Source organism: Nelumbo nucifera, chromosome 3 (genome assembly GCF_055504915.1).
Source record: "Nelumbo nucifera cultivar China Antique chromosome 3, China Antique-T2T, whole genome shotgun sequence".
NCBI classification, from domain to species: domain Eukaryota; kingdom Viridiplantae; phylum Streptophyta; class Magnoliopsida; order Proteales; family Nelumbonaceae; genus Nelumbo; species Nelumbo nucifera.
The window spans coordinates 69,466,946-69,539,034 of NC_142651.1; the positions used below are offsets into that span (position 1 = coordinate 69,466,946).

Below are 72,089 nucleotides of genomic sequence, written 5' to 3' on the forward strand. Positions count from 1 at the left end.
CTTGTCAACCTCTATTCCTCTAGCTGAAATGACATGTCCCAACACAATGCCTACCTTCACCATAAAGTGGCATTTTTCAAAGTTTAAGACAAGATTTGTTTCCACACACCGATTCAGAATTTTACTTAAACTATTTAGGCAGTCATCAAACAAATCACCATAGACAGTAAAATCATCCATGAACACTTCAATGCATTTCTCAATAAAATAAAAAAATATACTCATCATGCATCTTTGAAAAGTGCCTGGAGCGTTACACAAACCAAAGGGCATTCGTCTGTAAGCAAAGGTGCCGAATGGACAAGTGAAGGTTATTTTCTCTTGGTCCTCTTGGGCAATAACAATCTGATAATATCCTGAGAATCCATCGAGAAAAAAAAAGAAGGCCTTACCTGCTAATCTCTCTAACATCTAATCAATGAAAGATAGGGGAAAGTGGTCCTTTCTAGTGGCCAGGTTAAGTTTTCGAAAATCTATTACCATTCGCCAGCCACTTTGTACCCTCATGGGAATTAGTTCATTATTTTGATTTTTTACTACAGTAATCCTAGTTTTCTTAGGTACAACATGAATAGGACTTTCCCATTTACTATCCGAAATTGGATAAATTATCCCTTCATCTAACAATTTAAGTACTTCCTTCATTACTACATCTTTCATTACAGGGTTGAGTTTTCGTTGTGGTTCTCTAACAGGTTTGGCGCCATTTTCCAAAAGGATCCTATGCATGCAAATCGAGGGGCTGACCCCCTTTATGTCGGCCAGGGTCCAACCAATCGCCGCCTTATGTTCCTTTAGGACTTTGATGAGCTTCTCCTCTTGCTCCTCAGTCAACCATTTTGCAATGATCACGGGCAGTGTCTCTTTTTCGCCCAAATATGCATATTTAAGATGATCAGGTAGGGTCTTCAGTTCTAACTCTGGAGCCTGCAAAACAGAAGGCAACAATTTTGTGTGAGAAACTGTTGATGGAATATCAGAATTACTTACCTCTTGTTTCGGCATCGGTTCCGGAGTATCATAGGATGCATTGAACTCTTCTTTCTTGTCCGATTGTGCCTTGTATTCCAGTTCATCATCCATGTCCTCCTCTCCAAAGGCTTCCTGAACAATCGAATTAATGGTATAAATAGAGCAGATCGAATGACATTCACTAGGATATTTCATTGCTTAAAAAATATTAAATTTTACAATCTCTCCGTCGAATTTGACGGAGAGGGTACCCTCATCCACATCTATTTTGGTCTTGGCCATTTTCATGAATGGCCTGCCTTATAGAAGTGGGGCTGAGCGTGTGACCGTGTCCTCCTCCATCTTCAGGATGTAGAAATCAGCTGGAAAAATTAAATCATTAACCTGCACTAATACATCCTCAACAATCCCTTCTGGGTAGGCATTAGAATGATCAGCTAATTGAATAACAACTCTAGTCTCTTTCAAAGGACCTAGTCTCAAGGCACAATAAATCGAGTATGGCATGACATTAATAGATGCACCTAAGTCTAGCATGGCACACTTGATTTGTTTATTGCCAATCACACAAGGTAGGGTAAACATACCTGGATCAACACATTTTTCTGGCAAAGTCCTCTTGATCACGGCTGAAACATTTTCTCCAACTCTTACCTTCTCATCGATTCGCAGCCTTCTTTTGTTAGTGCATAATTCTTTCAAAAATTTTGCATATTTTGGGATTTATTTTATTGCATCTATCAAAAGGGATGTTGATCTCCACCTTCCTGAAAGTTTCTAGCACTTCTTGCTCATATTCCTCTTTCTTGGATTTTCCCGTCCTGCTAGGAAAAGGTGGTACAACAGCATTAGTAACTTTAGGGAGAGGGGGGGTTAGATATTACCTCAATGGGGTTGTCATTTAACCCTTGTCTTTCCTCTTCCCTGGCTGCCTTCGATGGTGAGCTTGGTCGGGGCTGCAACACCTTTCCACTTCTCAACACTACTGCATTAGCATTCTCCTTTTGGTTGACTACCGTTTGTGATGGTAGTTTCCCGGAGTTCTGCGCCTCCAACATGCTAATGGAAGTGGCAAGTTGGCTGATTTGGTTCCCCAAATTCTGAATGCTGGCTCTTGTTTCCTGTTGAAATTGTTGAGTATTAGTAGCTAGAGCCTTAACTATATCATCTAATGACAAACCTGAATTTGGGGGTTGGCCTTGCGCTGTGATAGGTGCTGAAAAATGGGGTTGTCGACTGAAAAATTGGGTCTGGTATTTCTTTTGTCCTCCTTGGTTCCCGTAGCTTAGATTTGGATGATCTCTCCACCCCGGATTGTAGTAATTGGAGTAGGGATCGTATTTTCATTGGGGCTGGCCTGGGAACCCTCTTACAGCACTTACTTGCTGCAGCGATCCATCCTGTAGTGATGGACACATGTCCGTAGGATGACCAGGGATCGAACAGATACCACACACCCTAGCTGGTTGCAATTGTCCTACAACGAGTTGCCTAACCAAAACAGTTAAATCTGAAATCTGATTTTCCAAATTAGTATGGCTTACCTCATTTACATGTCTAATGGTACCATCTGTCCTTGCACCGAACTGCTGTGAATTTTCGGCCATGTTGGAAATTAATTTCGTGGGCGCTTCGGGTGTTTTGTTCACTAAAGCTCCTCCACTGGCTGCATCTACCATACTTCTATCCATGGGCTGGATAGCTATCAACAAGTTGTTTAAACCTTTTCCAATATTCATATAGCGTCTCACCACCAAATTTCCGAACTCCACATACTTCTTTTCTTATGTTTGCAGCCCGGGATGCAGGAAAGTATTTATCCAAAAATATCCTATTCATCTCATAAAGTAAATGGAAAGGCTATAAGTTTTACCTGGTCCTCGGTCATACCTTGGGGCTTCATACTCGAACAGACAATATGGAATTCCTTTATATGCTTATGAGGGTCCTCACCTGGAAAACCATGAAAAATAGGCAATAATTGTATTAAACCAGTTCAAAAGCTACCTCAAGAGTGGGATACGTTATGCATAAGGACTGTTGGTTCATAATCGGTGCAGCCAAATCCCTCAATGTCCACTCTCTGTCAGCCATTCTTTCTCCTTCTTCAAAAATGGGTAGATCACGAGCTGGTAGATCGAAATCTGAATTCACCTTTTTAGGTGAATGATCCTTCCTTTGCTTCGCCTCCTTCCTTAAACGACGGGTAGTCTTCTCAATTTCGGGGTTGTACTCGAATTCACCTCGTTGAGAAGCACGAGTCATAAAACAATAAGGTTAACACAAATAGAAGGTAATAGCTAAGAAATTAAAGTTGCTCCCCGACAACGGCACCAAAATTTTGACTGGTTGTCGAAGCCCTCAAAATTAACGCTAGTCCCACAATAAAATTTTTGTAGTAAAAGTGGTACTAGGTCGAATCTCACAGGGAGCTAAACAATAATCTCTCAGTCGAATGAATAATATAACTGAGTGGGAAAATTAAATAACTAAAATTTCTAAAAGAACAAGAAAACAAATAGCAAAGAACAAACAAGAGAAATCAGTCTTACCGAATTCTGATTCAAGGGTTCGGGTTAGTCAATTGGCCATCGATCATAGGTAGACTCTGGTAGTCTTGCAATTCAAGCATTTAACCTTAGATTTATTAGGATAGCCATAATAAACCTTGTGTTTTCCTAATTCAGGTGACCAAACCCAGTATTCGATCAACACTTATCACGACTTAACTGGGTACGATAGCGTTCCATATTAACTAGTGATAGCATTAAGCTTTGTGAAAACAGTTAAACCAAGATAACAACAATTGAGATAGCTGCAATTATCAAATCTTGTTCCACCGATTCCCTTTAGGTTAAAACATGTCGATAGATTGGTCAAAGGTTGTCACGAAAAATTGACCCAAAAAGATATTAACCTAATTGCTACTTGTACCACTATTCGTGACAATTACGAATCACCGAACCATGGGTAGCAATAGGAAAATCAACATTAATTAATTTGTCAAACTAATTAACATGGACATCCAATGAAAATATGCACAAGAACCAATGAATACTTGAATTACAAAGAAAGATCTTAAATTAAATACAGAACCTCACAATGGCACAATCGAACCTCCCCCCTTGAACCAAAAAAGAAAAGCTTAGCTGCTCATGATCTTCGAACTCTCCATGCTCTGCTTCTCAGTGGCCGAACTGCTCTCTTGGTAACTTGAGTTGCTTGATGATTTCTTGGATCCTTGGATTGAGTGATGCTAGAGCTGGTCTGCCCCCCCCCCCTCCCTTTATATAGCTTTAGGGGGAGGGGCTCTCTCCAACTCCTTCTAGGAGATTAACCTCAAATTAGAAAGTCCTGATCTATTTTGAACTTAATCCTATCCTATCTCTTATCTAGTGATCTAATCCAATCTTCTTATCTTTATAGGATTACATTCAAGAATTTAAATCTAATAAGACTCTTTCTGGAGGTTACATTCGAAATTGGGACTCTTGGCTCTTGAATTCGAGTTGGGCTGCTTTAAGAACTTGGGTTGCTACAAGGCTCTTCTGCGAGTTGGGCTTCAGTTGTGAAATGGGCCTGGCTGTGAACTTTCTCCGACTTCGGGCCCAATTTCATATTCGATGCGGGCCGAATCTGTCAAAACCCAAAACATAAAAGTTGTGGGCCTTTCTTTCATCTTTCTGATACCTCTTAAATTGTCTACTTCGGAGTCCGGAATTGAGAGTTATGCCCAGATTACTGACTGTTGCCGAAACTATGCAGAATCATTCGAATTGCCCTGTTTTCTTCCAATTGCCGTCTTTCTTGCCCTAAATCGAAATACAAGATTAATGAGTTCATTTAAGTGCCAAATTGATGTAAAAGAGTGAATATATAGGGGATAGAAATAGGGTACTTTTTAGTCTCATCAGCCTTGCACCTTAAAGATTGGTGGGCAAAACTAGAAAGTTACACCTAACCCCTAGACTCGATTATGGTACTGCATTAGGTGTCGGATTAGGCTGTTTTTGATATGCTAATCAGTGAGATCCTTCAGGTGTCAAAACCTGGGTATGTTGGGGCAGTTTGAGAATTCACTCGAGTGGGTGATCATAGTGATAGGATCAGCCCCTTTGTTGGACAAAGTGAATGATTGGGGACTGCACTCTCTCTGATGGAAACCAAAACTGCCGGCAGTCAATTTCAACCTTTGTTTGAGATTTGTTTTGCAAAATATATTTATATGAGAAAATATACATTATGTTTTATGAAAAAGGTTTGTGAAAGGTTTTAATTCTCAGGATCCATCTGAGCAAAGAGTGTGATACTGTACCTTGCAGCTGAGGGAGAGGTCCTCTCTTGTCGGGCAGTGTTTGATCATTAAGGGCTGAGATGTTAAGTGTAAGACCATTTAGGGTTATTATACTTGATGGGCTAGTCTCATAAGTGTCACAGAAGCTAGGATGAACCCATATGGCTTTTGTGAAGATCAATGTTAGGGTCCCACACCATATAAAGAGAGCCAAGTTAGCTAGCAATCAATAAGGTACATGAGCCATTTACTTAATGGGCCTAGGGCCGATGATTAATTGGATTAATCAGCATGGGTGAATTTGGGTTTGGATTAGCAGATAAGGATAAGAGGATAAGTCTTATCCAGTTAAAGAGTCCAGATCCAAATAAAGATTTGGATTAGTAACTCCTAATTAGATTAGGAGAATATCTCTTTAAGCTATATAAATAGAGGAGGGCGAACTGCTCAAAGTTTACACACTACTCTCAAATCTCCCTCTCTCCTTCTGCTCTTGCCACCCTAACCCTAATTTGATCTCTATTCTTGAACTAATAGTGATCAGTTCTGATTCTGATTTTTGCAAGAAAAATCAGATCTGATTTCACACTCACCTCCCTTGCTCGATCCAAGTTGTTGGATTGCAGTTCTTGCTGAAGGACTGCATTGCTAAACCTGCTTCATCTCAAGCTACGCCATCTTAAGTGGAAGCGGGTTTTGGTACCCTCTTTGGGCGTGAACACCTACTTTGGGAGGTATATGTGTGGATTCCATATCAGGCATTGCTCTCACTTTCTTTTGGTTTTAGATCTGGTCCGGTTTGGATCAAGAACCATCCTTGAAAAATGCAGTTTTTCTAAAACTGGAAATATGATTCCCAAAAGGGAGAAAAGAAATTTTGAAATTTCACCCAACCACCCTACTTGGTTCAGCCATCCATATGATGGATCTCCTTCCCTTTAGTGGTATTAGATCTAGGTTCAAACTTGAACCGAATTAGATCAGATCTGAAGCAAATCCAAATCGGTAGAATTGTTCTACTCGATTTGCACAAATTAGCAATTTTTCTGAGAAATTGGTTCTTAGCTTTGGGTGTTTTGATATGAAATTAATTCTTTATTATTCTGCAATAATTTTAGAATTGTTCTATGTTTATTTCTTGTTTTTTGGGTTATTGGTGTGGTGGAGATCGAGTTCTTTATTGGCGCCAAGATTTGCGCACCTTACAATTTCATTGTATTCAATTTTGGTTTGTATTCTAACTTAAGCATTGGAGAGTCCCCGCCGGGTGTTCAATTTTGGTCTGTATTCTAACTTAAGCATTGTATTCAATTTCATTGTATTCTAACTTAAGCATTGGAGAGTCCCCGCCGGGTGTTCAACCCTGGGTCCCTTCGTCCATCTTACATATCTCTTGCCCATCGCCAGCTAGGAGTGACCGGATTGCGCATCATCAAAAGCATATTAGCAAAACAAAATCCCCTTACTAACAAAAACAAACCCGGCATACCAAAATAAGGTAGGAAATCAAGTCAACTCCTCTCTAAGTTATAACTAGAAATAAGCTTTGATCAGTCTAAACAGTCCCGTCTAAACAATCTAAAACAAAACAAAGAAGAAACTTGACTTAATCAATTTAACCCACAAGAATAGAGCTTATTACAACTTTAATCACACTATTCTTAATTAAACAAGCCCACTATAACTTATACCACAGGCCAGATAATCTCCCAAATCTAAGTTACACAAAACCAACATATTTAGAGAAGTTGGGAAATCAGCTTAACTCCATCAAAAAGTGAAACCTTACCTACTGAAATCAAAACAAAGCAAATAAACAATAACCAATCCAAATAAACCCATTTAAACAACATAAAAAAATCATAGAGATATCACATTAACCAACAATTATCGAGCTTATTAACCCCCTAAAGTCACGATTTTCATTTAAACGAACCCTTTATATCTCTCTAAATAAACTAAATCCATTAACTCAGATTTATAAGTGCCAAGCAGAACCTATAGGAATCGATTCAAGCTAATCCACTCTAGCGATGCAAACATCCTTGTGCCAAACCAACTAACCTATGCTTTTAAGGATCAAAAAAAAAGTTTTTGTATTTGATAGCCAAATATTTCAAAGCACTAACAATTTCATAATCAAAAAAGTCACTGAAAGCCCTAACGAATAACACATTAAACTATTAGTGCCAAACTACAAACAGCGATCACTCTCAGTATCTTAAAACAATCCACCCAATAGAGTTTGTTAGAATAGAGCACTAACAAAAGCCAACATGGCCAACCCAAATTGGAACCAACACAACCATTTCCTGTACCCGATAAAACAGAAGCATAGGAAGAAATAATCCAATTTATTTAAAAAATCCAACCAAAGCTATCGATAACTTCCCAGAATGATGCCATCAAAGAAAACCATAGCTGAAATCAATCCAAACAATCCAAGAGTATCCAAACTGACATAATATATCAAGTCAAAAACTAAACTATAGTCAACCCACACGAAACAAGATGCAGACAATTTTAGATTATTCCCTTTCGAACCAACCAACCCCGATGCAAATGAATCAAACTCAACATATAAAAAAACCATCTGGTAGAGATCGAATATAACTAAGCTTAATCAAACCCATTCTTCCAACTCCTGTGAAATTGAGTCTACCAAACATAGGTAGAAGCAACTACAGATTATCCAGAACTAACCAAGCCGTGGCAAACCAAATAAACATTAATCAAATCAATACCCACTAACAAAGCATATTAGCAAAACAAAACCCACATACTAACAGAAACGAACCCGGCATACCTAAATAAATAGGAAATCAAATCAACTCCTCTATAAGATATAATTAGACCAACTTGTTGGAAAATAAATCAAATAAACGTTGATTAATCCAAACAGTTCCGTCTAAACAATTAAAAACAAAATAAAGAAGAAACTTGACTTAATCAATTTAACCAACATGAATAGAGCATATTACAACTCTAATGACGCTATTCTAAATTAAACAAACTGACTATAACTTATACCACAGGCCGGATAATCTCCCACCAACAAAGCTCTAGCAAACCAGTCAAGCCAAACCTAGGTAGAAGAAACTACACATTATCCAAAACTAAACAAGCTCTAGCGAACTAGTCAAACATAAATCAAATCTATACCCACTAACAAAGCTTATGAACACAAGAAAATCCCCTTACTAACAGAAACGAACCCGACATACCTAAATAAAGTTGGAAATCAACTCAACTCGTTTTTAAAATGAAACCAGAGCTACTCAGAGGAAAATAAAACCAATAAACGTAGATCAATCCAAAAAGTCATGTCTAAACAATCTAAAACAAAACAAAGACAAAACTTAACTTAATCAATTTAACCCACAAGAATAGAGCTTATTACAAATCTGATCACATTATTTTCAATCAAGCAACCCACTATATCTTATACCACAGGCCGGATAATCTTGCAATTCTAAGTTAAACAAACCCAACACATTTAGAGAAGCTGGGAAATCAACTCAACTCCATCAAAAAGTGAAAACTGACCTAATCCAATCAAAACAAAGCAAATAAACAACGACCAATCCAAACAAATTCATTTAAACAACATGAAAAAACATAGAGAGAAAGCATGACAAAAATCACATCAACCAACTAGTACCGAGCGTATTACCACCCTAAAGTCACTATTTTTTGTTAGACAAACCCTTTATCTCTAGATAAGCTAAATCTACTCACACAAACTTATAAGTGCCAAGTAGAACCTTTGGGAACCGATTCAAGCTAATACACTCAACATATAAGTGCTAAACATAATCTATGGGAACCCGATAATCTCGCAATTCTAAGTTAAACAAATCCAACACATTTAGAGAAGCTGGGAAATCAACTCAACTTCATCAAAAAGTGAAACCTGACCTAATCAAATCAAAACAAAACAAAATAAACAATGACCAATCCAAACAAACTCATTTAAACAACATAAAAAAACATAGAGAGAAAGCATGACAAAACCCACATCAGCCAACAAGTACCAAGCGTATTACACCCCTAAAGTCACTATTTCCAATTAGACAAACCATTTATATCTCTCTAGATAAGCTAAATCTAATCACACAGACTTATAAGTGCCAAAACAGAAACTATGGGAACCGATTCAAGCTAATACACTCGGGATGTGTCAACGTCTTTGCGCCAAACCAACTAACCTATAGTTTTAAGGATCAAAAAAGAAATTTTCGTAATTCATTGCCAAAAATTCATAGCACCAACAATTTCATAATTAGAAAAGTTTCCGAAGACCCTAACAAATAACACATTAAACTATTAGTGTCAAATTATAAACTGCGATCACTCTCAGCATCTTAAAACAATCCACCCAATAGAGTCTGTTACAACATAGCACTATCCAAAGCAAACAAGGTCAACCCAAATTGAAACCAACACAACCATGCGATGTCGGCCGAATCTATAATTTTGTAACCAATAAAACAGAAGCATAGGAAGAAATAATCCAGTTTATTTAAAAAATCCAAACAATGCTATCGATAGCTTGCCAGAATGATAACATCAAAGAAAACCGTAGCTGAAATCAATCCAAACAATCCAAGACTATCCAAACCAACCTAATCTATCACATCAAAGCTAAATTATAGTCAATCCACACAAAACCAAATGCTGAATATTTTAGATTATTTCCTTTCTAACCAACAAACCCTGATGCAAATGAATCGAACTCAACATAGAGAAAACCATCTGGTAGAGATCGAGTATAGCTAAGCTTAATCAAACCCATTCTTCCAAATCGTGTGAAACTGAGTCTAGGCAAACCTAGGTAGAAGCAACTACAGATTATCCAAAACTAACCAAGTTGTGGCAAACCAATCAAACCAATAAACATAGATCAATCCAAATAGTCCCGTCTAAACAATATAAAACAAAACAAAGACAAAACTTGACATAATCAATTTAACCCACAAGAATAGAGCTTATTACAACTCTGATCACACTATTGTCAATTAAACAAGCCCACTATAACATCTACCATAGGCCGGATAATCTCACAATTCTAAATTAAACAAAACCAACATATTTAGAGAAGCTAGGAAATCAACTCAACTCCATCAAAAAGTGAAGCATTACTTGCTCAAATGAAAACAAAGCAAATAAACAATGACCAATCCAAACAATCCCATTTAAACAACTTAAGAAAGCATAGAGAGATAACTTGAAATAAATCACATCACCCAACAAATACCGAGCATATTAGCCCCCTAAATTCACTATTTTCGCTTAGACGGACCATTTATATCTCTCTAAGTAAGATAAATCCACTCACTTAGACTTATAAGAGCCAAAAACAAACTAAAACAATACAAAGAAGAAACTTCACTTAATCAATTAAACCCATAAGAACAGAGCTTATTACAACTCCAATCACAGTATTCTAAATTAAACAAACCCACTACAACTTATACCACATGCCAGATAATCTCACAATTCTAAGTTAAACAAACTACAATAGTTAGAGAAGCTGGGAAATCAACACGACTCCATTAAAAAGTGAAACCTTACGTATTCAAATCAAAACAAAGCAAATAAACAACGAGCAATCTAGACAAACCCATTTAAACAACGTAAAAAAACTCAAAGAGAAAACTTGACATAAATCACATCAACCAACAAGTACCGAGCATATTACCCCCTAAAGTCACTATTTTCACTTAGGCAAACCCTTTATATCTCTCTAGATTAGCTAAATCCACTCACTCAGACTTATAAGTGCCAAACAGTACCCAAAGGAACCGATTCAAACTAATCCACTCTAGCCATGTAAATGCCCTTGTGCCAAACCAGCTAACCTATGCTTAAAAGGATCAAAAAAGAAGCTTTCGTATTTCATAGCCAAATATTGAAAGCAGAAACAATTTCATAATCAGAAAAGTCTTCGAAAATCCTAACGAATAACACTTTAAACTATTAGTGCCAAACTATAAACTGCGATCACTCTCAGCATCTTAAAACAATCCACCAAATAGAGTCTGTTACAACAGAGCACTAACCAAAGACAACATGGCCAACCCACATTGGAACCAACACAACCATGCATTGTTGGTCGAAACTATCCCTAACCGATATAACAGAAGCATAGGAAGAAATAATCCACTTTATTGAAAGAATCCAACCAAAGTTATCGATTGCTTGCCAGAATGATGCTATCAAAGAAAATCGTACCTGAAATCAATTCAAACAATCCAAGACTATCCAAACCGACCTAATCTATCAAGTAAGAGCTAAAGTAAAGTCAACCTACCTGAAACAAGATGCAAACAATTTTAGCTAATAACACCCATTCTTCTAAATCCTGTGAAACTGAGTTTATCCAAACCTAGGTAGAAGCAATTACGCATTATCCAAAACTAACCAAGCCGTGGCTAACCAATCAAACATCAATCAAATCTATACCCACTAACAAAGCATAGTAGCACTACAAAATCCCCTTACTAACAGAAACGAACCCGTCATACTTAAATAAATTAGGAACTCAAACTCAACTCCTTTATAAAATAAAACAAGGCCTACTCATAGGAAAATAAAACCAATAAACTTAGATTAATCCCAACAGTCTCGAATAAACAATATAAAACAACACAAAGAAGAAAATTGACTTAATCAATTTAACCCACAAGAATAGAGCTTATTAAAACTCTAATCTCCCTATTCTCAATTAAACAAACCCACTATAACTTATACCACAGGCCGAATAATCTCGCAATTCTAAGTAATACAAAAACGACATATTTAGAGAAGTTGGGAAATCAACTCAACTCCATCAAAAAGTGAAATCGTACCTACTCAAATCAAAACAAAGCAAATAAACAACGACCAATCCAAGCAAAACCATTTAAACAACGTAAAAAAACTCAGAGAGAAAACTTGACATAAATCACATCAGCCAACAAGTACCAAGCATATTACCCCCCTAAAGTCACTATTTTCACTTAGATGTACCCTTTATATCTATCTAGATAAGCTAAATCCACTCACTCAGACTTATAAATGCCAAACAAAACCTATAGGAAACGATTCAAGCTAATCCACTCTAGCCATGTAAACGCCCATTTGCCAAACCAACTAACCTATAATTTTACGGATCAAAAAAGAAGTTTTCGTATAACATAGCCAAATATTCATAGCACAAACAATTTCATAATCAGAAAAGTTTTCGAAAACCCTAATGAATGACACATTAAACTATTAGTGCCAAACTGTAAACTATGATCACTCTCAGCAACATAAAACAATCCACCCAATAGAGTTTGTTATAACTCAGCACTAACCAAAGCCAACATGGCCAACTCAAATCGGAACCAACACAACCATGCGATATCGGACGAAACTATCATTCTGTAACTGATATAACAGAAGCATAGGAAGAAATAGTCCATTTTATTTAAAAAATACAACCAAAACTATCGATAGCTTGCCAGAATGATGCCATCAAAGAAAACCATAGCTGAAATCAATTCAAACAATCCAAGACTATCCAAACTGGCCAAATCTATCAAGTCAAAGCTACACTAAAGTGTAGACAATTTTAGATTATTAGCTTTCTAACCAACCAACCCTGATGCAAATGAGTCCAAATCAACATAGAGAAAATAAACTGGCAGAGATCGAATATAACTAAGCTTAATCAAAAACATTCTTCCAAATCTTATGAAACTTATTCTAGCCAAATCTTGCTTCAAGCAACTACACATTATCCAAACTAACCAAGCCGTGGAAAATCATAACGAATAACACATTAAACTATTAGTGCCAAACTATATATTGCATTCACTCTCAGCATCTTAAAACAATCCACCCAATAGAGTCTGTTATAACAGAGCACTAACCAAGGCCAACATGGCCAACCCAAATTGGAACTAACAGAACCATGCGATGTTGGCCGAAACTATCATTCTATAACCAATATAATAGAAGCATTGGGAGAAATAATCGACTTTATTTAAAAAATCAAACCGAACCTATCGATAGATTGGCAGAATGATGCCATCAAAGAAAATCATAGCTAAAATTATTCCAAACAATCCATGACTATCCAAATCAACCTAATCTATAAAGTCAAAGTTAAACTAAATTCAACCCACCCAAAACAAGATGTGGTCAATTTTAGATTATTCACTTTCTAATCAACCAACCCTAATGCAAATGAATCGAACTCAACATAGATAAGACCATCTAGTAGAGATCGAATATAGCTAAGCTTAATCAAAAATATTCTTCCAAATCCTGTGAAACGAAGTATAACCAAACCTTGGTAGAAGCAACTACACATTATCCAAACTAACCAGGCCGTCGCGAACCAGTCAAACATCAATCAAATCTATACCCACTAACAAAGCTTATTAGCACAAGAAAATCCCCTTACTAACAGAAACGAACCCGGCATACCTAAATAAAGAAGGAAATCAACTCAACTCCTTTATAAAATAAAACCAGACCTATTCCCAAGAAAATAAAAACAACAAACGTAGATCAATTAGAATAGTACCTTCTAAACAATCTGAAAAAAAAATACAAAGAAGAAACTTGAATTAATCAATTTAACCCACAAGAACAGAGCTTATAATAACTCTATTCACACTATTCTCAATTAAATAAACCCACTATAACTTATACCACAGGATGAATAATCTCACAATTCTAAATTAAACAAAACCAACATATTTAGAGAAGATGGGAAATCAACTCAACTCCATCAAAAAGTGAAACCTTACCTATTCAAATCAAAACAAAGAAAATAAACAATGACCTATCCAAACAAATCCGTTTAAACAACATAAAAAAACACATACAGATAACTTCACATAAATCACATCAACCAACAAGTATTGAGCGTTTTAACCCCCTAAAGTCACCATTTTCACCTACACGAACCCTTTTTATCTCTCTAAATGAGACAAATTCACTCACTCACACAGACTTATAAGTGCCAAATAAAACCTATAGGAACCAATTCAAGCTAATCCACTCTGGCCATGTAAACGTCCTTATGCCAAACAAACTAACTTATACTTTTAGGATAAAAAAAGAAGTTTTCGTATTTCATAGCCAAATATTTGTAGCTCAAACAATTTAATAATCAGAAAAGTCTTCAAAAATCCAAATGATTAAAACATTAAACTATTATTGTCAAACTATAAACTGCAATCACTTTCAGCATCTTAAAGCAATCCACCCAATAGAGTCTGTTACAACATGGCACTAACCAAGGCCAACACGGCCAACCCAAATTGGAACCAACAGAACCTTGCGATGTTTTCCGAATCTATCATTCTGTAACCGATATAACAGAAGCATTGGAAGAAATAATCCTCTTTATTTAAAAAATCCAACATCAAAGAAAACCATACATAAAATCATTCCAAACAATCTAAGACTATCCAAACTGACCTAATCTATCAAGTTGGAGCAAAACTAAAGTCAAACCACCCGAAACAAGATGTGGACAATTTTAGATTATTCGCTTTCTAATCAACCCCCTCTGATGCAAATGAGTCCAAGTCAACATAGAGAAAACAATTTGGTAGAGATTGAATATATAACTAAGCTTAATCAAAAACATTCTTCCAAATCCTTTGAAACTAAGTCGAGCCAAACCTTGGTAGAAGAAATTACACATTATCCAAACTAACCATGCCATGGCGAATCAATCAAACATCAATCAAATCTATGCCCTCTAACAAATCTTAGCATAAGAAAATCCCATTACTCACAGAAAAGAACCCAGCATACCAAAACTGTGATCACTCTCAACATCTTAAAACAATCCATCCAATAGAATCTTTTACAACAGAGCACTGACCAAGGCCAACACGGGGAAACCAAATTGGAACCAACAAAACCAAGCGACGTCGGCCGAAACTATAATTCCGTAATTGATATAACAGAAGCATAGGAAGAAACAATCCATTTTATTTAAAAAATCCAACCAAAGCTATCAAAGCTTGGCAGAATGAAGCCATCAAAGAAAACCGTAGCTGAAATCAATCCAAACAATCAAAGACCATCCAAACCAACCTAATATATCATGTCAAAGCTCAACTAAAGCCAACCCATCCGAAACAAGAGCGGACAATTTTAGATTATTCGCTTTCTAATCAACCAACCTAGATGCAAATGAATCCAACTCAACATAGAGAAAACCATCTGGTAGATATCGAATATAGCTAGGCTTAATCAATAACATTCTTACAAATCCTGTGAAACTCAGTCTAGCCAAACCTTGGTAGAAGCAACTACACATTGTGCAAACTAACCAAGCCGTGGCAATCCAGTCAAACATCAATCAAATCTATACCCACTAACAAAGCTCATTAGCACAAGAAAATCCCCCTTACTAACAGAAACAAACCCAGCATACCTAAATAAAGTATGAAATCAATTCAATTCCTTTATAAAATAAAACCAGACCTACTCAATCAGAACAATCACGTCTAAACAATCTGAAACAATACAAAGAAGAAACTTGAATTAATCAATTCAACCCACAAGAACAGAGCTTATAACAACTCTATCCACACTATTCCCAATTAAACAAACCCACTATAGCTTATACCACAAGTCGGATAATCTCGCAATTCAAAGTTAAACAAAACCAGCATATTTAGAGAAGTTGGGAAAACAACTCAACCACATCAAAAAGTGAAACCATACCGACTCAAATAAAAGACAAAGAAAATAAACAACGACCAATCCACAAAAACCCATTTAAACAACATAAAAAAACACATACAAATAACTTCACATTAATCACATCAACCAAAAAGTACCGAGAGTTTTACCCCCCTAAAGTCACCATTTCCACTCACACAAACTTATAAGTGCCAATCAGAACCTATAGGAACCAATTCAAGCTAATCCACTCTGGCCATGTAAACGTCCTTGTGCCAAACCAACTAACCTATACTTTTAAGGATCAGAAAAGAAGTTTTCATATTTCATAGCCAAATATTTATATCACAAACAATTTTATAATCAGAAAAGTCTTCGAAAACCCTAATGAATAACACATTAAACTATTAGTGCCAAATCATAAACTGTGATCATTCTCAGCATCTTAAAACAATCCACCCAATAGAGTCTTTTACAATAGGGCACTAACCAAGGCCAACATGGCGAACCCAAATTGGAACCAACAGAACCATGTGATGTCGGCCGAAACTATCATTCTGTAACCGATATAACAGAAGTGTAGGAAGAAACAATCCTCTTTATTTAAAAAATCCAACAAAAGCTATCAAAGCTTGGCAGAATGATGCCATCAAAGGAAACCATAGCTGAAATCAATCCAAACAATCTAAGACTATCCAAACTGACCTAATCTATCATGTCAAAGCTCAATAAAGCCAACCCACCCGAAACAAGATGCGGACAATTTTATATTATTCGGTTTCTGACCAACCACCCTTGTTGCAAATGAATCCAACTCAACATAGAGGAAACCATTTGGTAGATATCGAATATAGTTAAGCTTAATCAAACCCATTCTTCCAAATCCTGTGAAACTGAGTCTAGCCAAACCTAAGTAGAAGCAACTACACATTATCCAAAACTTACCAAGTCGTGGCGATCCAATCAAACATCAATGAAATCTAATCCCACTAACAAAGTTTATTAGCACAAGAAAATCCCATTTCTAAAATATATTTTTTTACCCTTGAAATGAATCAATTTTGATTACTTTGATTTTTGTTTTGGTTGGTTGTTTGGTGGTGGTGATGGAATTCACCTCAGCCCCCACAAGCCACAAGGAGGTGCCCCACAACTAGAAGTGTAAATCGGCCTTGGACCTGCCCGAACGGCCTGGCACAACGGTTCATGGGCTGTGCTAGGTTCGGCACGATCATGTGGGCTGTGTTAGGCCTACGGTTTTAGGTCAACGAGCCAGCATGGCACGACCCAACCCGTAGCCTGGCCCAGCATGGCCCATATATATTATTTATATATATTTAATTTATATTATATATATTTTATATAATATTATATAAATTATAATTATATAATAATATATTAATAAAATAAATATTTTTTTTAATTTTACTATACTAATTTATTTAATTATTGTATATATAAGCAATTGTATACACAAAATTCGTATAAAATTAAAATTTTAACTTTTTTATCAATTTTTTTTAAATAAATAGCTTTGGCCCGATGCACGGCCCGGCCTAGCCCAAGACTCGACCCACGGGCCTGGGCTATGGGCCGTGCTGGGCTGACCCCCAAAATTTTCATTGGGGAGGGTAGCACGGCCCGTAATGGCTCGCAGGGTAGTACGACACGACCCACACTTTGCACGAACCACCTACGAGTCATGCCGTGCTAGCCCAACACGACTCACTTTACACCTCTACCCACAACGTCACACAACACATCCTAGCTGCCATGTATTGGGAACATCTCTTGATGATAGTACAAGGAATGATAAGGAATCTGGGCAATTCGGGTGTTGGTTGGTTAAATCAATTCAATGAACAAGCTTAGCTAAAATAAATTATTTCTATTTTTGTATTTTAAAATGTTATTAAAAGTTATAAATATAAATAATTTATCATTATTTTAAAAAGTTAGAAATATAAAACAAATTGTATACTCTTATTTGTTTTATTGTTTAGCTTTCCTTAACAAATTCCGTGCATTGCATGGGTCCTCGCTAGTTAATTAATTAATAAATGTTATTAGAATTGATTCTCCCACTATCTTTCCTTTTTAATAAAAATATCTACTCATTTTTTCTTTTTTTTCCATCCCTTTCTAACCTTTCCCATTTCGTTAAAATCTTCCCACAAATCGAACGTAGCCTAAGGTATGAATGGCAACGGGGCGGGTTCGAGGCGGGGATTACACTCCCCATCCTCGATCACGACCCCCAAATCACCCTCTGTCCCCATCCCTAATCCCCGGCGAGGAAAGGAATCTCCCCTCCATCCTCGACCCCGATGGGGATGAATTCCTCGTCGGAGACCCAAATCCCCGACAGAGTGAGAGGTTGAGACAAAGAGATTGAGATTGAGAGAGAGAAAGAGAGAGAGAGAGAGGACCATTGGGATAGTTAAGATCGGCGAGGAGAGAGAGTTCGATGGGTGACAACATCACGACGACGACGGTCAGCAACGATAGGCGAAAGTTAGAAGGACTGACGACTGAAACTCTTCTTTATCTATTCTCTATCACTTGAGAAGGCACGGAGCTAGGGTTTTGAGTCTTCTGCGGCGACGGCGGGCGATAGTGACGGCGGTCAACGAATCGGTGACAAAGAGTCGAAGACGAAGGCAAGCATGAAGCTAGGGTTCACGGGTTTAGTTGTTCTAGATGCAGAGTTGAGAGTTCTCGACTTCTCTCTTCTCTCTGTCGTGGGTTTTAGTTTAGTGTTTTACACTTTTACTATTTTTCAAGTTTTAATAATTAACATTTTAAAAACAAATAATATTATATAAATATATAAATTTATAATATATTATATATATTATATATGATTATATATAAATATTAATCGGAGACGGGTTGGGGCGGGGATTGCATTCCCCATCCCCGTCCCCAATCGGGAATTCAGGGTAGTCTCATCCCACCCCCGACCCGAACCCTGCCAAGGTAACCCCATTCCCGACCCCATTGGGTTGAGGAGCCCGGGTACCCGTCAGGGACGGGAAAATTGCCACCCCTATCCTAAGGTTTTAAAAATGACATATTCCTAAACGGTGGATAATCTGTTTGTATTTGATGTGGCAACCAAATCTTATTTCTTTGATTTTGGTTGGGTTTCTTCGCAAAAATCTAATTGCCAAAACTTGTCCGTTGCTTTTCAAACACCTCATTAATTATGAACACTTGCCCGCTCTTCTTGACTTCACGAAGTACCATAACTTCGATTTAGCACAGACCTCATTGGTCGTCCATAGCTTCATACTGTAGATCTTAGAATGCTCATCTATGTCGCAGGGAAGAGCCCTCTCCACCACCTGACATTGGTGAAACCTAAAAGTCACAATTTCTGTGAGAGGAGAAGAAATATTAAAACCCTAGAAGCTTCTTTTTCTCTCCCTAGTAGTTTAGTGAGTCTTGTTGAGATGACTCTCAAGTCTTGTTGAGATTGTAACAGCGACCATCAACTCTTCCGATCTCTTATCTCTTTGCACCGACAATGTCTAAGTGCTATTTGAACCGACAACCACCACTACGCGATTCTGCAATACTCCATATCTCTTGTAACCGCGACCTTAGGCTTGTAGCGGCAACTTCCACCCACCTGAGCGGCAGCTGAATCGGGGTAGGCTCTCTTGGATCTTGCAAATTCCATTGAAACCGAATATGTATTAGTGAGGTTTCTGTTTTGTGTCTCAGTGGATAGCGCAATCCCTTGCCCGTGGAAGTTATGCCGCATGAAATCTCTTGGGGTTTCACTCAAGCAAGCCTGGAGTTAGGGTTTTTCTACATAAACATCTTTTAAATTCTGAGTCTAGAAATTTGAAAGTAGAGAGTAGATGTACGGTATGGACTGTTAAAGAAGTCAGAAGGAGATCCAAAGACATTACTTGGAGAAAATTAGTTTTGTTTTTGTGTAGCACTGAAGGCATCAAGGGAAAGAACCATTGGTTATCTCCTGTAAACGATTCTGATTGTGTGAGAGTGCAGAAGAGTGGGGCGAGACTTCTTCTACAAAGAAACTGAAGAGCTTTGGGACGAAGAAGGGCATCGCTCTTAAGCCTGGGGTACATTATAAATCCTTACTCTATCTTTTTATCTTTCCTACTAAACCCTAGTTTCTACTTTCTATTCCGCCCTCTTTCGGTGTTATTGTTTCATTTTCTTGGGTACTAGTAATCTAAATCTGCTGTTTGAATGTGGTAGATATCGTTGTGGGAATGTGCAATTTGTTAGGAATCACATCATGGATCTCTGTGAGTAAAATATCTTGAGCTTCAGTGTTCTTCTTCGATCTCTTTTCGTGATTTGTTTTGTGATTATTTTTTTGGTTTTGCTTGATCAGGCAGCGAGCGCCAGGTGAAACAAGCAGGCGCATTGACAGAGTGTACCCTTGCTTGAGGTATGTATGAATATGTCAATGTCTATTTCTTTGATTTCTATAACCATAGATCGTAAGGAAAAAACCACAAAAACAAAATAACGAACAAAATATTCACACAGGGCGGCATTCAGTGAGGTTTTTTTTTTTTCTTTTTTTTATTGGCAACCCAAAATAAATCTTTCATAATTTTAATCTAGAATGTATGATTTTAAAGAAAATATTTGGATGGTGGTCAATAGTTCTGTTTGAACTCTCTAAAAAAATGATCCATGGATGGAATGGTCTAAAGACATTGGATCATGCAAGCTTTTGCTGTAAGCCTTCTTATGTAGGAGCCATCAAATTATGGGTACTGATATTTTAGTATTTGCTATATGGTAAATATTCAAGGTCCCAGTCAACAACTTTGGGTCCCTTGTCTCCATATATGAGCCAATCTGTTCATCCTAATCTTCTTTAATGGAAAACAAGGATGATGTGCTTAAAGGAGATAAGCTTCTTGTAGGCTCCTGTTATTGCAAGGTGCCTCTCCACCTGCCAAGTATCTCTCTCACCAATTAGGCTTCCATGCATTGCCTCATTGGATTTGTTGGCTTTTGTGGAAGTTGTTACCATGGGGTTCTTATATGTGGTGCATAATTCATTTAGGGAAGGTTTCCCATAAGTCAATTATATGGTCAATGTAATCCTTTCCCCCTTTTGGTGTCTGATCATAAACTACTTTGTAGCAAGCTAAGTGGATTAAACTAGATTTTCGAGGATCAGAGATTCAATGTGCTTGGGTTGGTGGGGTTGTCTTCCTAGGGAATTAAACATTGGTCTTAGGATTGTTAACTTTTCAATTGCTTGACCCTCATCAACCTGGCTCTTTTAGAAGAAATGGATGAAAAAGAAAACATATTTGGTGCTACTTATGAGTTATGGCTTAGAATATTACTGGTTGATTTTATCATCCCCCAAGAAAAATAGGAGAACGAGAGATAGTTGATTCCTAACTCCTAAGTTTTATTCAAAACTAATTTGTAAGCTTTTATTAATGGCTTAGTTGCTTACCCTTGCATAAAGACACGAATATGACTAACAACAACAAAGAAACTTATACTTCTTTCTATATATGGATAGAACCCACAACTCCTTTTATGTGGTAGTAAAAGAAGCTTGCCTTGGAGTTTTAAAGAACACGAAGATCAAAGGCTGATTTTTTCTAATACTAAAAAACCACAATCAATGGAATTCCTAAAGTTGTTTTTGAAGATAAATAAAAGGGAAAATTCCCGATTAGTACCCTGTACTTTGGGCCTAGTGCCACTTTGGTCCCTGAACTTTAAAATGCAACAATTTAGTACTCAAACTTTCGAAATGTGCCAACCCAGTACTTGTTGTTGGTCAGCTGTTAAGTGGCATGCAAAAGGACACAAATGCCCTTCGAGTGTCATTCAGTTTTCTTTATCAACCATTAGAACTAGTTTTCCTCCTTCTCCCACCACTCCAACAACCATCGATAAATCTAACTCATTCAACCATATCCACCATCCCCACATGCTCAGGAAATGCACCTAACGTTTTCTCATCTCCATTAGAGCCACTCAATTCCAGCCCTTTCATAATGAGCAGGATACTTATTTCTGTAGAAGAAGATGATGAACAACGTTTTGAAGGGTAATTTTATCATTTTCAAAATATTTAATACACACATGCCATCACGTGATACACATAGTTGACGGTTTGTTAGAAATAGGATTGGTACATTTTAAAGTTCGGGGACCAAAGTGGCACTAGACCCAAAGTACAGGGTACTAATCGAGAATCCTAAATAAAATATAAAATTTATTCAAAGAAGAAGAACAAGGTATAGAAAAGGTGATGAGAAATCACCTATACCCAAAAATTATCCATAGATTTCTATTTCTATTTACTTAATTATTATCCATTGATTTATCGAGATCTTGTGTCTATCCCAAGTTCAATGGCAGATTTCAATGGAAAGCTAATGGAAGGAGGTCTTTGTCTCATGGTCATAGTACAAGGGGTCTTTGTCGCAAAATAAAGTACAGGGGGGTCTTTGTCATAGACCCCATAATATAAGGGGGTTTTTGTAATTTACCCAAAAAATAATTTAAGCACCAATAATTTAACAATGATATGATTTTAAAAATGATGAAATAAAATCACGTAGTTTACTCATATAGTTGAGATGAGCTTGAATCTCTGCCCGAAGAAGATTTTGGGACTTAATCAAATATTTTGTGCTTTACCACAAAAATAATTAAATATAAACTAACAATATTTCTTCTACACAAAGTACATACATATATATGCATCAGTGGATATGTGATTAAAGGTAAAGTGGGCTTGGGTCAAGTTCTTATTTTATTGTTAAATCCAAGCACATCCCAAAGCTAGAAGATACAACAAGTCCAATCGGTGCCAAGGCAATGAAGTAGAAACTAGAAAGTAGAAACCAGCGGTTTTATTGAATTTTTTTGAGTGGTTTTATTGAATTTTACTTCCCTGTAATATGAAAAATCAAAGTGAACCTGTGAACGAAAGAGGGAATCGATTTACCTTCAAAACAGGGGATCTCTTCCCTACCCTAAATTGTGAATTATGACTGTTAAGAGTGTCTCGTTGTTCTTTTCCCAACGGCACTGAAGTGAGAAGGATTCGCCGACAGAGATATTATCCTAGGGCACAGAACGGCAAGGCCTTATTCACAATTCCAGTTCTTGACATATCCCTGTTTCACTGATGCTCGCCGGATGAAGTTATTAGTTCTTTCTCTTTGGGTCTTCTTCAAGATCTGGTTTCTTCATCACAGTCTTTCTGCGGCACTGAACAACAGGTTTAGACAGATCTAGTTCTTAAGAGAGTCTTGTTTCACAATCTCGCCGGGTAAGGTTATTGGCTCGATAATGCTCGCTCTTCTTAAGATCTGGTTCCATTGATCTATTTTCTTTCTAATTTCTTATACAACGAAAAATGCATTGATCTGTTCCATTGGTTCTGGTTTTTTGTAGTTTTCGTTTTTTGTCTTTGAATGGAGATTCGAACGGCTTCACTTTTGATTTTAGTTAGGTTACCCTCGTTTTTTTTTGGTTTTGAGAACTTGCTTAGTTTGATTTCAACTTGCTTACTCTCTGCCTCAAAAGAAAATTTCTAGTTCTTTTGATTGGCTAATCGGTAGGACTATTTACCTTTGCTTTCTTCTTTTTTCTTCCTTCTATTCCGAAGTCTATGCTTCTGTTCTGGCTTAATTTCATATAAGTATAGTTATAGATGTATAATGCTTATCAGTGGCATCGGGTTTAGTGTTCACAGTAACTATTTAGAAGACCTTCCAGTGTACCTTTTTGTTCAATTCAGGTTTCACAGAACTCTGTCAAGATAATTTCATTATGTCTCATATTGTGATCTTTCTTTCTCGTTTTATCTATTGCTTGAATTTCTGGGTTAAGCAGTGTTTCAGAGGATTCTATTAAGAATTATTTTAACTGTGTTATTTATATTTGGCTTGCTACCTCCATTGAAGCCCAGCTATGGAAGGAGGGAAGAAGAGAGGAAGATGAAGAGACAAAACAGGCTTGGTTGTGTGGTTTGCAAGGCAGTGTAGTCTCTACAAGAGAAGTTAAGGCAACTGAGGTTCCCAAGAAAAAAAAAGAAAAAAGAGGATGATTTAAACACTTGGGGAAAGTCTGCATGGCAAGGTGGGCTGAGGGATGGCAGGTCCTATGCTCAGTCGGTGACAGGGGAATTAAATGGAGACGGGCTTGTTCCAGTTCAAATTTCAAAACAAAATGAACAAAGGTCAACAAGGTTTCAGGGTTCAAGCCAGTCCTGTGAGCTGGTTCAGTCTGGTCCAATGAACCGAGGCTAGTCAACCAGTCACATGTTGTTTTAAGTAAACATGTGACTGGCAAAGGGATAGAGTGTTGGGCCAAGGCCCATCAAGATCTAATGGGTCTAGGCAAGTGAATGGGCCGGCTTTTTTAAATCGGGTGGACCCAGACCTTAAAAAGCCACGCGCCCTTTTAAGTAGGCACGTGACCAAAGGAGATGAGGAGATGATGGACCAAAACGATGATCTATCATCGTCTCCCTCGAGCAATTTGCAACCAACGCCTGCAGGAAGTAGGGTTAGCCGTAGTGGTGCGGCAAATTTGAACTGGGCATGTTGCTGATCAAAACTGAGGAAGGAGTAATTTGGCAGCTAAGGAATGAATTCAGGCACTTCAAACAACTTTCTAGAGATATGCTTATCGAAATAAGATGGATTAGAAGATCTGCAAACAGCATGGCAGATGGCCTAGCTAAACAAGGAATTCAGAGACAACCCATGTTTTGGGCTCATGTGAAAATTTGGGCTGACTTTTTGGGTTTGCTGTTTTTTTTACAACCTCTAGTTGCATCTTTCTATTCTAAATTAATATTTCAATTTTTCTGTTGCTGATCAAAAAAACAAAAAAAAAAAATTGCTTATCATGTTACTTTGAACAGTGAAAGAAACAGGGCCTTTTACCTCTTATGACCGCACTATATAGCCCTCCCCGCTCCCCCATAACAGAAATATTTTCCTTCAATTCAGTCCTACATCCTAAACATCCTAAAGACCACCACTTTATATTACATTCTATCATTTATGGGCGATAATTGGTGACAGTTGCTGCATTACATACTAATACGATTATATGCCCATTACTCGCTCTGTCTCGGAATCAAAGCATGTACTGGCCAACATAAAATAGAGTTACACATAGTACACTTTTACACATATCATAGAAAGATCATTCGCTAGATCCTTCCACTAATGATCTCTTCGAGATTGTAAAAGATGGCGTTCTTCTATGGTGATTTCCCTATTAAGCCCTTTGCTTTAATTTGAATTTGGAGATGGTTTTCTTTCTTGGTTTTGGGGCTTTGTAATCTGAAGGCATATTTTTTGATGTAGTAAACTTATCAATGTGGCAGTCCCTGGGACACTGATGAACGAGCAATCAATACAAAGAGGGTGCTGAACCCTTGGGAAAGGAATGAAAATCTTACACTATGCCTCGATTCTGCTAAGGCTATTGGATGTATAGTAGTTAATATTGACATGCAGGACTTCATTGAAGGGTAAGTATACATGCTGTTTTAGTCGTTAGTTCTTTTCTATTTTCAAGAATATTTTGGTCCTGTCACTAGTTTTTTTATAGTTTTCTGAATATTCTGTTCCATGCCAAAGTACAAAGAAGTAAAACTTATTAACCTAATATTCTATTAGGTTCTTTTCATATAAACCCTGGAGATTATCTAAAAAGTGCATGATAGAAAGCCTGTAAACTTCAAACAAGATTGGAGTTTGCTATCTATGTATATTTCATTATTCTGCCCTTGCTTGTACAGTAGTCGATACCATATGCTCGGTAAGTACAATGTTAAGTTACATGTTTTGTGCTGTTGCACTGCACATTCGTTTTTCTTTATTTGGTCCTTCTGACGACTTTGGTTGGATTTTTGTTATTTTCTTCCTCTATAATTACGTTGGCATATTGCAATCTATGAACAATGTATATTTTGAGATGGATTTTTGTTGCATCATGTTGATTTTGATTAAATTTATTTTTTCCCTCTACTAAGTTATGGAAGTTGGTAGGGTGCTCCTAAGTGCTAGCAGTTTCTGGTCAGTACGAATATTAATATTCTCTGTGCTTTTTATTTTCTCTGTCATCTAGTGCTTTGGTTGATATCTCAAATCATTAAGGTATGCTCTGGTTGTCATCTAAAAATCACTATTATATGAATGAAGTTTGAGCTTTCTTTAGACTTTAGAGTGTTAAGTCTTGATTTTGGACTGTAATTGTTTGAAAGCCATTTTTCTATTTTGACTTTTGAGCACATGGTGATGATACAAACTGAAAATTATATAAGTAATATTTTCTATAATTGAAACAATTACTTCGATGTTTTAACCTTAGATACAACTATGGGCGGACCTCAATTTGAGGAAAACACCTCAATTGGTGGAGTTAGTTGATTATAGTAAGGTGAAATAACCTTTTTATAGAAGTTTTCTGCTTATTTGTGATTTTTTATGAAATGTTATTTGCTACTTTTTAGTTCATATGTTGTATTTTGTTCGTAAATCGTTAGGATGTGGAGGAGCTGATGAATCAACCACCTGAGAAGATCTTATTGAGATGGATGAACTTTCAACTGACTTTCTCAGCAGATGTGAAGGTAAGTTAAAATTGGGTTAATAGATTCCCCTTTTCTTTATTTCGTTTGTGTGTTCATAATCACTATAACCTACCTTTGACTTTCTCAGCAGCTTGAAAACTTAATATGGTAGTGTACTATCTCAAAGTGGATATGAGATATCTGAAACAAGTGGTTCATCAAAACTTGAAATCCCATTTAGTTCTATTTGGCAGTTAGAACTAAAAGATGTTTTATAACTCGATTTTATTTCATCCCACTTGGTGCTTGAATCCCAAAAACCAAAAACCAGAAACCAGGCTGAATGTTTCATTGAGTTAATTGAAATCACTTAGTAGTAAGCACTTTTCAGTTTCCATACTTTGAACGCTAGAACATGCCTCCTTTTCTGATCAGTAATTGGAAGGCCCTCTTCCTCCTCCTTGCACAAATATAACAAAAGCAAGTGTGCAATTAGTGAGCATATGCAATTGCAACTTGTTTAAATCTCAACATTAGGACAAGCTCTTTGTAGTAACAGCATCAAATGCATCAAAGTTTAGTTTATGCTAATAAGTCATTTGCTCTAATTAACTTTAAAAAGTCTGAAATCATTGCTATCCAAAACTGGTCTTTGGAAGATTTAAATAGCTCGTAAATTCTTGGGATCTCCAAAAAAGACAAAGTGATATATTGTGTTCTATACCAGAAGTATTCATTTGGCAAGAGAGAAAAGCAAAGTGTTTTTAATAACAAGTACTTAGGAATATCCTTTAGTATCAGTGGTAGAGGCTTCATTGAAGCAGGTAAGGGATGATAGCACATGCAATCAAGGGATCAGATGTCTTGATGTAGAGGGCAATGTTGTTCTTCAAAGGAACAACAATGTTTTCTAGTTGAGGAAGTGTTATCTGGAAGGATTGGTGCCAATTTGGGAACGGATCCAAGAGGATTAACTGATTAAGTAAATCTTATTTGGTGCATGTTACTAAGGTTTTTTCGTGGTTAAAAGAGGGACTTGTTGAGACTGGACCCAACAATAAATTTAAGAGAGTTTTTTCAAGGAAGGTTGGTTCTAGAGCTACGAATCATAAGGTTCTTATTGATATTAACTCTAGTGATCAAATTAACATTCATGATAGTTCTGAAGTTGGGGAGTTGAAGAAGATTGGAGTCCTTGAGGTGAAAGGGAAGGGGGATGTGGGTAAAGCTTTGGTAAGTAATGAAGGTTTGAACTTAGATGATGGGAAAAGGAAGAGTTGAGTGGACTTAAGGAAACTAGTGGAGAGGGATATTGAAGTTGGTAAATCTGTAGGCCTATTCTCTTTGGGTGGTGAGGCTTTTGCTAGAAGGGCATTTGAAAGAGTTTAAGAAAAAGAAAAGGCGAAGTGAAAGAGCAACACTCAAGAGGAAGGTGGAGAGGCATGGGATGAGGGAGAGGGTCAGGATTTCAGACATGGAGGACTAAGTGCGATTGATGGGAGGAGTTGTGGAAGTTTGATCTGCTGGTTTTTACAGGAGGCGGATGCTGTTGTTTGAAGTGTTCAAGAGGGTTTTGGTTGGAGATTTTCTCATCTTGATCAGGGCTAGTGTTGCTTTGTTTAGTTCTTGGAATATGCTGCTTCAAAGTGTTCTTTCTGCATATAATCTGTGGGGGTAGTTTTGTAGTGCCCTTGTCCACCTTACTTGTGTTTCTTCCATTTTTTTGAAATACTTTCTCTGTTTTTTTTTTTTTGTACAGTTAATGTATAGGAGTTCCTGGTATTTGGAGTTTTTAATACCTATTGCCCATCTTATCCCATTCTTCTGTTCCTTCTCCTCCTAATCGTGTTTGCTCTTTCGACTCAAGTCCACACTCAACCTTTATCCTGACACATACATACATTGATAGGCCGAATAAACTGAAAATCCCCTCCAATTTATTGCTGTTTATTAGGTGAATTCCAAGAGGGAATACGATGAGTGAGAAATCTTTGTAAGTGTGAGACTTTATTCTTGTGAATGATCCAAACTTATCACAATTCATGAGGTTAAGGAAAATGAATATGACTTTCACCATGACCAGCCCTAACTACCTTCATGTGTACAATGCACTTGATTGAATAATTGATAATCATTCGAGCTTGTTCACATTTGAACTGCTAATGCATGAGGTTCAACTGTTGAAAAAGAGAAAAAGAAAGGGACAAAGTCCAAATGACTCCGTTGGCATGAACTGAATAGTAAAACTAGCGGTTTATGACATGAGTCCGTCCCAACTCCGCTATTCCGAGCTGAATAGTAAAACTAGCAACTTAGAATATGAGTATTGTTATCTGTCTCAAGCCTGTGACCAGTGTGAGATGGAGCATAAAATGCACTCACACAAAAAAAAAAAAAAAGAAAAGAAAAAGAAGAAAGAAGCAAATACCCCGTGTGAGATGGAGCATAAAATGCACTCACACACACAAAAAAAAAAAAACAGAGAAAAGAAAAAGAAGAAAGAAGCAAATACCCCGTGTGAGATGGAGCATAAAATGCACTCACACACACACAAAAAAAAAAAACAGAGAAAAGAAAAGGAAGAAAGAAGCAAATACCCCGTGTGAGATGGAGCATAAAATGCACTCACACAAAAAAAAAACAAAGAAAAGAAAAAAAAGAAAGAAGCAAATACCCCGTGTGAGATGGAGCATAAAATGCACTCACACCAAAAAAAAAAAGGGGAAAGAAAATAAAATTTTGGTGATGGTTGAGCTTCAAAGGGACAAAATGTGGTTGAACACTCAATGAGGTGCAGTGACAGATTTGAGACCAAGCTCAAAGTAAGGGTTAAATTTGGCGATCAAGGACCTGATATTACATATTGAATGGAAGTGAATGCTGGGGCATGAAAAATTTCATATTCTCCCCTTTCTTGACTCTTATGTATGTGGTAAGAATGACAATTCAGAGGAATGAATTAAAATATCTACACAGGTTTCCCAACCACTCAATGTATTCTCATCCTAGAATTCATCCGGTAAATGGTAATAATAAGGGGGGATGATCAGTTTATGGTTGAGGTCTTTGCTTGAGGACAAGCAAAAGCTTAACCCACTTGTGAAGGGGTACCTTTCCCCTATGCCCAATCTTTGCCAATGTTTCCCTAAAGGGTGCAATGCCTACCTTCATCTCATCATACAAAGGCACCATCGCTCTATGGAAACTCTACATTGGCTAACTATTCTTGGGTGATGGTGCCCCTCATGTGCATTGAAAACAGAGAGGACACATCCTTTACTGATATCCAAAACTCCCCAAAAGGCCCAAAAAATGTGTGTATAACAACAATGACCCAGTAATGGGTCCATACCTTTTTGATGATTATGTGCACATTTAATCTTATAATGCTGGGCTTTCTGCCAGAATGGCAACCTATATTGTTGGTGATGATGGAATCAGGTAACCAGTTAACGATTTTGGTTCCAATTTTATTTTGATAGGCAAGTACTCTCTTTCTTTGTTTTTCGGTTGTTCTAGAGATTAGTGATTTTAGTCCGAGTTGGTTCAGAATGATGTGCTTTGCCTAAGTTTTCTAACTCAGTTATAATACAATTTTGTCTTTTTTCCTAGTTACACTAAGAACAATTGTTTGTGGTAGTTTGCAATAAATTATAGACGTTTAAGATAGTTTTAGGGACTTGTTAAATGCTTGGATTTTGTGGTTTTTATTCTATTTTCCTTTAGAGTTGTGGTTCAATTGTGCAATCTCTCTCCTCTCTCTCCTCGGATGAAGTGCTTGTTATTTTTGCTTTTTGAGTACCAGAACTTAATCCACTTGTGAAGGGGTACCTTTCCCTTATGTCCAGTCCTTGCCAATGTTTCACTGAAGGTTGCAATGCTTACCTTCATCTCATCATACAAGGGCACCATCGCTTTATGGAAGACACTCTGCATTGGCATATTTTTCTTTTCGTGTTAAATTTTAGGTTTGTGTTTTTCTTCTATTAAAAAACGAAAAAAAATATAAATAAAAAAATTTCAGCATTTTTTTCTTTTGTTTATTTTGTTTTCGGTTTATTTTTTTTTAGATTTGTTTTTTTTTTTCTTTTATTTTATCTATTTCTTGTATAATTTTCTTTTTGATCATTTTATTTTCAATTTAATTTTTAGATTAGCAATTAGTTTATTAGAATTTATTTTTGGTAGTTGTTGATTCTGCTAATTGTTGTTTTATTTTCTGTTTGCAATTATTATTTGTTGCTTTATTTAATTTCATTTCTTTTAGTTGTTTAATTGAATAATTAATTGCTAAATAGGAAATTGTTGAAACTTTCGAATTTGAGTTTAAATTTCAAATCTGAATTTAAATTCTTCAAATTGTTAGAAATTTAAATAGGAAATTGCAATACTGGAGAGATTAGACAAAAATTCTTCAAATTGTTAGAAACAGTGGAATAACCTGAACACAGTATTGCAAAAAAAAAAAGAAAGAAGAAAAAAGAAAAAAAGAAAAAGAGAATAAAAGGTCAATGGACCCTAGACTTAGTAACTGGGTCTCTTCACCTAAGTCAAGTGTTGAGATTTACGTCAAACAGAAAAGCGAATGCCAAAGACAATCACCTAACATTTAGTATCTGGGTTTCTTTACCTAAGGCAAGTGTCGAGATTCGCATCAAACGGTGGAAGGTAACAAAAAATAAGTATGCATATCAAGTTCAAGGGTAAAAATCCGCTGCTAGAAATGAGAAGAAGAATACATGTCTGATTTTAAAAATCAATCTCAGATTATCAAAACAGTTGTAAATGGAAGGGTAAATATGATTTTTAAGCTAAGTTTCTGTAATATTCAAAGTAAGACAGTTTTAACCCTTAAGCCCAATACCGATCTATATAGAGTTTGAGAATTCTGGAATCAGGATGCTTCACTAATTCTGTTAGGGATGATCTTGATATGGGAAGGATCTATATGCTTAGTGAAATTTTAAGGTTGCATTGCTAAGATGGTTAAGTTGGGGGTGTGATAACTCAGTATTTTGATGCCTTAAGGTCATTAATTCAGGGGTATTTTCGACCTTAGAGTAGCAAATTGTTTCCTTTTCCCAATTAATTTCAATGTTGTGACATCTGAGGGTCCTTGTGCAAAATCTGTGCAAAACTGTGAAGTTTTCATGGTTGAAATGCAGATTTTGGGAAGCTGGTGTGAAGTCCAACTGAGAAAGGGGGTGTTTTTGTGAAAAACTGAAAGCAGGAGGGCTCCTCCTAGTTGCTAAACCCAGTTTGGCGCCCCTCCTACGGTATTAACATGCTCCCCACATTTTAGCAAACCCCAGGGCGCCTTTTAACCCATTCTTTTCATTCTTAGGAAACCCTAGCCTCCCCTAGCTGATTAACCTCCACCCTTCACTCCTTCTAATCTCCACCATCCATTTTAGGGCACTCTTTTTGTAGTTTCTAAACCCTAGGGTGCCACCTAACTGCTAATCCTCACTATTTAGCCCCTAACCATTGAATCTCAGCACTACATAATATTGGCCACCCTCTCCTTTTCTTCTCAACCTTAGGATCACCCTAGAACCATCTTAACCCTTCATTCTAAACCCTAGGCCACCCATATTTTTGCTAAAACCCAACTACCACCTCCCTCTTTCTGTCTAATTCCAGTTATATCCACCCTTCTCTATAAAAAGGACCCAAGAGCTCCTGAGAAAGGGTAGGATTCTGCCCCCAGGTAAGATAGAAGGCTGATCTTGAGAAGTTCAAGGGTAGAGGAAGAGGAGGATGCTCAGGCAAGAGGAGGGGTTCCTACTTGCAGTTCGCCAACACCACTACTACCACCTCTAGAATTGGATCACAACTACTTTTACTTTATTTTAGTTTTAATTTTTGTTCTTTCAATTCCATTTTCGTTATTTACTTTCTGCAATTTATTTTCATTCCGTTTGATCTTCGTTTTATTTTTTGCAAATCTTCAATTCGGCCAAGTAAGATGGAAGGCCTAACTCGAGAAGTTCGAGGGTCAAAGGAGAGATCCGGAGACTGCTACCTCTGATTGGATTATAGATTTTTATTTCGTTTCTTTAGTTAATTTATTTCTGTATTTGTTTATGTTTCTACACATTTAACTTTCAGTACTGTTTGAATTTTATTTTTTTTCTTAGTTTAATTGATTAATTTTTATATTTCTTCACTTCCCTCTTTTGCTCTCTTGTCCGGATTTGAGTTATATTAATTTTTCCCTCGCTTCCCTGTGGATACGACCTATTCTCTTCCCGTTACTGCGTTAATAGTTGTTTTAGAGTCAGAAAAATTTACAAATAATTAAACTAGTGTTCCAAAGTGTTTAACGACACGCTCCGGATCACACTAACTACCACTTTGGGAGATACATTTGTGGAATCTATATAAGGTATACTTCTCATTTATTTTTGTTTCAGATCTGGTCCGGTTTTGGTGCAAGAATGATCCTTGAAAAATAAAGCTTTTATAAAACTTGGAATATGATTCCCAGAAGGGTGAAAGAAAATTTTTGAAATTTTGCCCAGCCATCTAGCATGGTTCGGCCTTTCATATGATGGATTTCCCCTTCCTTTAGCATGTACTAGAGAACCCCATGTATTGTAGGCTTTTGTAGAGCACTAAGCTTCTTAGGTTAGTTGATTGCTTCATTCACCTTCCTGGGCATGAGGGTGTAGAATTCGTTGAACCGCTCATGGCTCATTGGTGGTGTTGAACACATACATTCATTGGTCCATTTGGTGAGTGTGGGATGACGATGGAAGATGTGGCCTCTCTCCTATTGCTTCCCTTAGTTGGGTTGTTTCGGCTAACCATCTTTAGTATGTAGAATGAAGGAATTTCAAAAATTTCCTTGCAACCTTCTAGGAATCGTATTCCTAATTTAAGAAAAACTATATTTTTCAAGGATTGTTCTTGCACCAAAACCGGACCAATTCTGAAACCAAAAGAAAGGGAGAAGTATACCTGATATGGATTCCACAAGTGCATCTCCCAAAGTGGTAATTCACACCCAAAGTGAGACCCAAAACCAGCCTCCATTGAAGATGGCACAACTTGAGATGAAGTCGGTTCACCAACGCTGTTTTTAGCAAAACTGCAATCCAACATATTAGATCAAACTAGGGAGGTGACCACAAATTGGTTTTGATATTTTCTTGCAAAAATCAGAAGTCAAAACTAATCAATATCAGTCCAAGAACTGGAGGTCGAATTAGGGTTTATGGGGCGAGAAGAGTAGAGGGAGTGAACTGAAAGCAGAATGATACCTAGAGTAGTTTGATCTACCACTCCTAATCAAATTAGGAGGTTCCTAATCCAAATCTTTATTTGGTTTTGAACTCTCTAAGTGAATAAGACTTATCCTCTTATCCTAATGGCTGATCCAAATCCTTATCCATACCCATATTTGTCCATGTCAAATGACTGCTTAAGTTATCATGTGACCACTTGATTAATCTAAATAATCATAGGCTTTAGGCCCATTAAGCAAGTGGCTCATGTCCCTAGATAGTTACTGGGCCATTTGGTTCTCTTTGTATGTCATGAACCCAACAATGACCTTACATAAGCCCATATGGGTTTGGTCCAACATTCGTGAAAAGGCTTGGCGGAATTCACTGTCAAGTACAGTGAACCCCTGAGTTCATCAGTATGGGTTCTTAATGGGCCCAACATTTACATTAAAAGATCCTTGAGTCCAGTCATCCTATGAAGGCCCTAGGATAGTGGACTTAAGTTAGATATAGCCCTAAATTGTCTCTTACACTCAACCTCTTAGACCTTAATGATCAAACACTGCTCGACAGGGAAGGATCTCTCCCCTAGCTGCAAGGTGTAATGTTGCACTCTCTGCTTGGATGGGTCCCAGGAATTAAAACATTTTGCAAACCTTTTTTTAAAACGTAATATATATTATCATATAAATATATTTTAAAAAAAAATCTCAAAAATGGTTGAAATAGACTACTGGCGGTTTCAGTTTCCATCAAAGAGAGTACAGTTCCGATCATTCACTTTACCCGACAAAGGGGCTGATCCTATCACTATGATCACCCACTCGAGTGAATTCTCAGACTGCCCCAACATGCCTAGGTTTTGACCCCTGAAAGATCTCACTGATTGGCATATCAAAGATAGTCCAATCTAATACCTAGTGTAGTACCATATTTGAGGGGTTATGTGTAACTTTCTAGTTTTTCCCACCAGTCTCCAAGGTCCAAGGCATAACTAGAAATTGGTCCGAGTTTAGTGTTTCAAACAAACACACACTACATGTGCTTCGGGTCCAACATTGGAAGATGAGACAAGCTGCCCAAACCTTCTTGGTAGCACATCAGTGTTAGCCTTTGTAGGATAAACTTCCCCACGTGTCCTAAAAGGAAGGAGCTAAAGGTGATCGTCTCCTATTAATAAAGGAAATATTGGATTTGGTGTCAGTCATTAAGGGCATTGACAGGGTTTCATCACGTGTCCCTATGGGGATCTTTCCGAGGATTGGCTTTCCTTTCACTCGGAGATCCTCATAACCTACATGTGCTACTACCCTTCGTGCATCTTACATAACTGATGTGGCGCTACTGACATCGCCATCTGGCGTGCGACGTCTTATTGGACCTACGTGGTGCCTTGTCATATTCGTCCCTTCGAAGTTACACATGTAGGTAACATCTGAGCTTGAATCTTAGCGAACCGAGGTGCTGTAATGGTTGAGAGTTTATCACAAGGCTAAGTGTGTGAACCTCGTCGTGGGTTTGACCCAAGTCTGTTGTACCTCGATCTAGGAATGGGTTCATTGCAAGCGTGCGATGACCCATAGGTTTATCGCAATTCCGCGATGCATTCTGGGTTCACCGTAGAGGGAAGATTGGCTCTAGACTGATCGCAAGCATCCATGTGGTATCAATGTGGTGTTCATTGTGCTCTGAGGGACTGGGCGAATACTATATACCTACATTATCGCCCTGCTTATTGGTAAGTAGGAGTTTATCAATAAGCAATTTTCTTTCACATTTGTTTTTAGGCCTTTGTGATGGATTCATTTGCATGCGTTGGGTCTAGGGGTTTACCCCATTGTACGATTTTGTGTGGATGGTGTAAACTTAATTTTGGGCTTTGTCAGTGATAACTTTGTATTTTATGCTTTAAGGGCATCATTTTAGGGGTATTTTTGGCTTTAGAATAGTCAAAATGTTCCCTCTTCTCAGTTAAATTCAATACTATGACCCCTTAGGGTCTCTGTGCAAATCTAGTGCAAAAGTGGGGAAGTTTCATGCTGAAATGCAGTTTTTGGGAAGCTGGTGTGAAGTCTAACTGAGAGAGGGATGTTTTTGTGAAAAACTAAGCATAGGAGGGTGCCTCCTATTTGCTAAACCCAGAATGGCGCCCCTCCTATTGTATTAGCATGCTCCCCTCTCCTTAGCAAACCTAGGGTGCCTTCTAACTCATTCTTTCCATCCTTAACAAACCCTAGCTGCCCTTGGCTGCTCAATCTCCACCTTCCATCCCTTCTAATCTCCACCATTCATTTTAGGGCACTCTCTTTTTAGCTTTTTAACCCTAGGCCACCATCTCACTTCTAATCCTCACCATTCAGCCCCTAGTCATTAGATCTCAGCCCTCCATTCCATTTTCTATTTCAGCCATCCACTCTAGGGCGCCACCCACTCCTTTTAATCTCCACCTTTCAACGTTAGACACCTTAATCTCCACCCTCCATTTTTGGACGCCCAAATCTCAGCCCTACATAATATTGGGTGCCCTCTCCTTCTCTTCTCAGCCTTAGGATCAACCTAGAACCATCCTAACCCTTCATTAGAAACCCTAGGGCGCCCATATCTTTGCTAAAACCCAGCTGTCGCCCCCTTCTTTCTCTCTAATCCTAGTTGTGTCCATCATTCTCTATAAAATGGACTTAAGGGCTCTTGAGAAGGGGTGGGATTCTGCCCCTAAGTAAGATGGAAGGTTGATCTTGAGAAGTTCAAGGGTAGAGAACGAGGAGGACGCCCAGGCAAGAGGAGGGGTTCCTGCTTACAGTTTGCCTAAGCCACTACTGCCACCTCTAGATTCGGATCCCAACCATTAGCTTAGTTTTAATTTATGTTCTTTCATTTCCAAATCCATTTCTTTCTTTCTACAATTTACTTTCATTTAGTTTGATTTTTGTTTTCTTTTCTATAGATCTGGAATTTGGCCAAGTAAGACAGAAGGCCTAGCTCGAGAAGTTCGAGGGTCAAAGGAGAGATCCAGAGATTGCTACCTCTGATCAGATTACAAATTTTTTTATTTCGTTTATTTATTTCTATATTTATTTATTTTTTTGCACTTTTAACTATCAGCAATGTTTGAATTCTTTTTTTTTTTAGTTTAATTAATTAAATTCTATGTTTCTTTAACTCTCAATTGTGTTCTCTTTCCCGGATTTAAGTAAATAACGATTTTTCCCTCACTTCCCTGTGGATATGACCCGTTCTCACCATTTACTGCATTTGTAATTGTTTGAGAATCGGAAAAATTTTACAAAGATTAAACTGGTGTTCTGAAGTGCTTAACGACACGCTTCCAAACACACCAAGTTATGGCGCCGTTGCCGGGGAAGCAACTGAGAAAAAAATTTATTTTCTTTATCCGGGTCTATTTCAGTATTTTCTTTTTATTTTTGTTTTATTACTTGATCCATTATTTCATTTTAATTCTTACTTCTCTTTGATTTTGCAAGACAAAATAGCGAAAGGTGGGGTACTGGAGCATTGCGGGACTGCGAAAGAAAAGAGAAAAGAAGATTAATTGGATTGCGTTTTAGGTGTAGTCGTCCCATTTTTATTTTTGATTTTTTGATTTTTTATTTTCAAACTCTTTTTTGGTAGAATAGTGATTTTTTAATTTTTAATTAATTTCTTTTCTAGATCCAATTTATTTTTTTAGTATTATTTTTTTCATTTTGTTTCTAGATCTATTTTCTTCTTTATTTTAATTTCTTGTTCGAATTTTTGTTTTAGTTGATTTGTTTTTCTTTTCAGATAAAAAAATTTTGTTTATTTTATTTTATTTTTTATTGCCCCATAATCATTTTTTATTTTATTTTCAGTTTCACCTTTTGAGTAGCTATTTTTTTCTCTTGTTAGAATTCATTTTTGGTAGTTGTTAATTCTTTTTAGCACAATTCATTTTTTGTTTTCTGTTTGTAATAATTTTTTGTTTTCTGTTTGTAATAATTTTTTGTTTTCTGTTTGTAATAATTTTTTGTTTTCTGTTTGTAATAATTATTTGCTGTTGAATAATTAATTGTTAAATAGGAAATTGTTCAAATTTTTTAATTTGAGTTTAAATTACAAATTTGAATTTGAATTTGAATTTAAATTTCAAATCTCAAATTTCAAAAAAAAATAAAAACAAACAAAAAAAATAATAAAAAGTAGTAAAAATTAAAAAAGTATAGAAAATTAATTAATATTTTAAAAGTTTTGCATTTGTATTCCAAAATTTAGGGTTTGATATGTTTCAAAGAATGCATCGTATAGGATTATTTAATTGTTGAAATTATCTTGTTAGTTGTGAATGTGTTAGGTTTTTTTTTATTGTGTTAATTCCTTCTTTTTCTTAGTTTATTTTATTATTTTATGTTAAATTGCTGAATTGCATATTAGAGATTGTTCATGCATTGTAATTAGTGCATTTGTTTTGTTTATTGTGTTTTTTTCTTTCTTAATCGATTTAAGGGCAACCCAACTTAAATAAGATAAGGTGGGGATTTCATCACCCTTCCATGGCCCAAAAATCACCACCCTTCATGTACTGTTCACCCTAAATCTTAATTTAAGATTTGGATAGCAAGATCCTTTAGGGAGCCTCACATTTGGTTCAAAAGTGTGTTGAATCTTAGGGAAACCTATGTTTACTTTCCATAACCGACGGTTGGTGTCTAAGGAAAGAGGTTAAACGGCTAAGCCTAAGCGGGTTTTGTGGTTACTTAATTAGGTCATTGCAAGAGCAAGGGGAGCCTCCCACATCCCCACCTCTTACCTAGCTAACCAAAGGAAGGGGTGTAATTCCAAGTGAACCTAAGAGGATTCAAATTGGTTGAACCACTAGTTTAGGAAACCTTTGTTTAGCCCCTAGGTCGTGTGTGATAGCTATGAATATAACCCTAGCAAGTGCACTAGTTATCAAGTAGTATAAAAATATCGTTTCCACGGGGATTTAACAAAATAAGTATTAAAACCACAGTGTTCCCTAATTATTTGGACAATCGCAATTCAAATTTGAAAGAGCAAAGACTAATAAAAACTAGAAAAAGAAAATAGAAGCGTGAGTGATCACTAACTAAATATGCAATGGATGAAATCGCTAGGGCTTTTGGTCCAGTTAACCAATGTAATGAATATTGAAGGATTCGATTAACCCAGATTATTTGTCATTCCCATAAGCTGAGGTCTTTCCAACTTTATTTAATATTCTCTCTCGAGATATACTAAAACTACGCCCATCAGGTAACCCTTCGATCTCTCGAGTAGACTTCTCAAGATGGAAGTGCATTAAGTCCGAGGAAAGCCATTAAATTCAGATGAATCATGTATATATATTTCTATATACCATTCAATTCACACTGAATTATTCAGTCGATTATGTGAATTCCTCTCTCGATTCATTCACATAAACCAAATCAATTAAGAGGTGGCCAAGCTCTTAATCGCAATAAGAAAAATAATTCATAGACTGTATGGAAATCACAATCTTGGATAAATCATAAAGATAAAAATGTATTCATTAACAAGGTTAGGCTTTCCACAGTCCTAGCTAAAAACAAATTAGTTCATGAATAAAGAATTAAAGCAAACAAAGGGAAATAAAGAACTCATGAATTCGCCCATGATGCTAAGATCTCCTCTTCTTGTCGCCACCTTCTTCTTGAGGTTTCTTGAATTCTTGATCACCTTCCCCAAGTTTCTTGATTTGTTTTCTCTTTTCTTGATAGATAGCTCATTGCAATTCGTGATGCCCTAGGGTTGGTACGCCCAACTCTCATATAGCTTACAATTACTTGGAGTTATCTTAAGAATGGATAATCCAGCCTTGATCCAAACTCCTCCTATCCTATCCTATCTTATCTCCTCATGATCTAAATCTTTCTGGAATTACATTTAAAATTTAAATCTAAGAGGACTCTCGATTTCTTGAATTCGAATGGGCTGCTTTAATAACTTGGGTCACTTCAAGGTTTTTCTGCGAAATGGACTTCAGCTATGAACTGGGCCTCACTACGAAATTGCTCCGTCTTCGGACCCGGATTTGACTTCAATGTAGGAAGAATCTGCGAGAGCCCAAAACATTAAAGTTGTATCTTTCTCTCTTATCTTTCCAATGGATCTTGAATCATCTCAATCGGAGCTCGGATATGAAAGTTAGGCCCAGATTACTGATCGCTGCCGAAACTGTAAAAGCCCATCCGATTAGCCTTATTTTCTTTCTTGCGACTTCTTTCCTTGCCCTGCACCGAATTACAAGAAATATGAGTCCAGTGTAGAAGAAAGAATATTAGGGGATAAAAATATGATAAATTTTATTCTCATCAAATCCCCCCACACTTAAACTCTTGCCCGTCCTCGGGCAAGACAAAACTGAAGCAAAACTAAAACAAGACAAGCTGACTAGCTACTAAAATTTTCGGAGGTCATTCTTCACAGGATGTTCGCCCTCTTGCATGCCTTGATCCAGTATTTAATGATCATTCCATTCTTCCACTTCTTGTTCCTCTTTAACTTGTCAAAGAATCATCTTAAATTACCAATCCTCATGTTCCCCAGTGAAATCAACAATCAAGGGGAGCAAGCATTTCGTCGCATGAACAGTTTTAGGACTAAAGTAAGCACTCATCGTTTTCATAATCAAAATACAGCAAGATTCAAAGTATTCCCTCATAATATATATTTTTTCAAATAAGTCAAAACAAGGAATGTTATTACTATAAGCTTGCTTATGTATCACATCTCCACCACTAGCATGAGTTCATTGCATCAAAAGGTGACAAGGGGTTTGGGATCTAGGGATGAGTGCATTTTATGCTCTATCTCACCCTTTTTTTATGCTTTTAGTGTGAGTTCATTTTATGCTCCATCTCACACTACACTTATGCTTTTAGTGTGAGTGTATTTTATGCTCCATCTCACACTACACTTTATTTCTTCTCCTCTTCCCTTTCTCTCTCTTTTTTTTTCGAAAAAGGGCATCACCATTTTCATACCAATCCTTGAACTCACTACCGTGGTCTCAACATGTCTACAAAGGCAAGTTCTAGAATAATCAAACCATGTTTAATGGTCATAAACCAAATGCTCATAGTGGTCAAATTTGTATTGCATCTTGCTCGTTTGATCATTCCAACTGCTGAGGTACCTTCCATAGCCAAAACTTTCAGTTAGATTTGCTTGCATCATTTCTTGTCTATCTCACCTAAGCACATGATTCATGGTGATTTGCAATCATTCAAAAACAAGTTTCTCGGGAGCAGAAATTTCAAAAGGAAGGGTTAAAGAGTGATGATCGAAGCATGCTAGAGTTAATTGAAGAAAAAATTTATCAACCCCTTAATCCCCCCCACTTAAGGTATATATTGTCCTCAATGTATGAACTATGCATAAAAAGAACAAGGAGAGGAAGAATTAAGGGGACTTCCCTGAATACCTCGTTGAGATCCTACAGTTGTGAGATATGAGAAAAAAAACACACTCATAAGAAAAAAAACTGAACAAAACAAACAACTAAATTCAATGGGTTGCCTCCCACAAGCGTTCTTTTTAAGTCATGAGCTTGACTTTCAACTTTCTTTCATGGCGGTTTCAAGGAGAGAATGAACCCATGGTGGATGGGTTGCTCTTCTTCAATATAATGCTTCAACCGCTGTTCATTTACCATGAATGTACTCCCATCATCATTATGCAGTTCAATTGCTCCATGAGGGAATACCCTAGCCACTTCAAAGGGTCCGCTCCACCTAGTTTTCAACTTCCGATGTTTCCCCCTCTCATCCTTCATGGGTGGGTTTAAACTTGGAATAGGGGCCTGCACAATAGATGGGAGGAGTTTTGTGTGAGATGGAGGTAAATTAATAAAAGATGCATTATGAGTTGCAATTTCAAAAAAGTCTAGCTCAGAAGTCAAATTTCGCAGTTCTGATTTCAGTACAAACTTCTGCTCTGCTTGTTGCATTTGATTAAGACTATTGTTAAGTGCAACTTTCAGCGTGACTTCTGATTTAGATTTATCTACTTCAGCCGCCCAAACATCAATGCAATCAATTGCATATATTTCATGCTCAATTGTGTTGGGACATTTCATGGCTTTAAATACATTAAGCACCACTTCTTCACCATTGATTCTAAGAGTAAGTAAACCTTCTTTCACATCAATTAAAGCATTACCCGTAGCAAGAAAGGGTTTCCCTAGAATCAACGACATTGTCTTATCTTCCTCCATATCCAACACAATGAAATCAGCAGAAATGATGAAATTACCCACTTTGACTAAAACATCTTCTACTATTCCCCTAAGATATTTAATGCTTCAATCAACTAATTGCAGGATAATAGTTGTAGATGTTAGTTCATGCAGTCCAAGTTTTTCAAAAATAGAATAAGGCATTAAATTTATACTAGCACCTAAATCACATAAAGCTTTTTCAAATTTAGTATTCCCTATGGTGCAAGGTATAGAAAAACTCCCTGGATCCTTAAGCCTTTGGGGCAATTTCTTTTGAAGAATGGCTGAGCACTCTTCATTTAACTTCACCATCTCACCATCCTCCCATTTCGTTTTGTTCGACATCACCTCCTTCAGGAATTTGGCATATTTTGGCATCTGTGATAATACATCAAGAAGATGAAGATTAATATGGATCTTTTTGAACACTTCCAAAAATTTTTCAAATAGGTGGCGCCCTAGGGTTTAAAAGCTATAAATGAGAGCCCTAAAATGAGTGGTTGAGATTAAAAGAGGTGGAGGGTGGAGATTAAACACCTAGGGGCGGCTAGGGTTTGCTAAGAGTGAAAAGAATGGGTGAAAAATGCTCCATAGGGTTTACTAAGGAGAGGGGAGCATGGTAATACAATAGGATGGGCGCCAAGTGGGTTTAGCAGATAGGAGGCGCCCTCCTGTTCTCAGTTCTTTACAAAAACACCCCCTTTCTCAGCTGCTCTTCACACCAACTTCCCAAAAACTGCACTTCAGTCTAGAAAATATCCCAATTTTCTACATAATTTGCATAGAGGCCCTTAGAGGTCACATAATTGATTTTAACTGGGAAAATGGTACACTTTAACTATTCTATGGCCAAAAATACCCCTGAATTGATGCCCTTATGGCATCAAAATGCAGGGTTATTAGACATTTCATTTTGGGAGCAGAAAGTCCAGTTAAATGCTTTTAGTGCCTCTAAGTATCCAAACCTAGGGGAAGATGAGTGCAAGGTAGATATAGTGGACAATCTTTTAGATGCCATACCTATCCCTTGGTTAGCCCAATCTGAGCCCTGTATGTGTGAGGAAGAAAGCGAGTCTAGGAGTATAGATGAGGACAGCGTGTGAATGTGTTTGGCTGAAGATGTTTAACTTAGCGCTGGTTGGGAGGCAACCTAACGTAGTTTTTAGTGTTTCTTTTAGGAGTTGAGTTTTTCTTTTCTTGATTCGAGTCCAGGTGGCAGACCTTGAACCCCTCAGGAAAACCCTATTGATTGTTCCCTTTGGTCCAAGTTCCTTTGCATCAATCCAATTATGCCATTGGGGACAATGGCATTTAAGTTGGGGGATAAGGAAAGAGAGAGAAAAATTGAAAAAAAAATGAGAAGCTAAGCCTTTAAATATGTAGAATTAAAATTTCACTAAAAATTTAAAATTTCTTTCAATTAAAAGAGATTCCTAAACAGAAAAAGTTGAGGAAATTGATAAAAGAATATTAAATTTTGTAGAAATTGGTAGCAAGTGATAGGAATAAAAATTGGTCTTATTTGAATATTGTCGAAATCGTTTAGAAATTGGAAAATACTCCCAAGTTTGCCCTTGTCAAGATAAGAAGAGAAAGATGGAGAAATTAGACAAAAATTCTTCAAATTGTTAGAAACAATGGACTGCCTTGAACAATGTTGCAAGAAAAAAAAAAGAGAGAGAGAACAAAAGGTCAATGGATACCCTAGACTTAGTAACCGGGTCTCTTCACCTAAGTCAAGTGTTGAGATTTGCGTCAAACAGAAAAGGGAATGCCTTAAGGGCATCATTTCAGGGGTATTTTCAGCTTTAGAATAGTCAAAATGTGCCATCTTCCCAGTTAAATTCAATACTGTGACCCCTAAGGGTCTCTATGCAAATCATGTTGCAAAACTGGGGAAGTTTCATGGTTGAAGTGAAGTTTTTGGAAGCTGGTGTGTAGTCTAGCTGAGAGAGGGGGTGTTTTTGTGAAAAACTGAGCACAGGAGGGCACCTCCTATCTGCTAAAACCAGAATGGCGCCCCTCCTACTGTATTAGCATGCTCCTCTCCTTAGCAAACCCTAGGTTGCCTTCTAACTCATTCTTTTCATCTTTAACAAACCCTAGCCGCCCCTAGCTACTCAATCTCCAACTTCCATCCCTTCTAATCTCCACCATTCATTTTAGGGCACTCTCTTTTTAGCTTTTAAATCCTAGGGCACCACCTAACTTCTAATCCTCACCATTCAGCCCTTAGTCATTAGATCTCAGCCCTCCATTCAATTTTGTATCTCAGCCATCCACTCTAGGGCACCACCCACTCCTTTTAATCTCCACCTTTCAATCCTAGGCACCTTAATCTCCACCCTCCATTTCTGGGTGCCCAAATCTTATCCCTACATAATATTAGGCAATCTCTCATTCTCTTTTCAACCTTAGGATCAACCCAGAACCATCCTAACCCTTCATTAGAAATCATAGGGTGCCCATATCTTTGGTAAAACCCAATTGCCACCCCCTCTTTCTCTCTAATCCCATTTTTGTCCATCATTTTCTATAAAAAAGGCCCAAGTGCTCCTGAGAAAGTGTTGGATTCTGCCCCCAGGTAAGACGGAAGGCTGATCTTGAGAAGTTCAAGGGTAGAGGAAGAGGAGGACGCCCAGGCAAGAGGAGGGGTTCCTGCTTGTAGTTTGCCTAAGCCACTATTGCCACCATTGGATTCGGATCCTAACCACTAGCTTTAGTTTTAATTACCATTCTTTCATTTCCAAGTCTATTTCTTTCTTTCTACAATTTACTTTCATTTAGTTTGATTTTCATTTTCTTTTCTACTGATCTGGAATTCAGCTAGGTAAGATGGAAGGCCTTGCTCGAGAAGTTCGAGTGTCAAAGGAGAGATCCGAAGACTACTATCTCTGATCGGATTGCAAATTTTTTTTTTATTTTGATTCTTTCATTTATTTATTTTTGTATTTATTTATTTTTCTGCACTTTTAACTGTCAGCAATGTTCGTATTCTTTTTTTTTTCAGTTTAATTAATTAAATTCTTTGTTTCTTCAACTCTCACTTGTGTTATCTTTCCCGGATTTAAGTAAATAACGATTTTCCCTCGCTTGTGGATACGACCCGTTCTCACCATTTATTGCGTTTGTAATTGTTTGAGAATCAGAAAAAATTTATAAATATTAAACTGGTGTTCCAAAGTGCTTAAAGACATGCTTCTAGACACCCTAGTCAGCCTGCCCTACTTGTTAATTGGTAACTCTACATTTTGATGCCTTAAGGGCATTATTTCAGGGGTATTTTTGGCATTAGAATATATATGTCATTTTCCCAGTTAAATTCAATGTTGTGACCTCTAAGGGTCTCTGTGCAAATTCTGTGGAAAACTGAGGAAGTTACATGGCTGAAATACAGTTTTTGGGAAGCTGGTGTAATGTCCAGCTGAGAGAGGGGTTGTTTTTATGAAAAACTGAAAGTAGGAGGGCACCTCCTAGCTGCTAAACCTAGTTTGGTGCCCCCCTACTATATTAGCATGCTCCCCACACCTTAGCAAACCCTAGGTTGCCTTTTAACCATAGCCATCCCTAACTACTAAATCCTCACCTTCCATCCCTTCTAATATCCACCATCCATTCTAGGGCACTCTCTTCTTAGCATTCTAACCCTAGGAACCACCTAACTTCTAATCTTCACCATTAAGCCTTTAGCCATTAAATCTTATCCTTACATAATATTGGGTGCCTTCTCCTTTTCTTCTCAGCCTTAGGATCACCCTAGAACCATCCTAACCCTTCACTCTAAACCCTAGGGCACCCATGTTTTAGCTAAAACACAGTTGTCACCCCCCTCTTTCTCCCTATTCCTAGTTGTGTCCACCCTTCTCTATAAAAAAGACCCCAGGGGCCCTATAGAAGGAGTTGGTCAATTCACCCAGGTAAGTAGAGGAAGAGGAGGACGCCTATGCAAGAGGAGGGGTTCCTACTTGCAGTTCGCCAACACCACTACTGCCACCTCTGGATTTGAATCCCAACCATTTCTTCTTCAGTTTTAGAATTACTTTCTGTTCTTTAATTTTTAATTCATTTTTCCTTCCTGCAAATTTTACTTTTATTAGATTTAATTTGTACTTTATTTCTTTTTTGCAGATTTAAAATTCGGTCAGGTAAGACGAAAGGCCTAGCTCGAGAAGTTCGAGGGTTGAAGGAGAGATCTAGAGACTACTACATCTGATCGGATTCTCAGACATTTTTTATTTCGCTCCTTTTATTTATTTGTTTCTGTTATTTATTTATTTTTATGCACTTGTTATTCTCAGTACTATTCGAATTTGGTTTTAATGAATTCCATTTTTTTAATTAATTAATTTTATATTTATGCAACTCCCCTTTGTGTTCTCTCTCGGATCTAAGTACATAATTATTTTTCCCCTGCTTCCTTATGGATACGACCCATTCTCATCACTTTACTACGCTAGTAGTTGTTTGAGAATCGGAATAAAATTATAAATGTTTAAACTGGTATTCCAAAGTGGTTAACGACACGCTCGGGATCACACCACTACGTACATGGGCCATAAGCACTTGGCCCATGTTAATTCGACAGTGGCTCTTTCGCACACCATGGCTGAATGCACATCATTGCCATGGTGTCCTTAAGATCATTGGATGATCTCCCTTCTTGATGAGCCCCGCATCAGCTTCCTCCACAAGAGGAACCATGCAGAACCCTAGCCTGTTTAGGGTCCATCTAAATCTGACTTTAAGAAAGTCAGTGGGAGCCACTTTGGTTTGACCTAAATAAGAACTAGGGTGTAATTACTCATTCCCTCCAGCAAAATATAAGTGCATGTGATAGGGAGATTTATATGATGAACTCTTTAAAGGCCTTTCATCATTAGCATGAAGATGGCTTATCAGTAACGAGGAGATGCACCATAAAATTGGGCTATCCATTTGTTGGTGTGTTTGTTGGATTGTTTCATAAGATGATAGGGGCGTCATAGACCGATGAGGGAGGGGCCTATCCTAAAATGGAAGACTTTCTCACAGTAACTTGGCGTTCACGAATATGATGGGTAAGCACTTACTAGACAGAACGGTTTAACCTAAAATGGCAAAGAACCTTGTCTAATAGAGGTTGAAGGGAAAACTCATAAGATGAGTGGATATGATCCTTCATAGAAAGGTGGTGGGATTATGTAGCTGAAACAGTTGGCTCCATACACTATATGTGATTTTCCACATATGTGGGTAATGATCCTTCAGTGAGATGGGAGGGAAATCTCAGAGATGAATAAATTGAAATGGAACATAGATTAAAAGCCATTTCTATATAATTAACATGAATCAATTTAGGTTGTGGACTAATAATCTACTTTGCCTTTATCAGAAATGGCAAACAAATAGTTCACCAAATTGTTGGACAACAATAAGCTCAAGGGCCCAAACTATGTTGACTGGTTCCGTAACTTTACGCTAGTTTTAACGTCTAAGAAATTGGACAAGGTTGCTAAAAACCCTGCTCCGAATTGTTCAGGTGATAGGGCTTTTGAGGCCCGTAGGAAGGAATATCAAGAATGGGAAGAGAAGAAAACTCTCTTGCCCAGTGCTACATCATAGCCTCTCTCGACAATCCGATATAGAGACAGTTCGATCAGATCGAAGTGTCCAAGGATATCCTGAATAGTCTAAGGACGATGTATAAAGAGCAAAATCGTTCTACTCAATAGAAGGTCCTAAAGTTGTTTATGACCACTAAAACGACTGAGAGCCAAATGGTTCATGACCATTGTCTAAAGATGATGGGCTACATCAATGAACTAGAGGCTCTCGGGTCAGGGCTTGATCATGTCATCAAAGTTGATGCCATCCTAAACTCCTTGCCTCTCTCCTTTAATCACTTTATCATGAATTATAACATGAATAAGGTAGATGCTAGCCTTCAGGAACTCAACAATATGTTGTAGATGGCTGAAGAATTGATTAAGAAGGACAAACCGATAGCCATGCTTGTTAAAGGTGGCAATTCGGGTAAAAGAAAGAGGAGGGCAAAGAAGAAGCCTCAGAAAAAGGTTAAAAAACCTAAAAGGAAGAAGAAGGATAAGACATCGGATGCCTACCACTTCTACAAATAAACCGGCCACTGGAAGAGGATATGTCCTCAGTATCTGGAGACCAAGAAACAAGGTAATTTTGAATCTTTTGTCATAGATACCAATTTGTTGGTCACTTCTATTTCCTAGTGTATTAACTTCGGGACTTCTACTCATGCATGATTTAACACATTACAGGGGTTCAAGACAAGCAGAAGACTGAGTGACAAAGAATTTACACTCTACTTGGGGACATCTGCAACAGTTGTAGCTACAGACATAAGAACTGTAGAATTAGTTTTCAGAATTGTGCATGGATGGTTATTCTATTTTGTTCAGTAATGTGATTACTATTAAATGTGATTACTATTAAATAGAATAACAATTTCCTCCCATATGGAGAACTTGAGAATGGTCTATATGTTCTCTATCCTCCTCTGGAAACAAACTTAACTGAAACTACATTGGAAATAATCCCCAAGAGGAGAATACATGAAACAGTTAATCCCACATGCCTGTGGCATTACTGACTTGGCCACATTAACATAGATTGTATTACAAGGTTAATAAATGATGGCCCTTTGGATTTTCTAACTATAAAATATTTTCCAACTTGTGAACCTTGCCTTCAGGTTAAGATGATGAAACAATCATTTACAGGTAAGCCTAAAAGATCTACAGGCACACTTGACCTAATACATACTGATGTATGTAGTCCCCTGAATGCTAGGACACGTAACAAGCACATTTATTTTATAACATTTACCGATGATCATTCATGGTATGGTTATGTGTACCTAATGAGACATAAGTCTAAATCCTTTGAAATGTTCAAAGAGTTCAGGAAAGAGGTCGAGAAATAGTTGGGGTGATAGATCAAAGCCCTTCTATCAGATCGAGGAGGTGACTATATCTCCGACGAATTCAGGGACTACTTAAGGGATAATGGGGTTGTTTCACAGTTAGTTCCTCCTGCTACACCAAAATTAAATGGTATGTCAGAGAGGAGGAACCGAAATTTATTGGATATGGTCCGATCACTTCTCATACACTCGGAACTACCTACATCCTTTTGGGTGTATGCATTAGAGACTGCAATATATGTGCTGAACCGGGTTCCAACCAAATCTGTTCCTAGGACTCCATATGAGCTATGGACTGGTAAAAAACCAAGTATAAGACACTTGAAGATTTTGGGTTGTCCAACATATGTTAAAAGAACAAGTGTTGACAAATTGGAATCCAAGACCAGCCGTTGCCTATTTGTAGGCTACCCCAAAGGCTTTATAAGATATTTATTCTATGACCCAAAAGAGCAAAAGGTGTTTTGCAGTCGAAATGCCCATTTCTTGGAAGAATATTACATCCTGAACAATCATCATCAGGAAGTTGTTCTTGATGAGGAAAGCTCATGGGGGAGATGTCCCACAAGCTCTAGATAATAACCAACCTAGAAGGTCTACCTGGGTATATAGGCCTCTAGTTCGTTATGGCTATGACAAAGAAAGTTACTTGGTGGAAGCCACGACCAGTGAGGAAGATCCCATGACATACGGAAGCTATGTTGGACATAGATTCCATGAAGTGGGTAGATGCCATAAAAGCCGAGATGGACTCGATGGAAACCAACATGGTCTGGACTCTTATAGACCCGCACCCTGGGTGAAAGTAATTGGTTGCAAGTGGATTTACAAGAGGAAGAAGGGCCTAGATGGTAATGTTGAGACCAATAAAGCTCATCTTGTGGCCAAAGGGTACACTCAAAAAGAGGGAATCGACTATGAGAAAACCTTTTTTCGCTAGTGGCCATGCTTAACTCTATTAGGATCTTACTAGCTATAACAACATACCATGATTATGAGATTTGGCAAATGGAGGTCAAAATCATGTTCTTGAATGGAGATCTTACAAAAGATATTTATATGCAGCAACCAAAAGGTTTCATAGTTGCAAATCAGGAACACATAGTGTGTAAACTCAATCGATCCATATATGGACTTAAGCAAGCTTCTAGAAGCTGGAACATCCGGTTTGACTCTACTATAAAACAATTTGACTTTGACCATAATTCGGATGAGCCCTGTGTTTACAGAAAGACAGTGGGAGATAAGGTTACATTCCTGGTTCTGTATGTAGATGACATCCTACTCATTGGGAATGATGTAGGGATGTTAACTATGGTGAAAGTGTAGTTTTCACAGCAATTCTCCATGAAAGATCTTGGAGAAACCTGCTACATTTTGGGTCTTCGACTCTATAAAGATAGATCGAAAAAGATAATAGGATTATCCTAGTCTACTTACATTGACAATATTGTCAAAAGATACAGTATGAAGAACTCCAAGAAAGGAAATGTTCTTTTTAGGAATACGATGAAACTAAAGCAACACAAGCACAAGCGGTTGCATTTAATTCAGTTGAATGTTCTTCCTAAGATCTAACAATTTTTGATGCAGCAAATCATTAAACCCTAGTTGCTTCGCATATTAGAGGGATTAGACAATTACGAATTTGATATCTAACCTAGTAGTAGATTGCAATGAATAATAAACTAGTAGGCCTCCTAGCAATCAGACAAAACAATCATGAGCATAAACAGAGAAGAACATTCGATATTCAAAGTGTAAATCAAATAATAATAATTAAATTAGATCTCACAGTTTTGTTGATTCGGAAGCTTCTATTTCCTTCGACCAAGTATCAAAGTTTAGCCACGCATGGTCATGGTGAAAACTCAAGAAAAATCAGAGAAGAGAGGTGCAACAGCCCTAGGTCTGATTGTTTTCTTTTTTGTTTTCCTCTTCTTTTCTTTCTCCCTACTTCCCCCAAGAGAAGCCTACAAAATCTCCTAAAAATTCTCTGGATAACAGTCTCCAAGTCTGACTTATCAAGAAAAATGTCAAAGATAAGATAAAACAAAGTTCTAATGCAAGTGGGAGAGTGGTGATTTCGCGTATGAAAACTTGCAGGCTAAGGAACATTTTCAGCATGTTAGTAGTGCGATTGTAGCTATTTCGGGCCCGATTTTGACCTCGATGCAGTCAGTATCTATCAAAACTCAAAACATTAAAGTTATAGATATTTTCCTTATCGTTCTAACTCAGCTTGAATCATCTCAATCTGAGTTCGGATAAAAGAGTTATGCCCAAATTACGATGCGGTGCCGAAACTGTCCAGAATTACCCGATTAGCCTTGTTTTTCACTTAACGCCTCCATTTGTGCCCTAAATCAAAATATAGGAATAATGAGTGCATTTGGGCATCAAATAAGTATAAAAGACTAAATATTAAGGGAGAAAAATATGATATTTTGCATTCTCATCAAATCCCCCCACAATTAGCTTTCGCTCGTCATCGGGCAAAACTCAAATTCACTTTTCCAAAAATGCCATGGTTACATTGCCATCAATAGAGAACAACCAAGCTCTTCAATACTCATAACACATCATCAACAAACATTCTTAACAACTCTCAATTACTTAGTAAGCATTTTCACTCAAAGATGGAATAAACTAAATAGTAGACCCTCACGGAAATAAACACTTAACTCTCATGTTTGAAGGGTAGGTGTTTCGTTGAAATTCATTCCAATGAAAATGATCTACCATAGGCTTGCATATCTTTTCATCCACCACTGGGATCACATGCATAACACGAATCAAAAGGAATTTTCAAGGGTTGTAATGCTGCTTAGGATCAAGGTGGGGAATATTTGGGAATGTAGCTCAAAAGCCATCGAAACTAGTAGAGCAAAACTGAATCATCTGAAGCTCGAATGTACAAGACATATCAAACAAATCACTCCATTCAGCAACTTCTTCAATTTTTCTTTAATGCATTTAAAGCATGTAAAACTCATACTTTGGAAAAGAGATTATTCAAAGGAACACATTTTGTTTGTAGTAGGGAACAATTTTTCACAACAACTTCCACCTTTGTATGTATAAGCAGCCCCCTTTTTCTTGGAATTTTAGGAGGGGCATGGATAGTTTGTAACATCAAAAGCAATTTCCTCCCTTCCTTTCATCTTTACTTTTTTTATCTTTTTTCTTTCTTTATCTTTTTTTTTCTTTTTCTTTTTGCTGTTTTTTTTTCAAAGCATATCAATCATTGGAACTCACGAATTGAGAATGAAAACATGTTCCATTTCACCATTCACAACCATACCATGAATCCAAACACCCCCACACTTGAAACTTGCACATCCATGCATACTCATAATGATGAATAATGCTCCACTAAGTCTACGGCTTGGGTAAGGGTATTATTTTTTTTCTCGGGTCTAAAGTTTGTAACATGGGTTTGCAATGAATGACAAAGGTCAATAAAGCTTAAAGGGGTTCAACAAATGGGATAATTTATCATAAGGTAGGCTATTTGGCTTATGTGGCTTATAACAAAAAGGGCCTTAATCATGTTCATGCATGCTTGTGTCAATGTGATCTTGAAGAGAACCAAGGCATGTTCTAGAGAAAAAAATCCATGGAAGAATATCTTACATAAAAGAAAATAGTGAGACTGATGTGGATGTGTTATTCCAAAGGCTCAAAATCTCACCAGCTTTTGTTTACTAAATTTAGTCACTACCATTCTCAAGGAAAATAACTAGACTAATTAATTCTAAGTTGGAAGATTATTTATCCAATCATGTTATGAGCTTTTCAAGCTTAATTGAATCTTGCTCATGACATACACAACCTAAAATCGTTGAAAACCACAAAAACAAGGAGCAAAACTATTTTTTTTTCAAAAAAAATGCACAACGTAAATCAAATTTAAAACACAACCTAAATCTCCTCCCCCACACTTAAAACTTACAGTGTCCCAAATCTAAGGTAAAATGCAAAGAAAAGGTAGAAATAGCTAAAACATAAATGCGAAAATAAGAAAAAAAAGAAAAAACAAACTTCTCTTTTTTAATCAGCATAAACCGGATCCTCAAGGTCCAATTGTTCCACATTCTCTACTTGGAAGCCTTCATGGAAATGCTTGAGTCTATGGCCATTCACCTTGAACGCTTTGGAGGTTTCTAGACTTTGAATTTCAACTACACCATGAGGAAAAACATTAGTAACAACAAAGAGTCCAATCCAACTTGAATGCAACTTACTTGGAAACAGACGAAACCATGAATGGTAAAGGACTTTTTGACCAATTTTAAACTCCTTCCTAGAGATCATTTTGTCATGAAAAGCTTTCGTCTTTTCCTTGTAAATTCTTGCACTCTCATAGGCATCATTTTGAATCTCCTCCAACTCTTGTAGTTGCAATTTCCGGTGTTCTCCACTTTCATCCATCTTCATGTTGAGACTCTTGATAGCCCAATAAGCCTTGTGTTCTAGCTTGACTGGAAGGTGGCATGGTTTCCCAAACACCAACCGATAAGGCGACATACCAATGGATGTCTTGTGTGCAGTCCTATATGCTCACAAAGCATCATCCAATCGCAAAATCCAATCTTTTCTACTTGGATTGACGATCTTTTCAAGGATGGACTTGATCTCTCGATTTGACACTTCCGCTTGTCCACTAGTTTGCGGATGGTAGGCAGTTGACACTTTGTGGGTCACATGGTATTTTCGTAGCAAATCCTTCACAGTTCAATTGCAAAAGTGAGTGCCTCGATTGCTTACCAGAGCTCTTGGAATTCCAATCCTGGAGAAGATGTCAGACTTGATAAAACCTGTAACAACCCTAGAATCGTCAATCCTGGTGGCTTTAGCTTCCACCCATTTCGAGACATAATTGACAGCAAGTAAAATATAAACATAGCCGAATGATACAGGGAAAGGTCCCATGAAATTGATGTCCCAAACATCAAAAATTTCGCAAAACATTATGGGGGTTTCTGTCATCTCATTCCTTTGGGATATATTACCTGCCTTTTGACAATGATCGCATGACTTATAGAAAAAGTATGAGTCTCGGAATAACCTCAGCCAATAGAAACCACATTCCAGCACTTTTCTCGCTGTCCTCTTGGCTCCAAAGTGACCTCCACAAGCATAAGAATGACAGAAGGTCAGGATAGAAACAATCTCATTTTCAGGTACGCACCTTCTTATCACTTGATCTGTACAATGCTTTCATAAGTATGGGTCATCCCACACAGTATTTGGCATCACTTTTGATCTTATCTCTTTGAGCTTTAGACAAACCAGGTGGCAACACATTAGTAACCAAATAATTCACAATGTTCACATACAAAGGTGATGTCTCATTTGCTGAGAACAATTGCTCATCAGGGAACGTCTCTTGTAGAGGAAGTTCATCCTCCACATGAACCAAACGACTCAAATGATCTACGACATGATTTTCTACACCCTTTTTGTCTTTGATCTCCAAATCAAATTCACTCAAGAGAAGTATCCACCTTATCAATCTTGGTTTCACCTCTTTCTTCATCATCAAATAACGAAGAGCTGCATGATCAGAATAAACAATGACTTTAGTACCAAGCAAATAAGATCAAAACTTTTCCAAAGAAAAAACAACAGCTAAAAGCTCCTTTTCAGTGGAGTAATTTTTCTGAGCATCATTCAAAGTTCTTGAAGCATAATAAATGGAATGAGATGCTTTTCCAATTCTTTGACCCAAAACGGCACCTACTACATGATCACTTGTGTCACACATAATCTCAAAGGGAACATTCCAGTCAGGAGGCTGGATGATTGGGGTAGAGGTCAATAGTTCTTTCAGCCTATCGAAGGCCTTTTTACACGCTTCATCAAACTCAAAAGCCACATCCTTTTGTAGCAACCTGCATAGGGGTAATGCTGTTTTGGATAAGTCCTTAATGAATCTCCTGTAGAAACCTGCATGTCCAAGGAAAGAACGAACTTCCGCACACTAGTGGGATAAGGTAAAGAATGAATAATATCAACTTTAGATTTATCTACCTCAATTCCCCTAGATGAAACAACATGACCCAAAACTATACCTTGTTCAACCATAAAGTGACATTTTTCAGAATTCAACACAAGGTTAGTTTCTATGCATCTTTGAAGGACAAGCGTAAGGTTATGCAAACAATTACCAAAGGAGTCTCCATAAACTGTGAAATCATCCATAAAGACTTCTATGATATTCTCAATGTAATCTGAAAATATGCTGATCATACACCTTTGGAAAGTGGTTGGGGCGTTGCAAAGGCCAAAGGGCATGCGACGATATGCAAAGGTCCCGAATGGGCATGTGAAAGTTGTTTTTCCCTGATCTTCTAGAGCAATTGCAATCTGGAAATACCCTATATAGCCATCAAGGAAACAATAGTAAGAATGTCCAGCTAGCCTTTCAAGTATTTGATCAATAAAAGGCAAAGGGAAGTGGTCCTTGCGGGTTACATCATTTAATTTTCTATAATCTATACAAACCCGTCACCCATTCTGAACACGGGTGGGAACCAATTCATCATTCTGATTTTTCACCATAGTTATTCCAGTCTTTTTAGGAACCACTTGAACTGCGCTAACCCAACTGCTGTCCGAAATGGGGTAAGTCACTCCGACTTCAAGAAGTTTGAGGATCTCCTTCTTCACTACACCCATCATGGGTGGGTTCAGACTTCTTTGTGGTTGACGGGAAGGTCTCGCTCCCTCTTCAAACAAGATACGATGCATGCATGTAGACGGGCCGATTCCTTTGATTTCCGCAATCGTCCAACCAATAGTCGTCTTATGCTCCTTAAGAACCTACACAAGCTTCTCTTCTTGTGGTGCGCTAAGGCTACTAGAGATGATCACCGATAATGTTTCTCCATCTCCAAGGAATACGTACTTGAGGTGACTGGGGAGAGGCTTCAACTCTGGAATAAGGGCCTACAAAACAAAGGGTAAAGGTCTCCTATCAGAAATCGGCAACATAATATAAGGAACATTACCTGTCTGTTGTAACTCCGGAGAATCATTCAATGCTACAACAGTTTCCTGCAAATCAACATTCAATGTTGACTCCTCTTTCTCAAGATGCTTACTAATGGAAATTTCCAATCCATCATTCCCATCAAGTTCAAAGACTTCCTGTGCCAAAGAATCAATCACATCAACAGAACAAATAGGATTATCATTAGCAGGATATTTCATGGCATCATAAATATTAAATTTAACAATTTCACCATCAAATTCCATGGTGAGTGTGCCACTATGAACATCTATCTTAGTCTTGGATGTCTTTAAGAATGGTCTCCCAAGCAAAATAGGAGTGGTTTGATCACCATTATCCATATCAAGCACATAGAAATCAACAGGGAAAACCAAATCATTTACTCTCACAAAAACATCCTCAACTACACCCTTAGGATAGGCATTAGATCTATCAGCCAATTGAATCACAACACCAGTTTTACTCAAGGGTCCAAGTTTCAAAGAAGCATATATAGAATATGGCATCACATTGATAGAAGCTCCTAAGTCTAACATGGCCTTCTCTATACTAGTATTACCTATCGTGCAAGGGATAGTGAACATACCTGGATCTTTGCACTTTGCATGGAGTTTTCTTTGAATGACTGCAGAAACATTCTCCCTTACTCTCACCTTCTCACATCTTTTCAGTTTCTGTTTCCTCTTATGTGTATACAGTTCTTTCATGAATTTAGCATAACGAGGTACTTGTTTAATAGCATCTAAAAGCGGAATATTTACCTCGCATCTATGAAAAGACTCATAAAAATCTTTAAACTACTCATCTTTTCTAAATCCTACTAAAGCATGAGGAAAAGGAGGTACCAGTTTATAATCAGAAAGTGGCGGAAACTTACGCTTGGGTACTTCATCGTCATTGGGAATGATGTCTTTCTCATTTTCTTGCTTCAACGATGCAGGGGCTGCTTCCGCTGGAGCCTCAACCTCCTTACCACTTCTCAAAACAATTGCACTTGCATTTTCTTTTGGATTCACAACCGTTTGAGAGGGTAATTTCCCCGAACCTTGCACCTCTAACCGATTAATTGCAGTCGCCATATGGCCCATCTGATTGTCCAAACATTGGATACTGGCCCTCGTCTCTTGATGAAATTGCAAAGTGTTAGTGGCAAGAGATTTAACAATATCCTCTAAAGACATACCAGAATTGGAAGTTTGGGCTGGCTGTTGTCTATGAGGTGCGGCTGATATTGCTGGAATGTCGGACAATTTTGCGGATTCCCATAACTGAGATTGGGATGATTCCTCCATCCCGGATTATATGTGCTCGAATAGGGATCATACTTCCTTTGCGGTTGCCCCGGAAAACCATCTGCCACATTCACTTGCTCAATGGGCTCCTCTTGAAGAGTTGGGCACATATCGATTGGATGGCCTACTACTGAACATATCCCACAAGCCTTCACCGTTTGCATATTACCTACAACCATTTGATGAACAAGAGAAGTTAGACTCACAATTTGTTGTTCAAGGGAAGAGATATTTATCTCATTACCATGCTTTGATGGAGGGTCAAGCCTATAGCCGAATTGTTGAGAATTGGCCGCCATATTTGCAATCAAGTTTCTCATGGCTTTGGGAGTTTTATCCACTAAAGCTCCTCCACTAGCAGCATCAATCATGCTCCTATCAGTGGGTTGAAGACCCTCATAGAAATACTGGATGAGTAGCTGCTCATTGATTTGATGATGGGGGCAGCTTGCACATAATTTTTTAAAACGTTCCCAGTATTCATGTAGGGACTCCCCATTGTACTACCTTACACTACAAATTTCTTTTCTAATGTTGGCTGCCCTTGAAGCTGGGAAGTACTTCTCTAAGAAAAGCCTCTTCATCTCGTTCCATGTGGTAATACTCCCGGAGGGTAGATAATAGAGCCAATCCTTAGCCGAATCCTTCAGAGAAAATGGAAAGGCTCTTAGTTTAATTTGTTCTTCAGTCACCCCCGTGGGTTTCATACTCGTGCATACCACATGTAGCTCCTTCAAATGCTTGTGAGGACCCTCACCTGCAAGACCATGAAAAGTGGGCAAGAGATGTATCAGTCCAGATTTCAATTCAAAAGTAGCATTAGCATCTAAAGCAGGAAAAGTTATGCATAAGGGTTGCTGATTCAAATCAGGTGCGGCAAGCTCTTTCAGAGTTCGATTTCCAGCTATGATGTCATCCTCTCTCAAATCAGAATCGCTAAGAGATAGGGAATCAAAAGTTGGATCGTTCTCTTTAGAATGACTCAAAGTTTCCCTCCTTAATCTACGCAAAGTTCCCTCTATTTCTGGATTGTACTACAAATCACCTTGCTTAGAGAATCAAGTTACAGGTATAAATCAAGGAAACCCTAATAAACCATGAACCATATCATAAAAAAAATCTAGAATGATGAAAATAAATAAATAAATAAATAAAACAGAAAATATTCTACGCTAAAACACAAACAATCAAAGTGATCTACATTTTTTTTTCAAAAGTTTCAAGAACGAAACAATGATCACAATAAGCACAAAAACCGATTAGAAAAACTCCCCGGCAGCGGCGCCAAAATTTGGTGTGCTGTCGTAGGAACCCAAAAATAAAACCTATACTCCTAAAAGTAAATGCAATAGTGCGAGTAAGGATCATTCTCACGTCGAATATCTAACCTAGTTTGTGTGTTGCATGATCAAAGATGGAGGAGGTTGTATGTAACGAACCAGAATTAATTTTAGAGTACTGAAATTAATCAAAAGAATGAGTCTTGGTCTAAGTCAACATCCACCATCAGAATTTCACTACTGCTCATCGATGCAAAGATAAATCAATTCAGACTTTGAATATTCATCGTAGGAATTATTTTCCTTTATCTCCCTAATCACAATTAATCAGAAAACAAGCGATCCTCTTAACCCTTACCACTGAACAACCCCTAAACAAGCGTTAAAGATTTAATCCAGCAGTAGCCTTAAGCATTAGAGATCGATGAAGCTAAACAACACAAGCTCAAGCGGTTGCATTTAATTTAGTCGAGTGTTCTTCCTAAGATCTAACAATTTCTAACGCAGCAAATCATTAAACCCTAGTCGCTTCGCAGATTAGAGGGATCATACAATTATGGATCTGATATCTAACATAGTAGTAGATAAACTAGTAGGCCTCCTAGCAATCAGACGAAACAATCATGAACATAAACATAGAAGAACATTTGAAATTCAAAGTGTACATCAAACAATAATAATCAAATTAGATCTCACAGTTTTGTTGATTCTGAGGCTTTTATTTCCTTCACCCAAGTATCAGAGTTTAGCTATGCATGGTCATGGTGAAAACTCAAGAAAAATCAGAGAAGAGAGAAGAGAAGAGAAGAGAGGTGCGGCAGCCCTAGGTCTGATTGTTTTCTTTCTTGTTTTCCTCTTCTTTTCTTTCTCTCTACTTCCCCCAAGAGAAGCCTACAAAATCTCTTAAAATTTCTCTAGATAACAATCTCAAGTCTGACTTATCAAGAAAAATATCAAAGATAAGATAAAACAAAGTTCTAATGCAAGTGGGAGAGTGGTGATTTCGCGTATGAAAACTTGCAGGCTAAGGAACGTTTTCAGCACGTCAACAGTGCGGTTTCAGCTATTTTGGGCCCGATTTCAACCTCGATGCAGTCAGTATCTATCAAAACTCAAAATATGAAAGTTGTAGAGCTTTTCCTTATCGTTCCAACGCATCTTGAATCATCTCAATTGCCAATCAGAGTTCAGATGTAAGAATTATGCCTAAATTACGATGCGGTGCCAAAACTGTCCAGAATTACCCGATTAGCCTTGTTTTTCACTTAACACCTCCATTTATGCCCTAAATCAAAATATAAGAATAATGAGTGCATTTGGGCATTAAATAAGTATAAAAGACTAAATATTAAGGGAGAAAAATATGATATTTTGCATTCTCATCAATAGGCCCCTCCGACATCGGTCTATGATGCCCCTGTCATTTCATGAAGCAATTCAGCCAACTGCATTAGGAAATAGATGTCCCAATTTTATGGTGCATCCCTACCCACCAATATAGTCAACCTTCATAGTAATGATGGAAGGCCTTTAGAGAGTTCATCATATGAATCTTCCTATCACATGCACTTATATTTTCAGGAGGGAACGAATAATTACGCCCTAGTTTAATTTAGGTCAAGCCAAAGTGGCTCCCACTGGCTTTCATAAAAGCGAGATTTAGATGGGCCCTTAATTGCTAGGGTTCTACATGGTTCCTATTGAGGAGGAAGTTGGTGTGGGGCTCACCATGCTGGGAGATCATTCAATGATCTTAAGGATACCATGGCAGTTATGTGCATTCAGCCATGTTGTTCATAAGAGCCACTATCATTTTAGCATGGGCCAAGTGCTTATGGCCCATGAACGTAGCACATCACACATCCACACATTTCATGCATGAAAACCATAATTGATCCAATCAATTAAATAACTGTAAAACCCATAATTAAAGCCCATATATTTTCATAATATTACCAATTAATATTATCTAGGTATATGGGCTGAACTACAAAGAGCAGTTGGGCCCATATAGCTTTTGTGCTAATTTGGGCTTAAAGAAGTTTTAACAGATTAAAACTGGGTTTTACAGCTGTGGGCCGACTTCCATCTTGTAATTAACCATCAATTCCTTGACCCATGTTGAAAAATTAAGGTTAAGAACAGCCCCCATCGAACCACAGATTTGGTCCAACCAGTTTGGTCCAATCTGGTTCGAATGGGTCTAGGATTTGATGTTTAATTTCAAGATTTAATTCAAGATGATGATAATCTGGAATTAAATTACTGATACAAGATAATCAAGAATCAGTAGGAGGGTTGTTCGTAGATTGCTACCCTGCAAAACAAAGATTAGATCGCAGTATGTAGTTTCCAAAACTGCAAATCATAGATGGCTAAACCCAAATCTGTGAAAATTTCTCCTTTGCGCATTCTACTTCATCATCGAATGAAATAAAATAGAAAACCTATTTTTCTATTAATATTACATCAGATTTAAGTTTCTATACATTCCGTCTAAAAATTAAAAATAATTAATTATAGACTAAGAATGAATAGAACAACAAGTGCGCAAATTTCTTGCGTCATTAAAGAATCCGATCTCCACCATACGAATAACTAAAAAATCAAGAAAAATATATAGAACAATTCTAAACATTAATCAGATTTATAAAGATTTAATTTCAGATCAATCGCCCAAAAACTAGGAACCAATGTCCTAGAAAAATGTTAACTGCACAAATCGGGTAGAATGCCTTCTACCCATTTGTGTAGATCCAGATCTGATTTAATTTGGTTCAAGATTTGAACCCGGCTCTGATATTACTGAAGGGATGAGAGGTCCATCATATGGATAGTCGAACCCTGCAGGAAGGTTGGGCGAAATTTCAAAAATTTCTCTCTCCCATGTGGGAATCGCATTCCCTATTTAGAAAACTGCATTTCAAGGATCAATCTTGAAACCAAACCGGACCAGATCTGAAACCAAAAGAGAGGAGTGGGATATACCTGACATGGAGTAATAGTAACTCCCAATGAAGGTGTTCACACCCAAGGAGAAAACCAAAGACTGCTTCCACCGAAGATGACACGGTGTGACGTGAAGCAGAATCAGCAGGACGACTCTTCAACAAGAACCAAACTCTTCAACAAGAATATGATGGAGGGCTAGTGAGCACAACTTCAGATTGCCTTTCTAGCAAAAGGCAATATCAAGAACCTTTCTTGATCATTCCCACTGGTGGAGATCGAACTGGTTAGGGGTGGCAAGAGCAGGAAAGAAAAAAGCAGAAGACAAGAATAGTAAAACTGTATTGTCTCTCTCTGTAATCTACGAACTGTGAGTTGTGTATAGAGGTCTGCCCTACTCTCCTATTTATAACCTTAAAGAGAGGTTCTCGTAATCTCATTAGGAGTTTCTTAACCCAGATCTTATATTTGGATATGGACTCTCTTTAAGAGATAAGGATGATCCCTTATCTTATCTACAGATAAAGATCAGCCTTCCTAATCAAATTAAGAGTTTCCTGATCCAAATGTTTATTTGGATCTGGACTCTTTGAGTGGATAGGGAAAACCCTTATCCTATTAGCTGATCCAAATCCCAAAACCACCCTATTTAATTAATCTTATTAAGCCAGTTCGAATTGGGCTTTAGGCCCATTAAGTCCATGTGCTCACTTAACCTCTCAACCTATTGCCCAGTTGGCTATCCTTGTATGGCGTGGGACCCAAACATTGATCTACACATCAGCCACTTGGGTTCAGCCCAGTCTCTGTTACACGGCCTGGCCGAATTCACTGTAGGAGACAACAAACCCCTAAGTCCATCACCATGGGCTCTTAATGGGCCCAACATTTACACTAAATGGTCCTTGGGTCCAGCCACCTTATGAAAATCCAAGGACTGTGGGTAGATGCAAGATTAGCTCATCAGGTATTACCCTCAACGGTCTTACACTTAACCTCTCAGCCCATAATGATCAAACACTGCCTGACAAGAGAGGACCTCTCCCTCGCCTTCAAGGTACAATGCTGCACTCTCTACTCACATGGATCCCGAGATTTAAAACCTTTTGCAAACATTTTGAAACCATATATATATGTATATCTTTATATAAATATGTTTTGCAAAACATATTTCAACGGTTGAAATCAAACTGCCAGCAGTTTAGGTTTCCATCAGAGAGAGTGCATCCCCGATCATTCACTTTGTCCAACAAAGGGGCTGATCCTATCACTATGATCACCCACTCAGATGAATTCTCGGACTGTCGCAACATACCCAGGTTTTGACCCCCTCTAAGGATCTCACTAATTGGCATATCAACGACAGCCCAATCCGACATCTAGTGCAGTATCATAATCGAGTCTAGGGGTCACGTGTAACATTCCAGTTTTGCCCATCTATCTCTAAGGTCCAGGGCAGTACTGGAATTTTGGTCCAATTCAGGGTTTCAAGAAAACCCACACTACATGTACCTCAGGTCTCACCCTGGCAGCTAAGACAAGCCACCCCAACCAACTTGGTGGCACATCAGTGTTAGCCTTGGCAGGATAAATCTCCACAGATTTATCCAACGGCTATGAAGATTCTGAACTAACATGAGTCTCGTTAACTGTCCAATTTAAGGGTATTATATAGAAACAAACCACAATGACATGAATCAATTATCTACTTTATTCATTTACAATAAATGTCAAAAAGGTACATCAGTCTGATTGAAGCTAAAGGGCATAACTGACTAACACACCATGGCAATGATGTGCATTCAGCCATGGTGTGCGAAAGATCCACTATCGAATTAACATGGGCCAAGTGCTTATGGCCCATGTACGTAGCACATCACACATCATACATCACATGCATGAAAAATAACTCAATTGATCCAAATTGTGTAGGCCAGGACATGTTGAATTGCATCCAGGAAAGGGGCAGTTGGCAGCCCTTGAACCTAATGTAATTTTTTAGTGTTTTCGCTGTTACGATGAAAGTTTTTCTTTTCTTGATTCGAGACCAATTGGCAGCCCTTGAACCTCTTGGGAAAACCCTCTTAATTGTTTCCATTGGCCTATGTCCTTTGCAACATCCTAGTCATGCCATTCGGGACAATGGCACTTAAGTTAGGGGGTGAGGAAAGAGAGAGAAAAAAAATATTGAAAAGCTGAGCCTTTAGAAATGCAGAACTAAAAATTTTATTGAGATTTTTTTAAAATTTTTCATTAAAAGAGATTCCCAAACAGAAAAAGTTAAGTAAAATGATAAAAGAATATTGAATTTTGTAGAAATTGAGTCTCTTCACTTAAGCCAAGTGTCGAGATTCACGTCAAATTGAAAAGGGAATGCCAAAGACAATCACCTAACACTTAGTAACCGGGTCTCTTCACCTATGGCAAGTGTCAAAATTGGCGTAAAATGGTGAAAGGTAACAATAACAATAAGTGTGCATAACAAGTTCAGGGGTCGAAATCCATTGTTAGAAATGATAAGAAGAATACCTGTCCGATTTTAAAATCAATCTCAACTTATCAAGACAGTCTGCAAATGGAATGGTATATAAGATTTTTAAGCCAAGTTTCTGTAATACTCAAAGTAGGATAGTTTTACCCCTTAAGCCTAATACCGATTTATACAAAGTTTGAGAATTTTGGAATTAGGATACTTGGCTAATTTTGTTAGGGATGACCTTGCAATGGGAAGGATCTATATACTCGGTGTAATTTTAAGGCTGCATTGCTAAGGGACTAGAAATGGTTAAGTTGGGGAGTGTGATAACTCTGCATTTTTATTTCTTAAGGGCATCATTTCAGGGATATTTTCCGCCTTAGAATAGTCAAATTGTGCCCTTTTCCTGGTTAAATTCAATGTTGTTAGCTCTGAGGGTCTCTGTGCAAATTTTGTGGAAAATTGTGGAAGTTTCATGGATGAAATGCAGTTTTTGGGAAACTAGTGCTAAGAGAGGGGGTGTTTTTTTGAAAAACTAAGAATAGGAGGGCGCCTCCTATCTGCTAAACCCAAAATGGTGCCCCTTCTACTGTATTAGCATGCTTCCCTCTCCTTAGCAAACCCTAGGGCGCCTTCTAACTCATTTTTTTCATCCTTAGCAAACCCTAGCCGCCCCTAACTGTTCAATTTCCACCTTCTATCCCTTCTAATCTCCACCATTCATTTTAGGGCACTCTCTTTTTAGCTTTTTAACCCTAGGGCGCCACCTAACTCCTAATCCTCACCATTCAGCCCCTAGTCATTAGATCTTAGCTTTTCATTCCATTCTCTATCTCAGCCATCAACTTTAGGGCGCCACCCACTCCTTTTAATCTCCACCTTTCAACCCTAGGCACCTTAATCTCCACCCTCCATTTCTGTGTGACCAAATCACAGCTCTACATAACATTAGGCACCCTCTCCTTCTCTTCTCAGCCTTAGGATCAACCCATAACCATCCTAACCCTTCTTTAGAAACCCTAGGGTGCCCATATCTTTGCTAAAATCCAGCTGCCACTCTCCTCTTTCTCTCTAATCCTAGTTGTATCTACCCTTCTCTATAAAAAGGACCCAAGGGCCTCTGAGAAAGGGTTGGATTCTACATTTAGGTAAGACGGAAAGCTGATCTTGAGAAGTTCAAGGGTAGAGGAAGAGGAGGATGCCTAGGCAAGAGGAGGGGTTCCTACTTGCAGTTTGCTAAAGCCACTACTGTCACCTCTGGATTTGGATTCCAACCATTAGCTGTAGTTTTAATTTTCGTTCTTTCATTTCCAGTTTTGTTTCTTTCTTTCTGCAATTTACTTTCATTCAGTTTAATTTTCATTTTCTTTTCTGTAGATCTGGAATTCGGCCAGGTAAGATGGAAGGATCCCACGAAAGTTACTCGGTGGAAGCCACGACAAGTGAGGAGGATCCCACAACTTATGCGGAAGCTATGTTGGACATAGATTCCTTGAAGTGGGTAGATGCCATGAAAGCTAAGATGGACTCGATGGAGATCAACAAGGTCTGGACTCTTGTAGACCCACCCTCTAGAGTGAAAGCAATTGGTTGCAAGTGGATTTACAAGAGGAAAAAGTGCCTAGATGGAACATCCGGTTTGACTCTACCGTCAAATAGTATGACTTTGAGCAGAATCCGAATGAGCCCTGTGTTTACAAGAAGACCAGTGGGGATAAGGTTTTCTTGGTTTTGTATGTAGATGACATTCTACTCATTAGGAATGATGTAGGAATGTTAACTACAGTGAAAGTATGGCTTTCATAGCAATTTTCCATGACTTTGATCTTGGGACTTTGACTCTATAGAGATAGATCGAAGAGGATAATTGGATTATCCCAGTCTATTTACAATGACAAGATTGTCAAGATATACAGTATGGAGAACTCCAAGAAAGGAAATGTTCCTTTCAGGCATGGAGTCACTCTCTCCAAGGGTATGTCTCCAAAGACTCCCGAGGAGATTGAGGGCATGATGGAGATTCTCTATACATTAGTCGTAGGGAGAGTCATTTATGCCATGTTGTGCACTCGTCCTGACATTGCTCAGGCATTGAGTGTGGTATGTAGATACCATCTAGCCCAGGACAGGAGCATTGCATAGTTGTGTGACACATACTTAAATGCTTTCGAATGACAAAAGGAGTTTTGTCTGGTATTCGATGGTAGTTCACTACAAATCGTCGTGTATATTGATACCGACTTCCAGTCAGACCCAGATGATAAAATGTCTACATCTGGTTACATCTTCACGATGGGGGCTTGAGTAGTAAAAATAGCAGATTCCACAACCCAAGCCGAGCACATTGCCGTATGTGAGGCTACCTAATGAATGAAGTTGTTCATTATAGAATTTGGAATTCAGCACATTACCCATTCCATTGTTGTGACAATACTGGATTTATGGGAGATTGATGTTAGAAGGTAGCATCAATGGAGAATGTGGCAGACCCATTGACTAAGCCACTGACACAGAAAGTATTAGAGAAACACGTGGAAAGTATGGGACTCTGGCTTATACCCAATTGGACCTAAGTGCAAGTGTTTCGAGGCTGTCCTCCCTTATCCCAACAATCTCTAAGACTTTAAGCCAAACCAATTACCTAGGATTGGACCTCATAAATGGCTTGCAAGTTACAACATGTCAGGTTTCAGCTAGAGAAACTAACTTCTCTAGTGAATGGTTTAGGATATCATGAAGACTTAACCTAGACAATTAATCAGATAAAACTTTGTTACAAAGGCAAACCAGTCTTAACAACTGAAAACATGAATCATTATCTTTTCAAGAAGAGGTCGGATTTCTCAACAATTCCACACCATCAAGGAAATCTGAAAGGGAAGAAACCTTAGGACCACAAGGAAGTCCAATGCCTTGACAAAATAAAAACACACCAAAGCTGGAATTCTTAAACTTGAAGTCCGGTAATGGATCCATGAACATGCTATTGCTTACTCAACCTTTGAGACTGTAGACTTTCCATGCTTTGGGGAATGATTCCAATGAGTTTTTTTCTTTTCTTTTATCATCAAAATAGAGATTTGTCAAGGAAAACAATTGTCTAATGGTCTCTAGAATGGTCCCAACAAATTTATTTCCATGTAACCAAAGTTGTATCAATAAAGGGATGTTCCTAGTTACAACGATGGAGCCAATCATCTTGTCACCATTCTGATTATTCAACCACCAACTTCATAGCTACCACTGATTGAAATTCGTTGGAGTTTTATCTACTAAATTGCTAGGTTGAGCCCAGAACAAACAGAGACAACATTTGGCCTAGGAAATCCAGCCATAGGTAGACCAAATTCATTCAGCGAGATAAGATTCCACTGATGGAAGGAACAAGAACACTAACAAAACTAGCTTCCCCTGATATCCCATGGCCCTCTTCCCCCTTTCTCAGACCACCTACATTTCCTTGATATCTTGATTCACACCCTCTACCCATGTCCAACGCCACTCTCTTTTATTTCTTTCTCTCCTTTGCTTAATTTTGCATTAAGGTTTTTTTTTATTGATTTTTTTTTTATTTGGCAATGTGTTTTCTCTCCTTTCTCATCCTCTTTTTCATTTTCAACTTTTATATTACTTTTTTTTCATCATCATTTTTTTTGTCTTTATTATTTTTTTCATTTTTTCTCTTTTCTCTTTTTCTACCTTTCTACCTTTTGCTTTTTGTTTCTTTCTTTCTCTTTTTTTTTTTTTGTCTTATCATATTCTATTTTTTGTTACCCACAAAGTATTTGAAGGGATGGCAGATCCATCATATGGATTGACGAACCCTACAGGAAGGTTGGGCGAAATTTAAAAAATTTCTTTTTCTCCCATTTGGGAATCGTATTCCCTAATTTAGAAAATCACATTTTCAAGGTTCATTCTTGAATCCAAAACCAGACCAGATCTGAAATCAATAGGAAGTGAGGGATATACCAAATATGAAGTAGCAATAACTCCCAATGCAGGTGTTCACATCCAAAGTGAAGACTAAAACCCGCCTCCACTGAAGATGACACATTGTGTAGTGAAGCAGGATCAACAGGATGGTTCTTCAACAAGAACTTAAATTCTTCAGCAAGAATCGAGCAAGGGCTGATGAGCACGACTTCAGATTGTTTTTCTACCAAGAAACAATATCAAGAACCTTTCTTGATCAGATCCTCAAGTGGAGATCGAACTGGGTAGGGGCGGCAATAACTGGGAGAATTCTGTAGTTTGTTGTTTTTGTGTATAATCTAAAGAATTCGCCCACTATTTACAGCCTTCTTTGGATTAGCCTCCTAATCTAATTAGGAGAGAGTTTCCTAACCCAAATCATACATTTGGGTCTGGACTCTTAAATGGATAAGACTTATCTTATCCTTCAACTAATCCTAATCAGTTTAAAACTGAATTCGCCCGCTTTTAATTAACTAACATAAGCCTAGTTCAAATTGGGCCTTAGGCCCATTAAGCTTATGATCTCACTTACTCTTTAACTTGCTGCCCAGTTGGCTCTCTTTGTATGGTGTGGGACCCTAACATTGATCTACACAACAGCCACATGGGTTCAGCCCAACCTTTGTTACAAGGCTTGGCCGAATTCACTGTAGGAGGCAGTGAACCCCTAAGTCCATCACCATGGGCTCTTAATGGGCCCAACATTTACACTAAATTGATCTTTGATCCAACCACCTTATGAAAACCCAAGAACTGTGGGCAGATGCAAGATTAGCCCATCAGGTATTACCCTCAATGGTTACACTTAACCTCTCAGCCCTTAATGATCAAACACTACCCGACAAGAGAGGACCTCTCCCTTGGCTGCAAGGTACAGTGCTACACTCTCTACTCACATGGATCTTAGGAATTAAAACCTTTTGCAAACATTTTGAAACCATAATATATATGTATATCTTTATATAAATATATTTTGCAAAAACAAATTTCAATGTTTGAAATCAACTATCTGCAATTTAGGTTTTCATTAAAGAGAGTGCATTCCCCGATCATTCACTTTGTCTGACAAAGGGGCTGATCCTGTCACTATGATCACCCACTCAGGTGAATTCTCAGACTATCCCAATATACCCAAGTTTTGACCTCCTCTAAGGATCACAATGATTGGCATATCAAAGACAGCCCAATCCGACACCTAGTGCAGTACCATAATCGAGTCTAGGGGCCAAGTGTAACATTCCAGTTTTGCCCATCTATCAACAAGGTCCAAGGCAATACTGGAATTTGGTCCAGTTTAGGGTTTCAAGAAAGCCTACACTACATGTACCTCATGTCTCACCCTGGCAAATAAGACAAGCCACCCCAACCAACATTTGGCAGCACATTAGTGTTAGCCTTGGCAGGATAAATCTCCCTAGGTCTATCCAATGGCTATGAAGATTCTAAACTAACATGAGTCTCATAAGTATCCAGTTTAAGGGTATTACACGAAAACACACCACAATGACATGAATCAATTTTGTACTTTATTCATTTATAATAAATGTCAAAAGATACATCAATTTGATTGGAGCTAAGGGCGTAATTGTCTAACAGCTCCCACTTGCACTTAGGTCGCCTCTACCAACTATTGGGTACAAGCCGGAGTCCCATACTTTCCACGTGTTTCTCAAACACTTTCTGTGTAAGTTGCTTAGTCAATGGGTCTGCTACATTCTCCGCTGACGCTACTTTTTGAATCAGGACGTCCTTTCTACCAACTATCTCTCATAGTACATGGTACTTCTTCTCGATGTGCTTTGACTTCGAGTGGACTCGTGGCTCCTTAGCCTGAGCTATAGCTCCATTGTTGTCACACAATAGTGGAATGGGTGATGTTCTGGATGGAACTACTCCTAATTCATAAATGAACTTCTTCATCCAGATGGCTTCTTTAGCAGCTTCACTTGCGGCAATGTATTCGGCTTCGGTTGTGGAATCTGTGGTGGAACCTTGTTTAAAGCTTTTCCAACTAACTGCATAGGCCCCCATCGTAAAGCTGTACTCCAGATGTACACTTTCTGTCATATGGATCTGGCTGAAAATCGGCATCAATATACCCTTGGATCTGAAGTGAACTACCGCCGAATACTAGACAAAACTCTTTTGTTCTTTGAAGGTATTTCAGTATGTTCTTGACAACTGTCCAATGTTTTTGTCCTGGGTTAGACTGGTATCTACTTACCACACTCACTACTTGAGCAATGTCAGGACGAGTGCACAGCATGGCATACATTATGCTCCTGACAGCTGAGGCATAGGGAACGTCCTTCATGCTCTCAATCTCCTCGGGAGTATTGGGAGACATCCCCTTGGAGAGAGTAACTTCGTGCCTGAAAGGAACATTTCCCTTCTTGGAGTTCTTCATGCTGTATCTCTTGACAATTTTGTCAATGTAAGCAGATTGGGATGATCCTATTATCCTCTTTGATCTATCTCTATAGAGTCAAAGTGCCAAGATATAGGTGGCTTCTCCAAGATCTCTCAGGGAGATTTGCTGTAAAAGCCACACTTTCACCGTAGTTAACATTCCTACATTATTCCCAATGAGTAGAATGTCATTTACATACAGAACCAAGAACGTAACCTTATCCCCACTGGTCTTCCTATAAATATAGGCTTCATCTGGATTTTGCTCAAAATCAAACTGTTTAACAGTAGAGTCAAATTGGATGTTCCAACTCCTAGAAGCCTGCTTCAGTTCATATATGGATCGATTAAGTTTGCATACCATGTGTTCTTGACCTAAAACAATTTATCCTTGCGGTTGCTGCATATAGATATCTTTAGTAAGATCTCCATTCATGAATGTGGTTTTGACATCCATTTGCCAAATCTCGTAGTTATGGTATGCTGCTATAGCTAGCAAGATCCTAATAGATTTCACCATAGCCACTGGTGAAAAGGTCTCCTCATAGTCGATTCCCTCTTTCTAAGTGTACCCTTTCGCCACAAGACGAGCTTTATAGGTCTCAGTGTTACCATCTAGGCCCTTCTTCCTCTTGTAAATCTACTTGCAACTAATTACCACTCCTTGTTGGTCTCCATTGAGTCCATCTCGGCTTTCATGGCATCTTCCCACTTTAGGAAATCTATGTCCAACATAGCTTCCACATAAGTCGTGTAATCCTCCTCATTGTCATGGCTTCCACCAAGTAACTTTCTTGGTCATAGCCATAAAGAACTAGAGGCCTCGATTGAAGGGATGAGAGATCCAACATATGGATGGCCGAACCCTGTAGGTAGGTTGGGCATAATTTCAAAAAATTTCTCTCTCTCCCATCTGGGAATCACATTCCTAGTTTTAGAAAATCTACATTTTCAAGGATCAATCTTGAACCTAAACCGAACAAGATCTAAAACCAAAATGTAGGAGACGGATATACCTGATAAAGAGTAGCAGTAACTCCCAATGAAGGTGTTCACGCCCAAAGAAATCTCCAAAGACTACTCCCATTGAAGATGACACAGTGTAGGGTGGAGCAGAATCAGCAGTGTTCTTCCCAAGAACCGAACTCTTCAGTAAGAATTCGATGGAGGCTGTGAGCACGACTTCAGATCAGCCTTTCTCCAAAGACTGATATCAAGAACTATTCTTGATCGCTCCTACAAGAATGGAGATGGAACTAGCAATTGGCGGCAACTAGAGGAGAATGTAGGGAGAAGATGGCGTAGTGTCACTGTTGTTTCTTCTCTCTGTGTGATCTAAGATCTGATGTCTAGGGCTTTGAGATATGTTGAATGGTTCGCCCCCTCCTCCTTTTATAGACTTAAAGAGATCAGCTCCTAATCCCATTAGGAGTTTCCTGATTCAAATCCTTATTTGAATCTGGACTCTCTTTAAGTGATAAGGATAGACCCTTATCTTATTTGCAGATTAGATCAACTCTCCTGATCTCATTAGGAGGTTTCCAGATCCAAATCCCTATTTGGATCTAGACTCTCTAAGTGGAAAGAGATAACTCCCTATCCTATCTACTGATCCAAATCCCAGATCCACCCTTGTTTAACTAATCATATTAGACTAGTTAGAAATGAGCTTTAGGCCTAATAAGTCCATGTGCTCAGTAACCTTCCAAACTGCTGCCCAGTTAGGCTTCTTTGTATGGCGTGGGACCCAAACATTGATCTAC

At 37.9% G+C, this 72,089-nt stretch overlaps 1 protein-coding gene, 1 long non-coding RNA gene and 1 other non-coding gene across 14 annotated transcripts; 2 read left to right on the forward strand and 1 right to left on the reverse strand.

The window, feature by feature from the left end:
• Positions 1-19,069: 19,069 nt before the first annotated feature.
• LOC148801319 (uncharacterized) lies at positions 19,070-46,349 on the forward strand. Of its 12 annotated transcripts, none has more exons than XR_016084629.1 (8): positions 19,070-20,043; positions 20,183-20,232; positions 20,322-20,378; positions 25,306-25,472; positions 25,621-25,762; positions 26,315-26,383; positions 26,490-26,576; positions 32,485-32,685. It is a non-coding gene; the product is annotated as an uncharacterized LOC148801319 (long non-coding RNA). The 12 variants fall into 12 exon arrangements; XR_016084628.1 differs by lacking the exon at positions 25,621-25,762 and having other exon boundaries at positions 19,074-19,601; positions 19,676-20,043; XR_016084624.1 differs by lacking the exons at positions 25,621-25,762; positions 32,485-32,685 and adding an exon at positions 46,116-46,349 and having other exon boundaries at positions 19,072-20,043.
• Positions 46,350-52,977: 6,628 nt separating this feature from the next.
• On the reverse strand, positions 52,978-53,804 carry LOC148801320 (uncharacterized). The gene is made up of 2 exons (XM_088900383.1): positions 53,695-53,804; positions 52,978-53,479 (listed from the first exon to the last, which is right to left on the reverse strand). Exons 1-2 carry the CDS (start codon positions 53,802-53,804, stop codon positions 52,978-52,980), a joined length of 612 nt encoding a protein of 203 aa, XP_088756509.1.
• A 3,859-nt stretch (positions 53,805-57,663) lies between these two features.
• Positions 57,664-57,770, forward strand: LOC148801321 (small nucleolar RNA R71). The gene has a single exon (XR_016084886.1). It is a non-coding gene; the product is annotated as a small nucleolar RNA R71 (small nucleolar RNA).
• Positions 57,771-72,089: the final 14,319 nt, after the last annotated feature.

What these genes read in the sequence shown, in the direction of transcription:
- LOC148801320 (XM_088900383.1), bottom strand. Translation starts at nt 53,804, where the DNA reads ATGTCTCGAAATGGGTGGAAGCTAAAGCCACCAGGATTGACGATTCTA. An exon ending in TTGGAATTCCAAGAGCTCTG is followed by an intron (nt 53,480 to 53,694) that starts GTAAGCAATCGA and finishes GTGAGCATATAG; the next exon opens with GACTGCACACAAGACATCCA.